Source organism: Bidens hawaiensis, unplaced genomic scaffold (genome assembly GCF_021521415.1).
Source record: "Bidens hawaiensis isolate Kalapana, Puna unplaced genomic scaffold, B.hawaiensis_p1.1 tig00027229_1, whole genome shotgun sequence".
Lineage (NCBI taxonomy): Eukaryota > Viridiplantae > Streptophyta > Magnoliopsida > Asterales > Asteraceae > Bidens > Bidens hawaiensis.
The window spans coordinates 261,788-332,632 of record NW_027494395.1 but is presented as its reverse complement, the minus strand read 5'-3'; the positions used below and the strand labels follow the sequence as shown (position 1 = coordinate 332,632).

Here is a 70,845-nt window from a genome sequence, read left to right as displayed (position 1 = left end):
AACCATTCACTCTTTTACCAACGAATCTCGAGGACGAGATTCATTTCAAGGTGGGGAGGATGTAACATTCCCAAAATTTCGATCCAAATATGACAACTTAGGAAAGTTGAGGGATCAAAAATAATCTCAATATAAGTAATGAGAAAATATTAAATAAGGAAATATAAGAAAAATAAGGAAATAAAAATATTTCCTAAGTTAAGTTTACTTACATGAAAGAAATTCCATCCCACATTGGAAGATGTAAGAAAGTGGAAGCATTCCACTAAGGTATAAATAAGGAAGATGGAATCCATCCCACATGGAAATTGGTAAAGAAATGGAAGCTCTTTATAAGAAAGAGATTTTCCATAGTTATATTCTTTTATGAATATCATGCACCAAGTCGCGCAAGCGGACGCTCTCGGGCGGAGGGCGAGGGCGATGGCAAAGACGACGGCGACGGCGAAGGGCGTTGGGCGCAATGTGGCGCTTTGATGGCCTACTTTGCACTTCGCACGCTCGCATCGCCGTGAGCCGCTTTAAGAGCCGTCTTTTTACTTTTGGACAACGAGAACTAGACCAGAAGTGACAAGCTACAAAAGATAAAGGACTGAAAACGAAAAACAATATCTTAGAAACCATTGTGTTACGCGATGAGTCCAAGAAGATGGACATCGCGGTACGCGATGGACCATGATGACTAAGAGACACGTGTCACACTCTGGTGACACGTTGGCAGCATACCAGGACACGTGGCAGAATGTGTCAGGCCACGTGGCGACACGCGTCAGAATGGGACCCGTCGCTGTACGCAACGGAGTTGAAAAGGTGCCCATCGCGGTACGCGATGAGACACAAATTTGGCTATAAATAGAAGGGGGTCGGCTCATTTGCATGCACACCACACCCACTCTCTCTAGAATTACTCTCTCTCTACATCGTTTTGCGTGCCGAGTATCGTTTGGCGTGCCGAACCTCCTAATCCGTGCAAGTACCCGGCGTTTCCTCGAAGTGCGTTCCACCCAAAAAGTAACCCGACATTCTGTCTCGAAGTACGTGCACGACCAGCGACCGAACATTGCCTTGATTTGCGTGCCAAGGAAGGTTGACCAAGAACGCCTCGATAAACGTGCATATAGAGTAGAAGTGATGCCCGTATAAACTTAGGAATATTTAACTCTGAATACCCGTGCAAGGTAAGGGGTTCTGCCTAAGTCATTATTTTATTATAAATGGCTTAGACCATAGTCGGAAGTATAGCCGAACCTTGATAATGATTAATAGTTATATAACTTTTCTTAAGCAAAGGTTTATAGTAAAAATATAGTTTCTTCTTGACTAAGAAACATAAGCAATTATATACCAAGGGTATAATAAATAGTATTTCTTTATTATTAAGAAATATGATATTCAAAGAATATAGTTTGATTAATGTTTCTTCTTGAAGAAGGAACTCAATATAGACGTTTCTTCTTGAAGAAGAAACGTAGCATATGATTGGCAAAACAAACAAAGGGACTAAAGGTCCAGATGTTTTGAATAAACAAATGTTTTTATCAAGGATAACGCTATACAAAATAGGCTAAAGGTCTAAAGCTAGATCGCTGATCTAGTTATTTATACAAAGGTTATTCTCGTACTATAAATCCGAGGTAACAAAACAAGAAGAAGAGAACAGAAAACAGGAATCAGTATCAGAAACTGATTATAAACAGATAAGGTGAATACGCCCCAAACCTTTTATACTGAGTCTGAATGTTTGCATAGGATTTACGAATCCTTAAAAACTTTGTGTACAATAATAAGAAACGGACACTCTGATTAAGAGTATACATGTGTCTGGATCCATACATACATGGTGACTCGGCATTTCCCCGAAGCCATGCATATCATCAACATGCCTCTGAAGGTCTACGGGACTGTTCAGAGAAATGATATTGTATATATAATTAATTGTACAAGGTACTTAGGGTAATTTGATCCCAATTTAGTTGGGTGCCTAATGAGTGGTCACAAAGGTATTATTGTTGGTTTCACAAAGGTATTGAAAACGAGATTTTAGAGTCAGCGTTATTCACCAGCTTTGCGCTGACGTATTTTCCCACCCATGTTACAGGGAAACAAGAAAGGTTAGAACAGACAAGCAAGAAGGAATAGAAGATTGGAGTTATAGTCATTAGATGCTATCTGATGGCTCAAATATTTTATTCAAAAAAATATTATAAAAGAGTTATGTTTTATAAAGAAATGTATTTGAAGTATCAAGCGGGTATTCAAACCCGATATTTTAATAAGTTTTCAATATAAATATATTAAAGACTTCCGCTATAAAACCGCAACTCTGATTTATTTACAAAATAGGTACCAACTTGTGGTCACACGCCTAGGCCCTAAAGTGGGGAGTGACACGTTGGCCTCCCGTGAGCTTTCCATGGCAATTTGAATGGCCCAACAATAAATAACGAATAAACAGTAGAGTTGGACAGCCCATGAGCGTTACATGGCAATTTGATTGTCCCAACTAATTAACGAATTATCAATGCAATATAGTTTTTCGGCCAGATAAGCGTCTTTATCCGACCAAACTAAATAACGAACTATCGAAACAAGACATGGGTAGTCGGAGTATCCGTCAAAAATACGAAACAAGTTAACAGATGGATAGTCGGGATTCCCGACTAACCACTTGAAATAACGTAAAAACCATAATCGAAAGGTTACCGAATTTAAGCCACGATCCACCGTGAATTCGGTTTTAAAAGTATTATAAGGAATGAAACCACTAATGTGGTCATGGTTGACAGCTTAGGGTGTCGGTCATATGGCATTCATGGGTCTCGCTCGGGTCCATAGGGTTGAGTATTGTGGTCAGGTTATCACCCAGGTAAGGATTAGCGTCTTACCTTTGGTTCTCGGAACCGTTTTGCCAATGCCCAACTCACAGTTTCTCTCCCCTTTTTCTTATGATAGGGACATGCCATATAACCTAGACCTAAGGAGAACGAGTGAAAACAACAGGTGGGAATTCTTAAGAAATTTTCCGCAATTAAAAAGCAATCTAATATTGATTTTAATTTAAATAAAATTTTTGGTTTTGAGGCATAGCCTCGGAGCAGTGCGTGTGTGCATGACAATAATATAACAATTTAAAATTATTAACTAAGGGAAAGCAGTAACAATCAAATAGAACACGTAAGGTAAGCAGATAAGCACGTATAGGGCTCCTAAACATGTGTCTAAGGCAATCTCTAACGACCTATCTTAAACCTTCGGCTCTGATACCAATCTGTCACACCCCCAACCTACGGCGGAAATGCCGGGGCGTGGACTGATTGTCACAGCTCGCAAGGTTACTATCACGCACAATTATAAATTTAAATATCTATTTATTTAATTTAAATAACACCATTATTCATTACAAAAAGAAATTCAAAATAAACAAATCATCAAATAATTCAAATGAACATTTAAAGTCTCAAAACAAAATCTTCTAGCATAGTCCTTAAACAAGTCTTCTAAGTCCATACACTTCACATTAAACGATGACCTGCATATGCGTTGAAAATAATATAGTTTGTCAACACGAGGTTGAGTGAGCAACACACCAGTTCAGTTATACATATATAATAAAATACGTAGCTGCAACGCGTCAAATGAGATTAACAAATCAACCAATGAGCAAATAAAATGAGATGTCGAAAAGCACAAGGCTAAATCGACTAGTGTATTATCATACTATTTTCTGAGATTATGTCGGGCCTCTCCGAACGCGGTTCACATTGAGCACATAAACATATAGCAAGTATGGCATGAGATTAGTTAACACATAAGACAACAATTGCAGTTTTGTGTATAGATAAAGTGCGAAAATATACTAAGTTACGCGTATGTCCCCAAAACATGATGAAAACGAGTAAAAAGGGGGAATGTGGTACTCACCTCAAAGATGAACGAGGATGGTTAAGATGATGAGAATGAGGAAATGAATCACACGCGAACGTTAAAGCCTAAGAGAATAAAGAATAATCGGACATGCTAAGTACGAGATCTAACTAGATAATTAATAACAGAGAAATATTATTTTAATATTTTATTTATAAGGATTTATTATTAAACTATATTTTTGATTAAAGAATACATAATAAAATATTGTTTTTAGTTTTATAACTTAAATTACTTGATTTATATATTTGTCAAAACGTTAGTTGTTAAGTTATAATCTCCTTTATTTATATATAAATCTTTATATCTATACGAAAAACGTGCATTAGTAATAAGTATATTTGAACGAAAACGAATATTAATAGGTCGGTTTTTAGTTAAACAACTTTGTTTAATCATTATTATTACTATTAAAATGAATTTATTGATTAAAAAGGAATTAAAAGATCATTTTCCAAAAATAAGGGGTGAGGGAGAGTTGAACCCTCGACCTCCACCCTCAACCTCACTAGAGTTAACCAGCAGGCTAGCCCAGCCGACGTGCAAAGAGATTCTGGTTCAAACATTAATAAACAGAAACCGTTTATCCCCAAATTGAATATACAAACCCTAATCTCGATTTGATCCCAATACGTTACAATTGATCAAAACAAGTTTAGGGGTTTTGTTCCCCAAGTAAACGCGACCCAAACCATGCAATTAATTACCTAGATTGATGAACAACAGAGGAACGATGAGCGTGAACAGGGCCGGCCAGAAAACGATTTGAACGAGCAATTACAGGTCAAGAGAATTCAATTATTTATAGGGGTTTTGTCGGTCACGATATAAGGAATGTATCCTCACGATTAATTGGAATAATAACAACGTTTACGCGGTCAATGGTTGACGATTAGTGTCGGCTAGGTTTAATAAAGGAAAAACGAGTCAATATGATGCGATTAACATATATAGGCTGTCGGTGAGCCGCGCCTAACATAAATAAACGATTTCCAAAATCAAAAGTTGGTTATAAACGATCTTGGACAACTAATTGCTTGCTTGTTTGATCACGGGTTCACGAAATCTAGAATATGGGTCGGGTTTGGTGATGGGTATCCAGTTCATATTATGGATTATAACATAATTTACAAACAGGCCCTTCAAGTTTGGAGATGGATATAGAATAGTTGGAACTTTACATTTTAGGCTAAAAACATCAAAGTTATAAAGATGTAGCGATAAATAAATAATATAGTAATTATAACTCGATAAGTGCGGGAATTTTATTAATTATAGAGCCCAGACCCATAAATGGGTCGGGTAGCGGTTACAAAATAAAAGTGGAAACCCCGAATTGTTACACCTTGATTGTTTCATTAACCCAAACGTATTGGATCCCATCGACTTCATATCCAGCGTCTCAACAGATTTAGCGAGATCTGTGTAGTGCGAATCAGAGATCATCTGTAAGAACCGAGGATACATAAGAAACATCTCTTTCTTCTTTCCCTTCAAGTTGCTCATCATCTCATCGAAAACAAACTTGGAATCTTATTTCATTAAATCTTCGTTCTCGGTATAATTAAATATTATATTAAAATACAAGTCCCGATTTCTGAGTAGGGAGTACAAACTTTTCATGTTGTCCCTGTCTCCTATAGAGTCGTCTTCGAGATTTCGGATGCCCCATACCCATACGAGTTCAAAAGGGGGGGGGGGGTGTTTCCTTATGTATAATATTTATAAAAAAACAAACATATTGTGAACCAAACTTGTATTTATACTTATAAGACATAGGCTTAAGTTATAACAATACACATACCAAAAAAATATAGTATTAAAATGACATTAAATGATTTAGGGTTTTAACCCATTTTTCTAACCTCCACGGATCGTGGAGATGCTTCGAAGATTTTTATGTAATCTACATCAATATCACAAGTTTACAATTTTTTAGCAATAACTTTTGAAAACCAAATATGACCTATGCATTTTTCTCACCAGATATACCAATCCTAACCAAAGCACTTTAAATCATGTAATCTGAACCCGATTTGTATAACTCGTTTTTCTAAACAAGTCATGTATGTAAAAAAGAAGTTGTAAACTAGTTAAATAGGTTATAAACCACTACTAGAAAAATGTCTTTAATGACATGCATTGCGTGTCATTAAAGGGTACAGATGACAAGCAAATGCGTGTCGTTGAAAGTCCCGTCATAAATCGTCACGTGTCATAGTGCGCATGTCATTAAAGCCATTTTTTCTACCAGTGAACCATTGGTGGGTTGGTTGATTATACAAATTATAAATTGATTTGTTTATATTTTTTAAACTGGTTGATGGTTTCAACATGTTCAATTAAGTATAACATGTAAATCCAAACACATGTTTAATTAAAATAGTTAAACATGTTTAATTAAAATAGTTAAACATGTTAACATTAACATAAACATGTTTATTAATTAACTGGGTTAGAAATTACATACAAAACCTAATTAAGTAATTATTTTCATATCACATCTATGGTCGTGCATGAAATTACCACTCTAAGGGGGGGAGGGGTGGTTCCATTTTCCTCACACACCATATCCAATGGTGGTGTGCCACATCACCAACCCTAAATCCATCACATGTGATGAATTTTGGTAGGGGTGGTGGTGCGATGTGATGGATTTTCAATTTTCCGGCCACCTTCATCCCACCTTCACCGGACCGTTTTCACTCATCCTGAAGAACAACTTCATCAATACTGGGTTTCAGTCAAATCCAACCAAAACCCACTTTCTAAACACACTCAAAACCCCAAATCCACCTTCACCCCATATCGTCGAACCTTTTTCCGGCCAAATACCAACCAACCACCAGATCCGTACCCGACGACACCACCACCACCACCACCAACCACCAGATCCGTTCATCACCGGCGCAACGCCGTCCACCGTCACCATCTCCATCCTCCTCACGTGCCAAACCCTCACCGGACCAGAGCTCCGGCAAGAAAAAATCACCGGAAAACGTTCCATTTTACCCTTTAAGTGAAAGAATCACCGGACCGGAGCTCCATCACCCTCCCCTCCAACGGATCCTCCCCTCCAACGTTCCATTTTCCTCGATTTCCACCCTCTCACTTGCGTGATAGCCATCACGCACACTCCCCCCATCACGCGTGATGGGGGACCGCCGGCGGTGTGCGTGAGGCCATCACGCGTGATGGGAGCCCCTCACGCACCAGCCCGCCTCCCCTAATACTATCAAATTAAACCACTTAATGTAACATATGTTTGTACTCACCCAAAAATATAAAAACATATTGCTACGATAAAGTGAAGGGATTACCCTATAGATCATCCATAATCCGAGATACAAGTACCGGAGCAACTCACAAGTCCATAACCAACTGCCTTAAAACTAATGGGAAATAATTCCATTTATAAAGCACAAACTCTGGTCTCCGAGCAAAGCCTTTGCTCAAGCACTATGGCACATGACCGTACAACATAGGTTGTTAGGCGTATCCTATGAGAAGGAAACATGTGGCTAGCTGACATGGAAATCATGATTCATGATCACTTCACTAGCAAATAAAAGGTGAGTCATGCAAACACCAAAGAAATTGTCTTCACATATATATGACATGTCTAGTGTTTTTTGTGTAACTAACCTATGTTATGTGAACTCAGCAGTAGTCAGCACATCTTTAAACTTCATGATAGATAACAATATGCTTATCATATGTAAACAAGTTTTGCTAGAAAAAATGTGAGACATCATATGTTTTATCAATCAATCAATCAATCAATCATACCCAGTAAAGTCCCACCGACAGCAAAGCTATAAGTAGGGTCTGGGGAGGGTGGGATGTAGGCACACCGTACCTCTATCCAAAGGAATAAAGAGGTGGCTTCCAGAGAGACCCTCAGCTCTAAGTACATGTGTATGAAGCAAAATAAAGGAAATCAAAGTTTAACAGTTATATAAAAACTACTACTAATAATAATAATATTAATAATAAGATCACAGTTTAACAGCTATATAAAAACTAATAATAATTATAAAAATAATAATATATGTAAGAGAAATACCATTATGGTATGTGACCTAAATAAGTTAAGTCTAAGCCCTAAGGTATTCAATTCTCCCTAAAAATCCTTAACTTTAATTCTACTTCTCCATGAATTCTTATCCTCAACCATGTCCTCGGAGAGATTTAGGTCTAACAAATCATGCCTAATCCTCTCATCATATGTTTTAAGTCTTTTAATATATACTTATTGGTTAAAAAATATATCATCGAGTATAAAATTATATACAAGCGATTTTTTCAATAAACATCTTACTATACAGAAAAATTATGCTCTGTATAAAAAATGAAGTATGCAATGGTTACTTTTATTTATTTTTCTAGTTCAAGTATCCAATATGACATAAATTTGTCGTTCAATAAATAAAATTTCTTAACGGTCATCACTGACAAGCCGCGGACTCACCCGATCATCTTTATTTCACCCACATTGACATTAAAAATCCACCGGCCCAACCTGAAACCCTCTATCTTTGGGTTTCTCATTACATCTCATTTTTTTACATATAGTATTTGGGATTCTCGCCTTAATCAGATCATTGGCTATACGAATAGTATGATAATCAAATTATATGAAAATTAATTATAATTAATTATAGTCGATTTCAAACAGTTTTTCAGAATTAAATGATAACAAATTCATATATTTCACACAATATAATTTGTAGCCTTCGAGAGGTGGTACACTTGTGAAGATGATTTAATTACTTGTAAAGTTTTTATATCCAAATTCAGCGTTCAGTTATTTTCTATCTTTTAACCATGCTTGACCGTCCAACTTGAGCTACATTTTATCAGATCCCATCAGTAGTCTCCAGAGAAAACTTCTGGTAACAAATTCCTAGTGTTAAAAATATCATTTGTAATGTTTTATTTGGTGAATTAATTTTCCAGAAAATATATTACTTGGTGTATTTAAATGATAATATTAAAAGTTAAATATCATATATATTATTATCGTATTATTTAAGAACGAAAGAAAGGACTTGAAAGTTGAAACACGGGGTTAAATTGGTAGGGAAAAAATAATTATATACTGTGTAATAAAAGAAAAAGAAATTAGTTGTCATGTTACTTTCGGTCATTAAAAGCTTGCTTTTGTTGCATTATTTGTTGTTTTGACCCAGACAAAAATGCATCAATCAATTATTGGTGTTTAGATATATGTTCAATGTTTTAAAACAAGGATAGAGAATTATTTTGTTTTTAGTAAGCCTTTATTGAAGTTTGATTCGTTTGTTAGTATGCAAAGAACGAAATCAAAAAACATTCTTTTAATTTTGTTCGGAGAGTTCTAGACATTGTTGATTCATTCTTTGTTTGAATTATGAAATGTCAATTTCAATTTGAATGTAAGCTTATTACCTGGTGGAAAATTTGTAAAAATAAAATAAATAAATAATAAGGGTAACATGAGTTTTAACTCAAGACCGAGTTTCAACTAGGGATGAGTTTGGTATCGTCATCAAAAATCTCAATCCCGAAAATCATAATTTTTTGGTATAAGGTATCGATATTTAAGGTAAAATTCGGGAAATATCGGTACCGGTACCGAAAACTCAAAACTTTGGTACCGTTGGTACCAATTTCGGCACCGGTATCGAATTTGCCCATCCCTAGTTTCAATCACATAGTCAATAGTCTTTCAACTCGTTTATAGTTCCAAACAAAAAAAATGTCAACAATTTTTTTTGATGTTTCAACTAGAGCTGACAATTTAGACACAATACACAAATACATGATACGAACTTACATGACTTTAACATGTATCAGGTATGGTCTTTACAGGTTTCGTGTACAGTGTACTAAACAGGTAAACACAAAACGACATTTTAATTTTCGTGTCTAAATAGATAAAATATTCGTTTACTTGTTAAGTACTCGTTAGTACCTGATTAGATTTTTTATGAATAAACATAAACATATATAATTATATAATATGTTATATACACTAAATAGTTAACCTTATATTTATAACCTTAAATAGTTTAAGGTATTATGTTGATGACATCATTTTTCTTGGTAAATGGTCAATCACAAACTTCCGTCACATCACTCATATTTTGAGATGGTTTTTTTATGGTGTTTCACTTAAAAGAATCAACTACAACAAAAGCACCTTAGGCTGAGGGGTGTGGGAGGCTCTAATGGGGGCTTTAGTGGGGGCTCCAGCCAATAATATTATGACGTGTGGCAGAGAGAGAAACTGGATAAGGGGGTTGTTGGAGCCCCGGTTGGAGCCCTGACCCCTGGTGTGGAGGGGCTCCAACAGGGGCTCCAGCGAAAAATTTTTTTTTTATTTTTTTATAAATATATTCAAACAACGTATTATTAAAAAAACTTATAAATTATTAAAAAAACACACATTAATAAAAAAAAACACATTAATATCTAAAATTCAAATTACAAAAAAAAACATAATAAAAATTAAACAAACAATAATACTTAATAATAACACTAATCTAATACAAGATTATCGGGTCGCCTCGCCCACAAATGTTCAACCAACTCATGTCGAAGATCCCCGTGTATCTCACGGCTCTTGATATTTGCTATGTTATGAAGTCTTTGTTGATCACTGATTGTGGACGGTTGTGGCGAAATGTCACCTTGGTAGTTTTGGCAGATAGCTTTGCCCTCGTCTTCTAACGTCATGTTGTGTAGGATCAGACACGTGTAGACGACGTCCGTTATCCTCTCCCGAGTCCAATAACGTATCGGGTTCGCTAGTACATAATATTGTTTTTTCAAAGCTCCAAAAGCACTTTCAATATCTTTTCTAGCAGACTCTTGCTTCCTCGTAAAATACTTCCGTTTGTCGGCGATTGGTTCTGTAAAAGCTTGAACTAACAAAGCCCATTCGTTGTAAATACCATCGACCAGATAGTACCCGTACTTGAAGAGTTCTCCATTTGCAACAAAAGATTGAGGTGGTTCAACCCCGTCGATAAGGTCGTTGATCAAATGTGACTGATCGATAACATTAAGGTCGTTATTTGACCCAGCAACACCAAAAAAAAGCATGCCAAAACCAAAGATCCTGTGACACCGCCGCCTCAAGTATAAGGGTCGGCCCTTCATGATCACCACGGTGGAACTGACCTCGCCAGGCCGTTGGACACATAGCCCATCCAACATGCGTACAATCGATGCTACCTAGCATCCCAGGAAAACCATGTTTTTCTGCGTGCACCTCATATATGCGTTGGATGTCATACATTGTAGGTTTACGCAGATATCTCCGAGCGTAAATTGATATGACTCCTACGTATATAAAATAATCTATAAACATATAATATATATTACAAAATGTAATAAATATTTAATAAAAACTAAAATTAATGTTTTTTACCTTGGCAGAAAAAATGAAGGGATTCACGTGCAACCCTTTTCGACATCTGTAAATACTCATCCAAAGCGTCCGACGAGATGCCGTACGCTAATTGACGGATAGCAGCCGTGCATTTTTGAAGAGGGGTAAAACCGGGGAGACCCCTAGCATCCTCCCTTTGTTGAAAAAAGGGATACCGTGCCTCTAAATCACTTGCTATACGCATGAACAATTGTCTGCTCATTCGGAAACGAGTTCGAAAATCCGACTCCTCGTATACCGGTTGAGGGCTAAAATAATGCCTAATCAAAGTATCGTTAGCACCCGATCGATCACGATCACGAGGTGGTGCTCTAACCCTCGGGACTCAAGGTTGATGGGCTTGATTTTGCAAGAGATCGACCACGGTTGCGGTCAAAACTCCCCCTACATGAAGAAGCAAATCATCCTCTTCGGATGAGTCGGAATCAGACGAGTACCACGACATTTTTTTTAAAAAAAGTTGAGAAGATGAATTGATTTTGGGTGAAGGTTTGAAGTTGTGGTATAAAAATGGGATGAAATGGGGCATTATATAGGGAAAAAACGTTTTTATTTTTTAATTAAATAAGAGCCAACGGCTCTTTGAAACACTACCAACGGCTCTTTGTCCCTTCCCAAGGCTACTTTACGCTCTCCTCTGCCGCTAACCCCATCACGCCTGCTTTGTTTTTCGTGCTCGCGCCCCGCTAGCGCCCCCGCTAGCACCTGGTGGTGTGGTGGTCGCGCCTGGGGGCGCGAGCGGAGGGGCTCTAGCGCCCCCGTTGAAGCCCCACACCCCTCAGCCTTATGATGTGAATATGGTTAGCGCCCATTCTATGTTCATAACGCCAGGTTTAATAATAAGTATGTTATAGTTTGTACTCTCTCTGTCCCATTATAAGTGTTCATATATTTTTTTTTATTTGTCTCATTACAAGTGTTAACTTTCAAAATTTATTAGTCAATTTTCAAATTTACCCTTAAACACACACAACTAACATTAATAAACAATATTGATTGACCCACTTTTCAAGGGCATTATTATCATTTGGTAAGAAAAAAAAATAATCATTTAATCCACCTTAAATTTTATATTTTTTCAAACATAAACACTTGTAATAGAAAGAAAAGAATGTCATTAAAATCCTTCCGTCTAAAGATAAATTGTTACCAAAGAAATGGATTTTATAAGTTTAAAACCTCTCTTTTTAACTAACTTTATATATGTTTCGTAAATCTAATATTTTATATTATAGATAGATCATAGATTTGATGATACTTGAGTCACCAACTTTATGTTATACAACTCACCTAATTACATTCAATTCCTTTTTAAAATATTATAATTTTCATTCCAAATCCGTATTCTTCCCAACGCAGCATAAAATAGTAATAAGAATAATAATAATATTCGTACACTCGTCTCATCGCACGTGATACTACTTCTAGTTCCTTCTTACGCTACAATGAGTAAGCCGGAACATAATCCCGCCGCCGCCGTTGGTATCGATGATGAAATTGTGGAATATTCGGATGACTTTAAATGCTGCGTCTGCTTGTAAGTATCCATTTATAATAATTATTATTATTATTATTAACATTGATTAGATTTGATCTGTTTATTCTGATCGTGTTTTAATTGAAACATGTTGTTATTTGATTTGGGTTTTTTGGAATTGAATTATTTTTGGGTTTTGATTGTTTTAGTTTAATTTCATTTGAATCAACTTGTTTACATGCATCACAACTCTCAATTTGTTGAATTTAACTTATTATTATTATTATTATTATTTGTTATTATTGTTGTTGTTGTTGTTGTTGGACGTGATTCGGGTGTCGGGTTATGGAATTGGGTCGATTAATTAAATCAAGTTATGGATAAAGTAAATGGGTTGTGTTTAATTTTTATGATAGCTAGATAAATGAGTACGTTTCTAATTGTACTGAGTCACGGTCTATATAACGTAATCAAAGTTGTGAACTTGTGATTATGGTTATGAGTTTGTAATCATTCTGAGAGTTTTATTTTTCTGGTTAATAAGGTTGAGAGTTATTCAATTCAACTTGTTTGATTGTCGATTGGGACTTGAATTACATCTTTCAAAAGATTTCGCCATGTAAATTAATATCATATCAACTTCACTTCTCTAGGATTGCATTTTCGAAACAATTTAAAAAAAAAACAGAATTTGCTCCTAGAATTGCGCCTTTCCCATTTAGAAGCGCTAAATCATCGCCTCGCCTAAAAATAGCGCAGTTGGCGATCGCTTTGAACAACTATGTAGCATAGTAGGGATTACAGAAGGTGAAAATTGTTAAAGTTGAGTAGAGTTTTACTTTTATCAGAAGATTTTATGTTGTTTTTTATATGTGTTTATCTATGTGATCTTAGACCATGCGTAGTGGGGCGCTTTCCCCACCCAAAAAGCCCCCATGGCGCCGGGAACACCGCCCCCACAAAGCGCCAGATGGGGGGAAGAAGGTGTTTGTTGATTGGTTGGCTGGTTGGTTTTATTTGTTTTTTTTTAATATAAGAATAATAATAAAATAATAATAATAAGGTTATGATTTGAAGGGGCTCCATCCACTACATCCCTTTTAGCCAAAACGCCTTCGTAGGGGCTCCATCCACCACACACGGTCTTAGGGGTTGGCCAATAAGGTTTGAATATATATAGATAGATTGGGACACACGTGTGTAATATGCACCCGTGTTTATGTAAGAACTTTTATGTGGTTCTCGCAGTTCTTTACTTCAAATTGGTATTGTATCTAAAGTCTTTCTCTCTTACACACGTATATGTATATATTATGTATATGTATGTATGGGTGTATATATGGGTAGGTTCAATTCAGAACTGCAAAGTAATTGAGAACCGTTCGATAAAAATTAAGAACTGTTTTATTGCTGTCGGGCCTGCTTGATGAAGATTTTTTAGGTTGCCATTGTTGTAATAAAGGTAAAAACACCTAGAAGTCTAGAACTTGATTCACTGGTGGTTACACTATATGTATACATATAATATAGTATATTCACCGGTGAATACACTATAGTTGTATGATAATGTGTTCGTTGACGGCTGAATACAACATGCTTTTACTGTTTACATATATACGAAAATGCCGTCCGTTCATGTAGTGTATTCATCGTTGTTTGTATACACTGGTGAATGTAGTATATGTTTGTTACAGATAGTATTTTCACTCGCACGGAACACAACATGTTTTTATGTTAACTACAGAGGTGTCAACAGATATTGATAAAAGTGGTTCTATTTTCTTAAAATGGTTCTCAAATACTTAAGGTTTTCATTTGTACCCGCCACTATACATGTATTAGCTATGTGATATTTAAGAGGTGGCAAGGAAGGCCAAATTATGCTATTATATAACTTAGCTTTGAATCTCTATATGTGAATAATATTTTTGTTCTGCAATCTGCAGGGATCTCATCTACAAGCCAGTTGTACTAGGTAAGAAGGGAATGCAAACTTCACAAGTTAAACGTTACTTGTATACTGATATTTAAGTTATCATCTCTTTGTGTGCAGCTTGTGGCCATATATCATGTTTTTGGTGTGTCTTCGAAGCTATGGACATTTGGCAGGAATCTCGCTGCCCTGTTTGTCGGCACTCGTACTATCATTTTCCTAGTATATGTTGGCTTCTTCACTCTGTCTTGCTGAAGCTGTACCCGACAGCTTATAAAATAAGGGAAATTCAAGTAACAAGTATGATAAATTTTTAATGCATAATTAGATAATTTTGTAAACTTTATAATATTATCACTTTCCTGTGACAGAGGTGGAAAAGACACATGGAACATCGTCACCGCAGTTTGAAAATTATTTGGCGGCGTCACAGTGTCATACCATGGAACCTGTTCATTCTGAAAATAATGGCACTAAAGATGTGGATGTAGCAGGAACCTGTACATCTGGAAGTGATCATGTTGAAAGATGTAACAAGCAGATTTCGATCAATGATTTACTCTGTTCAATATGTAAAGAACTTCTATGTCGACCTGTGGTGCTTAATTGTGGTCATGGTAAGGTTCAAATAGTTGGGTCGATTTGGGTCATGTTTTACGGGTCAAATGGGCCAGATGTAAAAACTTAGTTTCAGAATGAAACGGGTCAACTGGGTTGAAAGCTGTCCAACATGTTATTTGAATGTAATCAACCTCATTAATTTATTCATTCAAGAAAGTTACATAGTTTAATGGTTTGATTTAGTTGGTTATCTTTTAACCCGAATGGGCCACGGTCAAATGTAAAACCTTACATTTAAATGAAATGGGTCAAGCAGGTTGTATAAGTATTTAATACATTAAGTATATGTAAACTGAAAAAAATGGACAATGAAGTTATAAAACAGGTCAACCCAAACCGTATTAACAAATAACCGTTTTGACCCAAGTTTAAAGAAATGACAAAATGATGCTTTTTTCTCTTGCAGTATTTTGTGAAGCATGTATTGCCGTTTCAAACGAGTCATGTCGATGCCCAGTGTGTCAAAGCATGCATCCAAACGGGTTTCCAAAAGTTTGTTTGGTTCTAGAAGGCCTCTTGAAGCAACATTTTTCTGAAGAATACACTGCAAGAATAGACAAATTCAGAACTTGTGAGCCAGGAAATTCATCAACAGGTATCGCCATTTTTTTTCATTAATAATCTATGCTAATGCTATGAGGTTTATTTAATGTGAGCTGCAATATTGTGTGACTGCAATTTATTAAAAAGATATTTCATTGCTCATAGTTCACAAGTATAATTAATTTAATAGGTCACTTTGGGCTAAGTTATTAGCTAAAAAGCAAACAGGTTAGATGAGTCAAACGGGTTAAACTGTTCACAAGTTGCCAAAATTGTATTGTTGATGCATAGAGCCTTCTAAGTCACTATGATGACAAATGTGATCCTTGTATGCCTCGTTGAATTCTAGCGGTTACTGTTTTTTACAATTTTTAAATCGTTGTATCATATTATTGTTTTATATGATCTAAAAATCTTACTAATTTTGTTTTAGCGGATTCAACGTCATTTTCACAAGGTTCTAAATGTTCATCTGTACCTATGGATGAACACTTGTGCAGTTCAGGCCACAAGGTTCACTTTGGAGTTGGTTGTGACTGCTGTGGGGTAATCTTTTCTCTTTTGCTAAACTTAAATTTATAGGTTGCATATTTATAGTGACTAACATTATTAAATTAATAGTGAATAACATTATTTACGAGGCCGTAGCATTTGAAAACACTTGTAACGGAGCCGTCTGAAATTTATTCAAGTACTTAATTTTTCAGTAACAGTTTGACTAAATCCAGAGTTGGACTTTAAAGGTTACTTTTTAATTAATAATAATAATAATAATAATAATGGTTATGTAAAACAGATGTATCCGCTCATGGGCAACCGGTACAAATGCAACGACTGCACAGAGGAAGTCGGCTTCGACTTATGTGAAAATTGCCACAACAGTTCATCCACTCTTCCCGGAAGATTTAACCAACAGCACAAACCAGATCATAAGTTTGAGGTTATAGAACCTAATCCTATAATAATCCTGTCTGGTGATTTTCCCGAAGATTATGATCCGGATCACCTCGAAAACCAAACTGATGATTCCACAGCTCCCGACTTGTCTCTCGACACTCAGCAAGACCCGGAAGGTGATGTGGCGGGTCCTGAACATTCTGAAAACCAAACCGATGATATCACATCTGTTGAGTTGTGCCTCCACGCTCAGCAAGATTCGGAAGGTGACGTGGCAGGCCACGGTCATGCTAATGATGCATCGGGTGGTAATGACGGCCTTGGACCGACATTGTAACATTGTTTCGAGCTGATCTGGAATCTTGAAATGTTCATGCATTTGTTTACTACAATTCGTTGAATATTTAGAACCGGAGGATTGGTCGTTTTGTTTACATGAGATGAGTTTGTGCTCTAAAGACAGTATTGTATGAATGCGGGTTTTTGATGGTTTTGGGTGTTTTTATTTAAAGACAAATGTTCACTCGTGTGTATTTGTTTATGTTGGACTTGAACTCACAACCTGTTGGTTCATTCATTCTTTGAAGTGTATCCTTGGCTACAAAGAGTTCTAAGAATCAACTTACTAGAACAAAAGGTTATTATATCTATTTTGTGAGGATAGTTACCAGAAGTGGGAAAAGTTCTAGGAACATATATTGTTAAGAAATTTTTCACTTATTTTGGACACATACTAAGCTAAGATAAATGAGATATCGATGCTCTAACTTGTTAAAGCTTGTAAACCGTGAAGATAGAGTTTGTCCCATATTGATAGAAAGATAAATCTTGAGTGGATTATAAGTGGGAGCTTCTATGAAAATGTGTTCTTGTATAACAAATTAACAACACACCCAATCAAATTACAAAATTACTCATCATCAACCTGTATTTAATATTTTGCCCATCGTCTTCGTCCCATCCTTTTCCATATCTAATCCAACTCCGCACATGTCATGATAACATTCCAACGAATCTTTTTTTTTCTTCCGTTTTTCATTTATATTGTTTTACTCTGGCTAATCTTCGTTGCTACTATTCTTTAAAACTTTAACAAACAATCTATCTATACAGGTTCATGGAACTGTGCTACATAACCATCTTGTGTATCACATTCCTACACTCTATACAAATAAATTTTACACATATTACATTTCTCAACATATTATCAATACCAATATGAACACCCCTCTTAAATTATTATATTGCATAACAATTATTTCAAAACCAATCGCATGCTAAGAACTCTAACAATCAAACGATACAGTCACACGTAATGTTTTAAATGTGATACACAAGACGTCTACTACGTAATCGCCTTGCTCTCTTTTCCACTACTTAAATTATCTTTCCATGTTAGGTTATGTGTAGTGGAGGGGCTATAATTGGGGGCGAATTATGACACGTGACGCCCAGTCAGCATGGAATGAAAATTTGTTTTTGGGGTGTAATGGTGTAGGGGCTACAAGTTGGGCCCACAGTGTGTTTTTTTATTATTTTCTTTTTATAATTAAACTAATTAAATAAAAACCAATTTATTTAAATAATCAAATAAAAATGCATTAAAATTAAAAAGAAATAAAGAAAACATAACTAAAAAAATACATAATTAAAAATATTAAAAAACATAACTAAAGAAAAAAAATAAAAAAAAAACATAACTAAAAAAAACTAATATCCGTAATATTCGCACATTTTTTCACGTCGGCGTTGAAACAATAATGCGGCATCCTCGTGAAACCCCTCCGCTTTGAGGGATTCGTAGTCGTCTTTCATTTGTTTTAATTCGAACGTCTGGTTCAGCTTTTCTTGTTGTTTGTTGGATGCTCGAAGGTCGGCTCCAATTACGGTGGCATTTGTTTCCAAACGACCAACCAACTCGTTTATTTCAACGGGCTCCGTATTGAATCGTGTTGACGACAAACCTTCCCCCTTATTTTCCTCGATCTCCCGCGTGGTCGAGGCAACTCCTCTACCTCATCTTCGTCGGGTATATTCAAATCATCGGCTAAATTAACCGTGTCGTCCAGGAAGAAGCTACGAGCATCGGAGGGTGTGTTTGGTGTGCTCGGATTTGTCGACGACGATATCTTCGATCGTTTTGATTGCCGGGATGAGCCGGCTCGTTGGGCGACGGGAACGGCTGGTGTCCCGGCCTATTTCGCGCAAACGCGTAGTTTTTTCCAACAATTCAAATACTTGAACGGTTTCTGGGGCCGCTCAAAAGTTTGGCCCTGAGCTCGAAAGTCGCTCAAGGCTTGAGTTATAATGTCGCTGTCGTTATGCCCGCTACGCCAGCCGGGCCCCTGCAACCGATTAAATATGCCGGCAAATTTTTGACAATCGGCGTTAAGCCCCTTCCAGTGGGCTTGAACCGCTTCTTTTCCCCGGTAGTCTTCGAGTTTTTTGGTTATATCGAGCCAAGCTTCAAATACTTTCTTCCAAAACACCCCGGTGGCTTGAAAGTTAGCTACAAATTAAAATTATTTGTCACAATTAGTATACATTTTAATAAACACTAAATACATTTTTAATAAATACTTAATATTAAAAAACTTACCGACGTCGGGATCCTCCGAAATGACGATCCAAGCCCTTGCAAGGGCCACCTCCTCCTCGCTCCAATGCTTGTATGGATCACGTTGCGCCATCGACTCCCCCGGTTGTTTTTTTTTGTGTTTACGGGTCGGCTTTTTGCTTGAACCGGATGCCCGTGACGTTTGCGTATCCGGTACCGTCACCGGCTCCGACTCCAGTGGTGTAGAACCGAACGCCGGCAATGTGTTTTGGGGGCTGAGAAAGTTGGCGTACATGTTTAGGTTCGGGTCGGAAAATTGATACGGATAGCTCGGTTGGTTCAGGTTCCTCGGGTTCCATTGTAAGTTCGGTTGGCTCGATGCGAACCATACGTTTGACCAAAACCAGGGAATTGGTAGTTCGGTTGGCTCGATTGCGAACCATACGCTTGACCGAAACCAGGGAGTTGGTAGTTCTGTTGGTTCGGGTTGTTTCTAGGATTCATTTTGTTTATTTTTTGTAAGAAATTGGGTATGATTCATTGATTTGTGTATAAAATGGATATAAAATGGAGAAGAATGGTGTATGTTTATATATATATATATATTGTTTAATTTTTTTTTAAAGTTGACCGTTTGACAACGGTCATTTTATTAAAATATTATTATTTATTCTTCAACGGGCGACAATATTACCCCGCCCACGCCCCTTTTCGCCCAATTATCACCGGGGGGCGGTGTTCCACCAATTTATCGCCCCTTTTCGCCCCATACCGCCCACTACACTCGGCCTTATATAAACAATACGCTTCCATATTTACATAAAATAAAAAATAAATCTCATAACTCCACAATTCCAAATAAACCATCAAAAAACAGTAAAAAACAATAATGTTATATGTCTAGTACCAGAAGTACAACACATGACACAACACAACACAACACAACACAACACAACACATCACTGTCTGCCTCTTAACCCTTAAACATTAACCCACAAATGTTTCATCATCATCATCACTCCATTCCGTTAGACGACTACTCACGGCCGTTAACCACCGCCACTGCCACCAATCTGGTCGGAGACCCATGTCTGGTGCTCACCACAGATCCCAAGCCACGCCTCCGGTGGACGGCTGAGCTGCACGAGAGATTTGTTGACGCCGTCACTCAGCTCGGTGGCGCCGATAGTTAGTGTTCATTTTCATTTCCACTCACATTGTTAATTGTTTTATGGTTAGGGTTTTGTTGGGGGTAATTTAGGGTTTCACATTGTTATGGGTTTAAACTCTAAATTGGTAGCTAATTTGTGGTGGGTTTATGCTGGAAAATGGTGGGGTTGACTATTATAGTCAAATTGTTGACTTAAGTGTTGTAAAGTTGACTTCTTGAGTATAAAGATTTGTTTCTTTGGTAGCTAATTATGGAACATAATTTGTAGAACTCGCTAGGGCTAGTTGGTTGTTGTAATTTTTTAAAATTTTATACATTAATGAGATTGGATTAATATGTATAAAATACATTTTCAAATACTTTAGTTTTTGACTGATTTTTGAACGATTTGGACCGATTACTGATTATAGGGCCTGATTGGTTCTGTTACACGGCTCGGTGGTGCTGAATGTTTTTTCATTCGCAATGTTGTTTTATGATTAGGGTTTTAACATTGTTATGGTTTTAAACTCTAAATTGGGAGCTAATTTGTGGTGGTTTATGTTGGGAAATGGTGGGTTGACTATTAAAGTCAAATCGTTGACTAAAGTGTTATAAAGTTGACTTGGGTAGAAAGATAAATGTTATTAAAGAATTTTTCAAGTAGAGTTTGTTTGATATGGATCATGATTTGAGTTGAAAACTTGAAATTAGTCAGTTATGTAGAACTTGCTAGGCGCTAGTCGGTTGTTGTAATTTTATATGTAATTTTTTTAAAAAAATTATATATATGCGTATGACGTTTTTCGAATTTATATATAATTTTTCAAACTTATTAATAGGATTGGATTAATAAGTATAATTTTTCAAACTTGTTAATTGATTTGGACCGGCTTTGACTGACTACTGATTATTGGATCCAATTAGGTGAAATCGAAACGGCCACTCGCTGATTACCAATTAATCAGCAACGAATACTGATTTTTGCAACACTGATTACAGTTTGTTAATTAAGTTATGGTGGTTGACGTTTGAGTATCATCTTTTCAAAAAGTTGTGGATCTTTTAGAATTGTGAATTAATAATATTATTGGATAATTTCTTAACATAATTTTTGTCTATATGATATATAATGGTTACAGAAGCAATTGGGGATTTGTTTCCATAGTTAGGGTTTTGCTTGAGAATTAGCAAGTTAACTTAAGAGTGATAAATGTTATTAAAGAATTTTAATCACAGTTTGTTGGATATGTAACATAATTTGTGTTGAAATTAGTTTATTAAAGTTTGTTAATTAGGTTATGGCAGTTGGCATTTGAGTATCACAAATAATACACTCATTCTTTTGGTTATTTAGCATGCTAGAATGGTGGGCTTTAATTTTGTTATACTATTTTATAGTGATTTAGTTTTTTAGCTATTTAGAATTGTGAATACTATGTTTATTTTGCATCTTATGTTCTTCGTTAAGTTGAATCTTTTAGTTATTTGTCATGCTAGAATTGTGGATTTTAATTTTGTTAAAACCCGCATGGATAGGCGTTAATTTGTTGCTAGCTAGAGTCGCCTTTTATCATATTATGCACCTCTTTGACTTACTTTCTTGGATAATTTGTTAAAAATTTTAGTTTAATTTCATGTATAATGGTTGCAGAAGCAACGCCAAAAATGATAATGAGAACAATGGGGGTAAAAGGGCTCACTCTCTATCACCTCAAGTCGCATCTGCAGGTTTGTTGTTTATTATCTACTAAAAACGGTAAATTCAACTCTCATTATGCGTGATGGTAAAATAAAAGAATCGGTAAACACTAATTTATAGAAGACTGTTTTTATAATTGATAAAAAATTGTTGGTGTTTTAGTTTACATACATTTTAACAATGGCATTTTAATACAACTAATTATTCATCATCATCAATTTCATCATCGTACTCAGTATATCCCACCAATAGCAAAGCTATGGTAGGGTCTGAGGAGGGTAAGATGTAGACAGCCTTACCTCTACCCCATGGGGATAGAGAGGCTGCTTCCGGTGAGACCCCCGGCTCGATAGTAGTTTTGCATCAAGCCTTGGACATATCACATAAGGCACATAGCACTCAATCATCGGGACGCCGGCTGATTGGTGCATGTACCCTTGTCTTTCGGCTATCAACGCCACCACATGATGCCTGATTAACCTTCCATCACTTTTAACGTTATTTTCACAAAATTAGTAAAATAACGTCAAAATTAGTGCAATTTTACTTTTGCCCACCCGAGGGTTCACACATATATACATTATATGCGCGCACCGCAAGCAGGGCACAATACAACTAATTATTAGACATGTTTTATACATCTGATTTTCGGTTATGATCATTTAATATCGCATAACCAGTTCCAAAACGCACATCCAAACACCCTTACTTTTGAGATGTTCTTTATTTTAGATCTTTTTTTGTGAGTTTTCTAGATTTAATTTACGCCGCACGTGTATTTGCAGAAATTCCGAATGGGGAAACAATCATGCAAAGAGTTTTCAGAGAACTCTAAAGAAGGTACTGACTTCTTATCATAGTAAATTAACAATACCAATTATGGTCTTTGATATTAGATGAAAGACGTGTCACGTGTGACGGAAAATCATAAAAATTCGAGAAATAAATTGGGGAATATGATTTAGACAATAAATTTGAAAATCAAGCATTAAATTTATTATTTTCACTTCATGTTAAACAAAATCTGATTATATGATATTTTATTAGGATTTCTAATTATTATATAAATTGTAACTGATTGTGCCTACGGTTTGATCTACAGTGTCTTGCATCGCTGAGAGCCAAGAAATGACTTCATCGACGTCATCTTCTGCAAGAATGATGCCACAAGACTTAAACGAGTAAGTTCCATTTCTTAAATTTTTATCATAGTTACCAAATTCGCTCAGGGACGCTCGATCCCCGTATTGGAGCGTGATGTACCCAATCGAAATTCGCTACGTTCCAAATCACTCCAGTACGCCGTTCCAATCGAACAAATTCGGTGTTCCAAATCTGATTACAAATCGTTCCGATCGATGTTGGTTTTGCGAATTAGGTCGAGCAATTCGATTAAGTGGTACGTTGCGTTCAAATTTAGGCTAAATGAAATGAAATAGAAGGGAGGTCATTTGGTAATTTTCTATTTTGAGTTGGTTAAACTGAACCGGACTCTATAGTACACCGTGTTGGCTCGTACCAAAATGAACCTACCCCTCTTCATACCGAATTCAGTCAAAATTTGGGTATTTATTTGGTACGGGTTGGGTTGGCCCGTAAACTATAATTTTGTGTAAATCATCTTAGGAGGTTTAGTATGCTGAAAGTATACTTTGGTGACTTTGACTCGTTTGACACTTTGATCTGTTCTACTCATTTGACCCGTTTAAGATTAAACATATATAGAAGCATACCATTTGTTACATGCTTTTTTTTTGGGTGTTTGGAACAGTGGATTTGAGGTTACAGAAGCTTTGAGAGTGCAGATGGAAGTCCAAAGAAGACTACACGAACAGCTAGAGGTTAGTGGGTGTCTTTTGTAATTTTGGTTAAAAGAAAGGGTAATCAGGTAATTTTGGTTTACCCTTTGTTACAAGCAATTTACCAACCAGTTTAATTTACGGATGGTAATCGGCGGGTGCCACCTCTCAACCCAACCACTTCATTGGGATGAGTTTTGGTGATCCCAGTAACATACCCAATTATAAAGCCGTGTCTCATACACGTCGGGCATACGTTAGTGTGAGATATAACCCCCTTATGGTGTTGTGTGGTGAGAATACTTGTTGGATTAGGGGTGTAAACAAGTCGGCTTGTTTATTATTTATTGATCGATGTATATACATTTGTAATTTTTTTCCATATATTTTAACTATAATATGTATATATAACATGATATATATTATTTTGTTTTTTTTTTATCATAATCTTATATATAATAATTAATATCATAAAAATATGCATATTTAATATATTATTTAACATTTATATAAATAATAGGCTCATTTAGGCTCTGGAGCTCAATAAGTGAAGCCCGGTCTCAGGGTCGTTTATTAAACAAGCTTAGTTTTGGGCTCAAGCTTGTTAAGCTTGGCTCAATTCAAGCTTTCAGCGGGCCAATATCAAGTAGGTCACCTCACTAGTGGCTTGACTCGTTTAACCCCTACTAGGCCGAAACCTATGTTAAATTCATGTCAGAAATCAACTTGAAATATACAATATTCAACTATATTTCTAGCAATTTTATAATGTATATATGTGCCTTGCTTGCGGTGCGCGCATATAATGTATATATGTGTGAACCCTCGGATGGGCAAAAGTAAAATTGCACTAATTTTGACGTTATTTTACTAATCTCGTGAAAATAACGTTAAAAGTGATGGAAGGTTAATCAGGCATCATGTGGTGGCGTTGATAGCCGAAAGACAAGGGTACATGCACCAATCAGCCAGCGTCCCGATGATTGAGTGCTATGTGCCTTATGTCCAAGGCTTGATGCAAAACTAGTATAGAGCCGGGGGTCTCACCGGAAGCAGCCTCTCTATCCCCATGGGGTAGAGGTAAGGCTGTCTACATCTTACCCTCCTCAGACCCTACCATAGCTTTGCTATTGGTGGGATATACTGAGTACGATGATGATGATGATGATGATGATGATGATGATGATGATTTAATAATTTTATGTGAAGTTTCTAACAACTTCAACATATTGTTTATTATATTTTCAAAGTTATATAAAATATTAATATATTCAGTTTCTACATTGGTAAACAAGATCAGGTGATCTGGAAAACTTTTAAAAACGACACTCGCATGCCCGGTCCAATACCTGAAAATGTCTCAGGTTTCCAGTTTGCTAGTCTGGTTCTGATTATCTGATTATTTCAGGTTCAACAGCGTCTCCAGCTGAGGATCGAAGCGCAAGGAAAATATCTTCAATCGATATTGGAAAAAGCGTGTAAAGCATTAAACGATCAAGCAATCGCAACTGCTGGACTGGATGCAGCTAGGGAGGAACTATCTGATCTGGCAATCAAGGTAACCAACGACTGTCTGCCACCTCTCAACCCGACCACTTCACTCACTCAAGTTGATCATGGGCCCACGAATGACAACAGTTTAAGCTCTCAGGCTGCAGCCCTGAACAAGAGGCAACGGGCCATGCTTATGCAGCCGAGTGGAAAGCGGCTAATATAGGATAGGTTGTTGGGAACATGTTCTTGTTTGTCCGTTGACATTTTGTTGGATTTTCGGTAACTTTAGGGTAAAGTAGATGGATATTATTAAGTAGGGATTTTATTTATTTAACGTGTTTCCAGCGACGTTGTGTAGTCGATGTTACCCATGTGCACACACAAACCCGATCACCAGCCACCTCCATCTCCTCAACTCAACCGCCACTAACTAAACCAACAGCACCATCATCGTCACAGCTTTAAAAAATTATGCTTAACAAACACGCGTATTTAAATGAAATACCAAGTAGCTTATAGTCTAGCGGTATTAATGTGTGTAGCAATTGTGTTCCTTCTTAAGTGGTTAAGGGTTTAGACAATATGAGCTTTTAATATCATAATTTACCAAGTCAAATGGTAAGCCTTGTTTGCGGTGCGTGCATATGATGTATATGTGTTAACCCTCGGGTGGGCATAAGTGAAATTGCACTAATTTTGACGCTCTTTTACTAATATCGTGAAAATAACGTTAAGTGTGTAGGAATGTTAATCAGGCGTCATGTGGTAGTGTTGATAGCCAAAAGACAAGGGTACATGCACCAATCCGCCGGTGTTCCGATGGTTGAGTGTTATGTGCCTCATGTCCAAGGTTTGATGCAAAACTACTACTGAGCCGGGGGTCTCACTGGAAGCAGTCTCTCTATTCATGCGGGGTAGAGGTACTACATCCTACCCTCCTCAGAGCCTACCATAGTTTTGCTATTGGTGGGGTATAATGAATACGATGATAATGACAACCAAGTCAAATAGTTACACAGACCAAAGATATTTATTTCTTAATTATATAAAAATTCCTTAATAACATCAAGAGTGTACAAAGTGATGTTCTCACTTAAGTGTGAGGGTTTGGGTCCCACGGTGGACAAACTGTAAATTTAGAAGTAGTATTAATAGGTATGTGATTTCGTGGTTCTAGCATCTTAACAAGTACATAAAGCATTGCATATACGCTTTTGGCGGTGCAACCGTAAATGTTGTGAGCCTGTGAATCTGTGATGCCATATTTTCTCTTTATTCCAACTATATCTCAGAAATGACGATGTTGATAAGGATGTTTATCTAAGAAGTACGGCACGATAAAATGGTCATGTAACAAGAACTTACACCGATGATCAAACGACAACAGAAGATCCATCAGAATGTGATTCTACTAGACTCACTATTGTGTCACATGTCATTGAGAATTTGAGATAGTATTATTATTACTCATTATAAATATGAAGTAGAATGAAGATAGTTTGTTTATCATAATGGAGAGCTAATTGAATTTATATGCACATTTTCCCATCATCACCAACGCATGATTACATATAGCATTGGTGTATACGTCTATACACACATGCATGATGCATGTTGTGATTACCTAAACAAACAGATAGTTAAATGAGTAGATGAAGTACTAATATTATTAATTTAAAAAAAAAAAATCAAAGTAGCCAAATTGACCAAAATAACTCCAAATAGGCTTTGACCAATCACGCTTTGACATATATATAAGCCGCTTAGGCACCATTAGGCACAAAATGAACCACATGGCATCCCAAGTAACTCACCTCGCGAGCGGCTTGGCTCGTTTCAGTACCGATGTCAAGCTCATCCCTAATTTCTCATCAAAAGGATTAACAGTGGCGAATCCAGAAACTTTTTTCACAGAGGTCGGAAATCTTTTGGGTCGGGTCAAATCGGTATGAAATATTTCACTGGTCTAGTTTGGCCGTTCCAATCTGACTGAATCGGATCTGGTCATATAATCTTTTATTTACGTCATAAGTAGAAAATGGTTTTCTATTAACATTTGACGGCATCTGAACAAAGATCATCCAATTCGATAAATTCGGGAGTCTTAGAAGATGATCCTTGCTTATCTTCTACTTTGTTTTTTTATTGAGAAATCCTTCCATTAAGAGATTCATTATTCTTTCTTCCTACAAACTATTATCAAACATAAATACAATCAAACTATCAAGTGATCAAACAAAAACTCTCAAAAATTAGACTTGGGTTGGGTAGCAGGCTAATAAATGAGTATAATTCGAATGAATTGAGTTTTGGGCTTACGATGTGGTTAAAGAATTGGGTTGGATATTGGACTGTTTTACTTAAAAACTGGTATTAAATTCAAATTTAATTGAAAAAATTATTTATATTTTATATTACATTTACATAATTATATTTGTAAAATTTTTCATTTTACTTTTTTATTAGGTTATTCTCAAACTTTCATAGGGATAGTCTCAAAATTTCACAATAACCGGTCGGAATTTTAGACCATATTTATCTAATAAAAAATTCAACAAAACCCGCCAATGATAACGACTAATAAACCACTCTTTGGCTGAAATAAACATAAACAAAAAATAAGAAATATAAATATTGAACACATTAGATGTTCATGACCACAGTTGAACGAATATGATCATGGTCTATGTTCATGTTTATTTATCTAGTTAATTAAACAAAACTCTTTGTTCATGTTTGCTCATTTATTAAACGAAAGAACATAAAAGAACCTCCTGTCAAACCGTTTGAAAACATTTCATCGAACGTTTAGTTCGTATACATCCCTTTAAAACAACTTTGCGATTACTACTATATATAAACTAGAACTTTGGTGTCGCAAGTACTCTATTAGGCCACTTGGCAGCACCGTATCAATCCCGTGTATTTTGTTTTGTTTTTTGTAGTTCAAACGAATGTAAGGGAAACCGACCAAATGTCATTTTTTTTATTCCTGTACCATAACGAAGCTGACCGAAACCGACAAATTCGAGTAGACCCGCCTCTTCAACGCATGTGATTGACAACGCTCGGGTTTTACCAACGCGCAAGTTTACCGTCTGACACCCCTCCCATTGGCCATTGTTTCACCTTCATATAAATTTATAATTTTCTTTTTCATTTTTTAACTCTAGTGTCGTAGCGAGCGAAATCAAAAGATTCAAAACTGACCGATTTCGTGTCGAATTACTGCCACAATGACCGAGACCGACAACACGTGTATGACGAATTAATTTTTTGGATTTTAACGCTCAAACTTTACCAACAATATCTATACCTTAATAAACATAATCAACACCAACCGAATTCACGTCGACCCACTCGGGTTTTACCAACACCCAAGTTGATATATAAAAAGCGAGAAACTGTTTCATTTCATGACTTTTACAAGAACCCGATTCCTTACCAAAATGCTTCCAATAATTTCTTCATTTCTACTAATACTCTCATTCTCATTCTTCCTCCATTCAAACAATAATAATAATAATAATATCATCAATGAGTAAGTATACTATACTTTGCCAATTTCAGTTACTTGATGCTGCTAATGTTTTCAATATTCTAACAGCTACTTTGCATAATTTGATTTTGATCGTTATCGTTTTGTTATTTACTTCGATCGTTACGTGACTTAAGTTTACGATCATGCTAGAATAATTACAAGTTTAGAACGTTAACATATTTGAATTTTTAAGTTATAAGTTCCGAATGGTAGCTCGGCTCGTTTATTATTTATTAATTAACTTTTATATTGCAAATTCCGACCCCCACATCTTATCCTCCATTTCTTTCTTAACGCACAAAAAAATCGGTGAGACTCGATTTGAATATTTAGTGACCCGATTTGAGAAAAAATAATTGAAACACATTTGAAACTTGGTTATTTTATTGTAAATGAGCCTAGTTTTGGCTTGAGATTGTGCAGTACTTTAAACGAGCTAAAATCGGCTCGAGCTTGGTTGTGCGGTGTGGAATTAATACATAGAAGTCCAAAAGAGGTTAAACTTAGAATACAAAAGACTCGTTAAGGCTTGACGAGCCTAAACGAGCTTCCTGTACAAGGCTCGAGCTAGGCTCAATTCAAGCTTTTTATCATTCAATCTGAGTACCTCGCGAGCGGCTCGGCTCCCTTGATTAGAATGCAATTATTGGTTTAGAACTTTGCCCTAATCTGCATAAATCAACACAGATAATACATGTTTAATTCATCTTGTACTTATTGCTATTTGCTAGTGATTTGAATTTTGATAGTAGAGAACTAGTATGCCTAATATTATTGCTAATTTGCTAGAATTAGAACGATAAAATTTTTGAATTTTTAAGTTATTGGTTCGCAACTGTGCCGGAGCTCGGCTCATTTATTATTTATTAATTACATTTTATACATTTTATATATTTTGAGAAAACCTTAAACGAGCCTAAGCTTGGCTCGAGCTCGTGTAGTACTTTAAACGACCTAAAACTCGGCTCGATCTCGGTTGTGCAGTGTGAAATTAATGCTTAGAAGTCTGAAAGAGGTTAAACTTAAAACTTAAAAATATATAGGCTCGGTACGGCTCTACTAGCCTAAACGAGCTTCCCATACAAGACTCGAGCTTGATAAGTAAATGAGCTTTATCTGAGGTTCAGGCTTGGCTAGGGTTGATTCAAGCTTTTTATCGATCTGATCTTGAGTAGCTCGCTAGCGGCTCAGCTCGGCTCGTCTGCACCCTTGATTAGAATTCAGTTATTTGTATACAACTTTGCTTCATTACAGAGAGTTTCATCAAACTGCATAAATCAACACAGAAATTACATGTTTAATTCATCTTGTACTTATTGCTAGTGCTTTGAATTTTGATTGTAGATTATGATTATGTTGGAGATAGAATGCTAAAATAATCAAATTTTGCAATTATTGGTTTACATTTGTGCACTAATCTGATACGTACCAGAGAATTCAGTTACTTCCAAATAGGGGTGCAAACGAGCCGAGCCGAGCCCGAGCCCGAGCTCGACCAGGCTCGAGCTCGGCTCGTTTAATTTACACAGAGCTCGAGATCGAGCTCGACTCGTTTCGAGCTCTATTTCCAAAGCTCGAGCTCTGCTCGTGAGTAGATTGTCAAGCTCGGGCTCGGCTCGTTTACCATTTATTAGTTATTTTTTAAATAATATAATTATTTTTATATATTATTTTCTATTATAATTTTCTGCATAAAATAATATATATATATTATTTAGTTATTTTTATTTATTTTTAATAACAATATATATATTAATTAATAATTATTAAATAAATATTTTAAAAAATTATATAAATGGCAGGCTCGTTTGGGCTCGCGAGCCGGCTCGAGCTCGATAGGTGAAGCTCGGGCTCGGGCTCGTTTATTAAACGAGCTTACTTTTAGGCTTGAGCTCAGGCTCGATTAAGCTCGGCTCGTTCGAGCTTTTTAACGAGCCGATCCCGAGTAGCTTGGCTCGTTTGCACCCCAACTTCCAATATTATCACCAAAACAAGTAAATTACATGTTTAATATCTTTTGAAGGTACGTCTCGACCGTGCCCGTCTCTTAAGTCATTATCCAACAGATTTGGAGGCATTCTGCATTGCTGCAATTCGACAGACAAGTATGAGAGGTTGGACAGTGAGCTTGAGAGGAAAATGATGGAGGCTAAACAAAGAAGTGCTCAAAGAGAGAACAAAATTAAATCCATCAATAGCATAATTCTGCGGTTTCCTCAGTACCGAGAGGGTTTGGAAGAAATTAGAGGCGTTTTTCGACAGTTCGGTTAGTTTAACAGGATTTTAGTTTCGACCTTCTTATGCTTGTTTATTTGTTAGTGCTTTTCATTTTGTGGATCCTCTTTATATGGTGTGCAAAGAATTAAATGTGTAATGGGTGTTTAATAGGTTGTTTATAGACTTATGAACCAGATAATGGTTTGTTTTCTTAAGACAACTCCTTGCTTGTTTCTCAATGTATGACTATATTGACCCTAGCTAGCAAAAGATCAGATTAAACATGTTTGTTAAAAAAAAGCACATAGAGGTCTCAGGTTCAAGTCTAGTTTCCACTGGTTTTCTGTAGGGGTGTGCATACTGCATGAAACCAACATAACCGAACCGATACCGAAATAACTGAACCCCAAACAAAAACCAACTGTTTGATATAATGTTTTTGTAAAATCGGAACCTAACTTATGGATTTTCAAATTTTTACATTCAACTTTAAGTAATTCATAAGAATTTAGTGAATAGTTTAACCCAAATGTATAATAATTAATTATTTATTAATTAACAAAAACACTTTGGCCCAAATTCATTATTTTGAGCCAATTTTTTCTGGCCCAAAAACTTAATGCCCAAATGGCATACTCAAAAAAGCCGAAAACCGAAACTGAGAAAAGCGGTAAAACTGAAATGAACAAATTTTAAAATCTCAAAAACCAAAATTTCTTTAGGTAGCAAGGTATTGGTGGGGTCCAGTTAGTTTTTCGGTAATGGATTCTCACAAGTATACAAACTTTGTTGTTGGTTCCCCTTCTATGTAGTTATTGCCTTTAGTATATTAGTGCTAATATATACTTGCTGATATCTAATAAAACCATATCAATGCTCTTGGATATTAGCAAATTGTTGGACCATGTAAATACTACGCCCGAGTTTATTCTTGGTTATTATTGTGGTGTAAAAACTGGCTTATTTTTAATTCCCCTCACATATATTTCCTTTCTCATTCAGATGTTGATTCAAATGGAATTATTGACCGCGAGGAGCTAACAAAATGCTTACAAAAACTGCAATTTGACTGCACAGAACAGGAAATTAATGACCTTTTTGAGTCTTGTGACTTGGGCAAGAACAAAGGCATGAAATTTAATGAGTTTGTAGTTGTATTGTGCCTTATTTACCTCCTTGGTGGTACTTTAGCATCAAACCACACGGTAACCACAACATTCTTCAATCTTTTAACTGTTTTCTTGGTAAAATTTAATAAAAGAAATTTTTGTTTTAGGCAACAACAATGGGATCTCCAGAACTTAAAGCAACATTTGATTCCATTATTGACGCGTTCTTGTTTCTTGATAAAAATGGTGATGGGAAGCTGGACAAGAAGGACGTAATCAAATCTATGAATGATGATTTCCCTAAGGAGAAATCTCCTACTCACATTACCATGAGTCGATTCAGTAATCTCCTAACTTTAACTGCTAACATGAACGGTTTAACGGTCTAAAGTCGTATGCAAAATGCATAAAATCTCCTATAGTTTCTTTAATCCTATTTGATACATTAACCATCTACATTATTAATGAAAAGCAAAAGTTAAACCGACCTGTTTTGACTCCACTAAAACATACCCATTTGACCTGAACTTGTTTTTAACGTTGCCAACTCGCCCGTTTTACTACCTTTATGCTAAACATATGTTGTGCTAACTGCTAAATGCCATTTTGACCATATTAATTTTTCATTAATGCAGAAGAAATGGACAGGACAAGGATGGCAAAGTCGGGTTCAGGGAATTCCTCTTCTCTCTGGTGAACTGGGTCGGGATTGACTTGAATGACGATGTCAACATCACAACAATCTAAAATCATAAATGGTAACAACTAACAATGTAATGTATACTTAAATATTTACATACTTGCAGCATACAACTTTGTGACACTCTTATTATGTTTTATATATGGCTGAAAAATGTGTAATTAAAATTATTGTATTCCTAATGCTTGAACTCTCCTGACTATAGACAAAGATAACATATTTCTTTCTTTCCATTCTTCACTTTTCTCCTTCCTTATCATTCTCTCCTTGAGGCTGGCACGGTTGTCTAGTATGCTAACAACATGACTCATGGTTGGTCTCGACTCCGGGTTTGACCGCGTGCAAGCCATACCTAACTTAACCAACCTGGTCAACTCTTCATGATCATACTCCCCATTTAATCTAGAATCCACCAATTCTTTATAATCCCTCTTTCGGGTCTCGAACTCATGCACCCGTTTCACCAATAACACATCAGGCGTTCGGAAATCGACAGCCATCTGTCCACTAACCACCTCAAGCACCACTACACCGAAGCTGTAAACATCCACCATTGTGGTGGCTACCCCTGACTCCATGTATTCAGGTGCCATATACCCGAAAATCCCGTTGACTGAAGTGTTGACTTCCACATGATGATCTTGTTCGTTTCTTTTTAGAAACTCGGCTAATGCAAATGACCCGAGCCTCGGGTTCATATCGAGCTCGATTCCTATGGCGGATGAGGTTATGTTTCTGTGAATAACTTGCTGTTCCCATTCATCGTGGAGGTAATGAACCGCGTTTGCAAGTGATTTCAAAATGTTGTATCGGTGTGTCCATTTTAAGACCGGTTGTGACCGTTGGTGGTTATGATGAGAGAGGAGTTGACTTAGCATACGGCTAGCCGAATAGTTGTAGACCACGAGCATCTCGCCTTGCTCGGTGCACCAACCGTGGAGCTGAACTAGGTTCCTGTGACAAAGTCGGCCCAAATTCGAAAGCTCGTTTGAAAATCTGACCCGTAAAGCTGGGCATGTCTTCAAACCGAGCCGTTTCACTATTATGTCTTGGTTGTCAATGACACCATAGTACTCAGTCCCGAAGTCGAGCTCAGCTAGCCGGTTAGAGTCCGAGAAATTGTCCGTGGCAGAGATGATCTTGTTGTAGGTGATCTCGCGTGGCGGTCTAACCATTGGGAATATTTTCGATGGGCTGCGGTTCGAATTGATCGTGCTCGAGATCATGCTATCATCGAGACTGTATCCGGTTTCTGTAATATTGGACCCCGAGATCATGCTCGGGATCATGTCATTGCCGCCAGTGTATCCGACACTGGTGGTCACATACAAGCTGTCTCCCTTGGCGGTGACGAAGGTGATTGTGCTTGCTGAAATGGCACTAATAGCTGCATTGGTGATTGATGATGGTGTTGTAGTGGTGTCAGTAACATTGCTACTGCTAACTGGTGGATATACCGAGATGTACCGAGGGTAAGTTTTGAAAGATGGAAGATCAGGGAGGTCAAGTTATGTGCCCGAAAGCGATTCAATGATGCTTTCGAGGATCCATTTCATGTCAGGTCGGGATTTCGGGTCGTGGAGCGTGCATAACAACCCGAGTTTAATCAAACGCTCGACATCATGAACTTTGTATGACCCGTCTTTTAACCGTCGATCAACTGCTTTTGAAGTCATGTTTTCATCAGATAGTTCTCTAACCCAGTCAAGTAGAATAATCTTGTCATCCGGGAATGTAAGATCGATTGCTTTTCGTCCCGAAACAATCTCGAGCAGCACAATCCCGAAGCTGAAAACATCTGACTTGGCAGTGGCAGTACCGGTGTGGAAGCTCTCGGGTGACAAGTAACCAATCGTGCCGCCAATCCTCGTGGTTTCTGCGGCCCTAAACCGACGATGGTTTGCTGATGGTGTACTAATATGGTACTTGAGTTCATGTTCTAGCCACTGAGCCAACCCGAAGTCACCAAGTCTTGCATTGTAGCTTGAATCCAGCATCACGTTACTCGTTTTCACATCGCGGTGTATAATTTGACCCTCGAGCTGTTCGTGGATGTAAAACAAAGCCGCACCAAGACCGATCACTATTTTCAGCCTCCGGTCCCACTGGAGTCTCGCCCCGGCTAGCCCGAAAAGCACCCGGTCAAGGCTGCGGTACGGCATGTACTCATAAACAAGCAGAAGCTGATCATCATGAACGCACCATCCACGTAACGGGACTAGATTCCTATGACGAAGATTAGCCACAGCCGACAGCTCCGCCACGAAAGTCTTCTCGAACCGCTCACCGGTCTCCATCAAACACTTCACCGCCACCACGGTCCCGTCCCGTGGCAAAACCGCTCTATAAACTCTCCCAAACCCGCCACTTCCAAGTATTTCATCTTTACTAAACCCTTTAGTGCCTATGTAAAGCTCGGAGTAGCTAAATGTTTTCGGGCTATGGCCTGCAAACGCCTTCTCGTTTGGTAAATGAACCCCTTCGGTGTCATGGAATACAATAGACGGGTTTCTGCGCCATGCACCATGGTGGCAGAAACCACAAGAACGGATATTAATCCTCATGTGGTACATGCGGGCCAGAGCCCGCCTGATGACATCAGGGATGTGAATATTACATGACCGGTGTTTGTGTATGTGTGAGCGGGTATCTAGTTGTTTAAGATCGCGGTCACGATCATGGCCATGGTCAACCGGTTTATCATCAACATTGTCGGTCGGTAAGACGAAGCAAAGGCTAGTGATGGGCATGGTTATGTTTGTTCTGATGGCATGAGTTTGTTTAGGAGTTGTATGGTGAATGATATAAGTTATAAGTTACATAACTATTCAAGTGCATAAATACTTATTTGTGTGAATCCGTGTGTATGTGCGTGTTTTCTGACTTTAATTTGCTTACTTGTATGGTTGACTTTTCTTATATGTATTTGCACACACTGCATGAAAAGTTGTACATTTTTATAGTCTTTTTTGTACACCTTATTTTCATTTTTTTAACTTTTTGTTCTTTCTGACTTGTCACCCCTGATCTAGAACCATATGGTTATTGGTCAAATTTAAAACCTTTATTACATAAAAAAATGTACAAAAAAATCTTCGAGAATTAAAGAATTGCCACTTTACTAAAAAAAGTAATGAAGTGGTTGAAATATTTATTCTTTTAAGAAATGCAAAAGATGACAACAAACTTTTGGTATATTAAATCATGTGGCCAGATAAGAATTAGGATAAACAATATTGAATTATTGATCGATGATATTTATGGTTGATAATATTTGAATTATCCTATAGAGGATGTGTAGACCATTTTAAGAAAGAGTGGATTTAAATCGGCAAAAGAGAATATGAAATCTAGAAGTAGAAGCCAAACCGTGTGGATCAAGTAAATTATACCCTTTTGTAGTTTTGTTTGTTCATCAACGAGGGATGGCAATGGGTCGGATCGGGTAAACGAGGGATGGCAATGGGTCGGGTCGGGTCTGGGACAGGTCTAGGTATTTCCAGACCCGAACCTGATTATAAAAACCCGTCCCAGACCCGTTGGGTTTTTATAGGGTAATTACCCATCGGGTATCGGGTAAACCCGCGGGTTTCGGGCATACCCGTCAGACACACCCAAATTAAATCTATAGGGTTTCTATCGGGTTCTGACAATATATATATATATATATATATATATATATATATATATATATATATATATATATATAAGATAATATTATTAAACTTTTCAAATGTTACTATGACCAGTTATCGGAACTAACAAAAGCAAACATATATATAATAATTTTTAATATTATTATATACTAAACATATATGATATATATAACAAATATATAAAAAATTATGCCGGGTACATCGGGTATATAATCGGGTAAATGGGTCAATGTTATCGGGTAATCGGGTCGGGTAACCAGGTATTTTATAAATCCCAAACCCGTCCCAGACCCGCGAAAAATTTCAAAACTAATTCCAAACCCGTCTCAACCCCTAATGGGACAGGTCAATTATGTCGGGTTTCGGGTATTCCCATCGGGCCCGGGTTTAACTGCCATCCCTATCATCAACGAAAGCCAATGGCGGGATCGAGTTGGAGGCCCATCTCTGGACGGTGAGGGTGAGGTGGGGATGTGTTCTCTTATTCTCTTTAATCCAATGAAATTATTGGGTATGTTTGATAGGGGTAGGGCTCGTTGCTTGGCTCGTTTACAACTAAACCGAACAAATGAAATTTCAACCGAGCAAAAATCGAAACGAGACAAAATTAAAACGAGCATTTTTTGATCGAACATCGAGCGATTTTCGAGCATTATTTTATCTCTTTTTCACTTTAAAATTTTTAGTAAGAAACAAGTTTGAAGATTGTAAATGATAAATTTTGTAAACAAATTAGTAGTTTTTAGCAAACGTGTAATATGTTGTAATTTTTACGAGGAAGAAGTTTAAGTGAGATATAATGAATATGTAAACAAACTTTTAATATTCCGAAAACTTGAAGTGAACAAATGAAACTATTAAATTGATGGAATATGAAAATTTTAAAATGGTTAAAAAATTGTATACTTGTATTTATGTATTCTGTATATATATTTGTATATTTGTTCCTATATAATTATATAAAAAATAAATTAAAGATATTCAATTCGAACTGAACTGAGCAGACCTTTGCTCGTTGCTTGGCTTGTTTACAAATCGAACTGAGCAGAGTGGCTCGTTTACAATCCAGCGAAAAAACAAGCAAGCATTTTCCAAGTAATTTCCTAATGAGCGACGAGCGGTTTAGACGACCTAGATAGGGGCCTCTATGAGTGTATAAATCAAATTTAGTTTTGAACCAAGTGTGTTTGTTTGATACATGTTATGCTTGTTTTTATTAGGTAAAATAAATATAGTTACTATGCTACTATGCAAAAAAAATTGGTCTAGGATACTATCTTTTTCTTATGAAACAAACCAACCCCTGAAGTCTAATTTGTGAAATCAAGCAGGAACCAAACCGTTAGTGATGGTTTGGTTTGGTTTGGTTATAAATTTAAATGGTTTGGTTTCGGTTTTCGATACTCAAAAACGTTGCTAACATTTTGGTCCACAATTTAACCTAAAAACTATCAAAATTCGGCCATGAACACTCATGTTTATAACATAGGTTGAGTCGTGGAGTTGAACAGCGGTGATGGTGATGAGGTGACGCTAAGGTGGCAAAGCACAAAGAATGAAGAATCGTGAGTATAACACATGGCCTTACACATATATACCATTCTCCATACTTCATTTTTATGTCACATCAGCGACATCTCACCACCTCCTTCACCAATCATCCCCACCACTTTACCTATATTATACCCATTATTCTCCATTCATATCTTTTTAGTATACTTTAATACTAAACAATAAGAATAAAAAAGCCTAAACCAACCGCAATTTGTTACATCAACTAATGGAAGAGAGTGATGTACGATTGTACGTGGTTAGGGCCATTCTCACCACGCAAAGTTGAAGGGAAGAATGGAGGGATGTGATTTTTTCGCTCACCAATGTAGATGTGGTGTCAGTAAGAAGGTAGACGGCGCTTTTCGAAGCCTAAGCCATTTCTTTTCTACTCTATTGTGTCACCACCCTCTTGCATTCCATGCGAGTATACTACATGGTCTAATTGGGAAGTTGATCAAACTCATCGAAGTTGTTTAGTTCTATAGTTTATGTAATTGTTGCTACAACAATTATAAGACCAATGATAGTGAATAGACTGGTTAGGCTAACAGGCTTCAAGGGTTCCGGTTAACCGAACGCATGTCGTTGGGTCCCTCTACGTTTGAAAAACGTAGAGAGAGGTTCACTAGTTTAGTTGTTATTTGTTATGATTCACTAAGGATCCAAGACCGAGATGTTGGAACCGGTTTTTGGTTTAGGGAAGCTATGTAGTTTTTGGAGTAAGAAAGAAGCATGCAAAGTGCAAACTTTTCAAGGAAGAAGAGAAGATTAGAGAGTATGTGTTAACTTCCAGATCTGGTGTGTCTTGCCTGACTGAGTTGTATTCCTTTTATAAGGAAAGGAATGTAAGCCTTTTGTCCGATGGGTAAACTAGTTAACCTCTTGTTTGGTAGAGGGCTGACCCTTTTATGCGCGGGAGGTTATTGAGTTGTGGTTAACAATATATAATAATATATTTTCTGAGCATATCCCCTCTTTTACGGCTGAGGGATAATGTAAACAGTGATGTGACACGTTACTGTTACGTGCTTTTACTGTTCACGTACTTGTTCTCCTTATTTGGGCGGGAAAAAGAACCTTTTAACCCTTTTAGCGTTAATGTGTGAGAATCATTTTACCAGACTTTGGGCTACCCGCGTCATAAGCCTCCCCAAGTCAGAGGTTTTTGGGAAGTATGCTCAAAGGCGTCTGACTTTTGCACACATTTTTTTATTGCTTAAAGGCTTCAAGGCTTTGAACGGTTTGGTTGTTTTTTTGAATTATTGACAAGACAGTTGATGTGATTGATTGGGTGGTTTCTGCAAATAGCAGTTCCCAATAACTGCTTATTAATTACAACTACTTATTTTCTTTAGTTTTTCTTTTAAACTTCCTCATTATTCTCCATTTTTATCAAGTTCCCTTCGATCTTTCACCAGGTTAGTTCAAATCTGTCCATTTTCTTTCGAAATTATGGGTGCCCGTAAGGATTTATCGGTGATTTATTCCCGATTAACCCAAGAGGAAGTCGAATCGTTTTTCCTCGATTGGGGTATAGGTTTAGAGTTTAAACCAGTGGCTCCGGCGGAAGACGCTTCGATCGATCGTTGTCCGGCCGGGTCGATTGCTCTTTATTGTCGCCACTTCGAGTTCTCTACTCCCCGTCATCCTTTTTCGATCTTTGTTTTGAATGTGTTAGAATATTATCGTGTATCCTTTGGTCAGATTCACCCGTTGGGCTTGCTAGGGTTTTGCATTTTGATGTTTTATGTAGGGCTTTAGGGTTTGATCCGTCGTTGTTGTCACACCCCGACTTAGGGCCTAGGCGTATGACCAATAATTGGTACCTGTTTTGTAAATACATCAGAGTTGCGGGTTATTTTAGCGGAAGACTTTGGTTGAATAGAATATTAATTTATTTGAAAACTTCTCGGATAATAAATACCCGGTGTTTGATTTATAAAGCTTGTGGAAATACCGTTTGTAATATATTAAAAACTGAGCCATCATTACCTTGCGAGCATCTAACTCCATGAATGTCTTGCTACCTGTACTAATCTGTATTCCCTAAAATGTGGGGAAAAATACGTCAGCTATATGCTGGTGAACACGTATGACTCTATAAAACATTTGAATGACGATTATAATACAAACGTAGTTTTCTTGACAATCTCAGTGGAAGCATTTCTACTTCCAGTATATGTACCACTGCCCTGACTAGAGAACTGGTCATGACCGTTGCAGCCCGTGACTTCATTGCCTTTGATTGATTGATTGATTGGGCTTTAACAGTTATGTTTGGATCCAGACACATGCGTATTCGGTCTGAGTTGATATTATTCTCTACTTTGTATTATAACGTTTTAGAGATTTCATTATCTCATATAGACATTGATTGACTCGTTAAGACAAACACCCGTTCGTCTCATTGAGTATAAATATGTTTTGAATGATTAAAAAGGTTGACGTATTCACGTTATAAAAGGTTTGAACGTATTCACCTGTGATTGTCTGTTCTGAATGATATGGTGATTTCGTTTGAAACCTTGACTGTGAATGAATGATTGATTGACTGACTGATTGATTGATTGACCTATAATAAAGTAGGTATATAAATATCCGGATCGTCTCTTGATCCGACTATAGACCTTTAGTCTGGTTTAAATATCTTTAAACCTTGATTGATCATTTGTTTGAATAAAATATTTAGACCCGTAGTCTTTCTGTTTATTTATCAAATCATATGATGAGTTTCTTCTTTATGAAGAAACATCTATAATCTGTTTCTTCTTCAAGAAGAAACATTCATTGACTGCTATGCATGTAAAATCTTATGTGTCTTACACATGAAGAAACAATGTTTTAACTATATTTTTTGTATACGAATACTATGTTTCTTAATCGTGAAGAAACTATATTTCCTTATGAATGTAAAACTCATGTTTCTTTATTGTAAATAAACACTATTATAATCCTTTGTATGTTTAAAGCTTATGTAAACATAATTATGATCAAGGTTTGGGCTATACCCCTGACTATGGTCTAAGCCATATAATAATAATAATAATAATAATAATAATAATAATAATAATAATAATAAAAATAATAATAATACCATAATGACTTAGGTCAGAACCCTTACCTTACACGGGTATTCGAAGTTAGATACCTAAGTTCGTACGAGCAATACTTCTACTCTATGTCGTGTACTGGTGCTTAGATTGTCAGAACTTCGGGGCTAAGCACGAACTTCGAGGTTGGCACGCAAAATGAGGCAACATATGGTGGCCATCGTGATGTGCACGTACTTCGAGATAGATTGTCGGGTGGCACACACTTCAAGAAACACGTCGAGTATTTGCACGGATTACGAGGTAATGATTGTCGGGTCGGCACGGAAACCGAGGTAGTGAGAGAGTAATTCTAGAGAGAGAATCTAGAGAGAGAGTGGAGAGGTGTGTGGGGAATGAGCTCGTGGCCTCCCCTTTTATAGCGAATTTTGGACTCCATCGCGATACGCGATGGAGTCTTCCATGTGGCCATCGCGTAGCGCGATGCCACCACTTATGCATGACTGCCACGTGTCCTACCCTACTGCCACGTGTCACCTGAGTGTGACACGTGTCCCTGGGTCATCACGGTCCATCGCGATACGCGATGGCCGTCTTCTTGGACTCATCGCGTAGCGCGATGGGTCATCGTATATTATTTTTCACTTTTAGTCCCTTGCCTTTGATAGCTTGTCATTTCTAGTCTGATTCTCGTTGTCCAAAAATACTAAGGCGGCTCGCGGCGATGCGAGCGTGTGAAGTGCAAAGTGCGCCATCAAAGCGCCACATTGCGCCCATCGCCCAATGCCCTTCGCCCGAGCGCGTGCGCGTCGGGTGCTTCGCACCCTCTGCTAGGACCACTGGGTGCTTACTAGGCATATAAGAATATTAATATGGAAAATCTCTTCCTTATAAAGAGCTTCCATTTGTTTACCACTTTCCATGTGGGATGAGTTTTAACTTTCTTATTTATGCCCATGTGGAATGCTTCCACTTTCTTACATCTTTCAATGTGGGATGGAATTTCCTTATTCCATATCTTTAACATTAGATATTTTATTTCTTTATAGAATGATCTTGTTTAAATTTTCCCAACACTTATTTTAGGTAATAATTTTGATCCTTCAACTTTACTTAGTTGTCAACTTTGGATCGAAATTTTGGGGATGTTACAGCTGTTGGGTTTTCGCCGTTTCTTCCGTCTAGCGAAGAACGGTGATTTGTATACCTTTGAGCATACTCAAGTTGACACTTGTCTAATCTCTTCCACGGTTACGGCCCTTGGTACCTGGAAGGATCGTCTTTTCTTCGTTTCCGATTCTATTGTTCCTTTTAAACTTGTTTGGAGACAGCCCGAGGCCGTTTTGAATGAGCCGGAGCCCTCTGATTCGGAGTTGGGCGAGCTGTTTTTGAAGTCTGTTAGGAAGTTTCCGCCACGGCTTCGTCCCTTTCCTGAACATCTTCTCATTTTGTTAGGACTTAGCAAGTTGTGGGATAAGCTTAATCGTGATCCTGTGCTTATAAGAAATGATAAGGGTATGCATTTGCTTATTTTGCATTGTTTTGTTTCCATCATATGTTTATTGACAATTTTCCTTTGTTTTTGTAGCCATGTATGCCTTAGATTTTGTGAAGAGTGATGATACTTCTAATGTTGTGTTTGGAGATGTTGCGGCTACCGTTGGTGAGAGTGCTGTTGTTCGAGGAGCGGAGCATAGGTTCGAAGGTTCTGGCTATGTGGGTGTTCCAAACGTTCAGGGCTTCACCAAGTCTAGTGCTCCCAAGGTCTCTACCCACCGTTCTAATCGACGTTTGTTGAAGTCCTATGGTCCATCGTCTCCACATGAGCCTGTAGATGTTAGTGATGATGTTGAGGTTGCTGTGGATCAGGGTCCGAGTGTTGAGGCGGAGAAAGAGCAAAGTTCGGTTGTGGCTAAGAAGAGGAAGTCTGTTGGTAAAAAGGTTGCGGCATCCACTGTTCAAGGGTTGGGTGGAGGCGAGATTTATGTTCCTGACTGGAACGTTAAGGTTAATGATAGCTTTAAGGATCCAGAGGTTTGTTCTGAAGTGTTGGCTAACTTTGCTCCCCCTGGAGTTCGTAATACCATATCTGAGATGGACGGTGATGCCATGCTTTCAAGGTTGATTCTTAGCTCTTGCAACCTTTCTGCCCTTTTAGCTTAGGGCGTCACTCACTTTCGGAAAGGGATGCAAGAGTATGAGGAATTCTCCAAGAAAAAGGAAAGGATGAAGGCTTCCAAGGCTGCGATGAAGAAGGATGTCGATGGTTTTTCTAAAAAGGAGGAGGATTGGGTGAAGAAGATTGATGAACTTTTCCATAATCATGAGATTGAGACTGCATGGTTTAAGAAAAAAGATGGAAGCTGATAGAGTTCAGCTGGAAGCCGACAGGGAAGCTTTGGAGGTTCAGAAGAAAGCCTTTGCTATGGAGAAAGATGGTTTGAAGGCTTCGATCACCCAAGCTGCCAATTATAACCGATGGCTGATCGAGCATGGGTTTCATCAGGTTGTGACTTACCTAATTCACTCATCCGAATTTAACTCCGTTTTCGGTGGTGTTTACACAAAGTTGCTGCATTATGGCAAACACTTGTGTTTAGTTGCTGGTATTAAATCTGGTCAAACCTTGGATTAGTTGCCTATGTTCAACCCTGAAGCTTCCAAGATTTTTTCAAATTTTGTTCATGCTATGGAGAGGTTTACATACCCCTACGTGGGTGACGTTTCTTCTTGCTTTGGGAAACCCATTTCCGTTTTGCAGGGTATAAAACCAGCTGGGCTTGATGAGAAGGTTTGTTCCGAGGTGCTTGAGTCTTTATCCAAGAAACGTGCTCGCTCGGGTGATAGCGAAGAGACTATATCCAGAGATACTGGTTGGTCTCATGCTGGCAGCCTCGAAAGTTCAACGGTTGGTGGTGACTTGAAGGCGAGGAAATCCAAGAAAGGCAAGAGTGGTGGTGCTAGTAATTCAAAACCTGTTTCTAATGTTTGAATAATTAATTCGTAGCTATCTTAGCACTTTTAAACAATGTGATGTACTGTCACACCCCGACCAAAGGCGGAACATGCCGGGGTGCAACGTGATTGGACAAATACACAAGACACTAATTAAAGTGACAATATTTATTAAACTCATTTTATTCCAACAAATCAATAACAACACATCTCGTTCATATAAAACAAATAGCAATCATATTGTTTGTTTTACTAATACCCTAATAGTCTTTGTAACGTTTTCCGTCAAGCACTCGAGTCAACAATAGTCAAACCTGTAACATTTCATAAAATAAAGTTTGTCAACACAAAGGTTGGTGAGCAATTCATAAGTTTGAGCATATAAATATATAGTAATAAAAGCCACAAAACTTGTATACAAAAACAATAAATAAAAGCAACAATTTGGATAAATTGACAATCGCTAATAGAAGTACGTTGACGCCACCTAGCTACAAGGGGTTACCAAGTAGTCTAGGATTTAATAGAATATCGTTAATTGCATTACGTTAACGACACCGTGCTATAAGAGAATACCAGATAGATCACGGATTTACAGACTTCCCCCATGACTGAAAGCGATAAACACATAGACATATAGCATAGAACACCAAATCAAGCAAGTATTTAAGTAATGAATACAATCACATTTTTGGGTTTAAGATTCAAGTAAATAAAGCATTTAGTTTGATAAGTATGAAATGTCACCCCAAAACGGAAGATGGAAAAAGGGGTATGAAAGTACTCACCTCGATTGATGAATCGATGAATAAATAGATAAATAAATAAAGCTCGAACGGTAAACGAAAAGATCCGACTTGAAACGATAAACACCTTAGCTAAAATAAATAATGTAATATATATTAATGAACTTGAAACCATAAAGAAATTATATTGGAAACAATGAACGATGGGGTTCGGTTGTAAATCGGATTACCGGTTAATTTGTTAATGATTAGGGACTCGTACTTAATTGATAGATTAAAATAAAATACTATTATTTTATTGGCCCTTTAAATAACTAAAACAATATCAAAATAGAAACAAGACGGGTTTTAAATCAAGAGTTCGGTTTTCATAAAATGAATTGATAATAACGTTTAGAATAATATCATTAATGATAAGATAGTAATGATAATAATAATGCTAAAAGATATGTTGGATATATATATATATACATATATATATAAGATAATGATGTTAATAATAATAACAATAATTATTTTTAATAATACTAATATAGTTTAATAATTATAACAATAATTATTATTAATAATACTAATATTAATAGTTATAGAATAAAATCTTGGTATTAAATTTTAAGGTGTTGTTGATAAAAATAGTAATAATAATAAGTAATATTTATAGTAAATAATGATACCTACCCGATGTTGGTTCGATTTTTAAACGAGTTCTCAAAATAACTATATTAATATTATTGCTAGTAGTAAATGATAAAATATGATTTTTAAATAATTAATAATAATATGACTTTTAATAATATTAATAACCACTTTAATATTTATAATAATGATAATAATAACATTAATGATGGATACATATATTAGTAAGTTTAACATAATAATACTAATAATAACCGAGATTTGTTAAGTGTAAAAATAACATTAAAACCGGTCTAAGATGAGACCCGAACCCGAGACCTCTAGTTTAACAATTTATGTACAAACTCAACCGAAACTAAGGTAAACAATTGTTAATAAAACCCATAAGAAAACTTGATATATCTATTACCCGATCATTCATCTTTTACCCAATTCAAAACAACTCAATACCCAAATCAACCCGTTTCAAATAATATAACCCACAATATAACCGATTTTTAACGGTTTAAATCTGACAATCTCTATACGAAAATAACAATACCAAAACTCGAATTAACTTTACCTATTATATGTTCACTAGTCGAAACTGCCGGAGAGAGGGAGAGAGGCGGCTGAGAGAGAGAGAGAGCCGAAGAGAGAGAGAGAGTGAGAGAGACGAGAGAGATAGCGAGATAGAGAGAGAGAGAGAGAGAGAGAGAAGAGAGTTAGACTGAGCCGAGAGAGAGAGTAGAGACGGAGTGAGCTGAGGCAGTGCGTGGCGGTACACCGGTGGCCGGTTTTCCAGTCACCGGAAAATCGTGTATGGAAAGAGAGCTTGCCGGAAAATCGTGGAGGGGAAAGGGAGTGGTGGTGGTGGCTGCGGGTGGTGGTTTGCGGACCAGAGGGAAGGAAGGGACGGCCGGAGGTGGTGGTGCGGGTGTGGTGGTGTTGGTCGGAATTTGGAAAAGAAGATGGGGGGTGCGGCTGGGTGAGGATGGAGATGATGTTAAGGCTAGGGTTTGGTGAGTAGCCGGAGGTCGAATTCGCCGGTGCCGAAAAAAGGTTCGCCGGAAATCGGCCATGGGGGGGGGGTGGCGGCTGGAAGAGTTTATATTATGAGTTAGGGTTTGTTTCTTTTATAGGTAGGTTATAAATGTTACGTTTTTGGCCCCTCAAGTTTGGTATTTAGTTATAATTGGTTTAAAACTTGTATAACTTTAAAGAAATCCACTTTAGTCCCTTACGTTTACTTAACCGAGCTTATAAATTATAAATAATTGTATTTGACAAACCTCGCACACGCTAGAGTTATATTAACAATGGTTTGATAATTTGACGGTTCGGATTTACAAGCTTAACCACCATTACGAAGTATAACTTATTAAAATAAAACTCTAAAGAAATCGACATGTTACAAAATGATTACCAAATGAATATAACCGAGACCCGAAATTGACGAATGTCACAGTATCCCCAACTTTTTTGGAAATTTCGTCCCGAAATTAAAATAAACTCAAAGAAAAAGTAATTATTAATGAATATTGTCTTTAGTAAGATACTTGCATAACCAAAATTTTAAGCAAAAGAATAATGTCAAATCTTAGCATGACTCGAAAAACGCTACAAATGAGAAACATGATAAAGGCACTTATATATAGGAAGTACCAGCGTCGTATCCACCATTCCCTTATCATAACTCGTGTTTCTATCGTCTTTCCGCTATCATCCTCGGAACTGAGTTATCACACACAAATGTACTTACTATGACTTCCATACGGGGATTTCGATAACTAAGTGTGCACCCAAAATTATTTAGATCGTCGTATGGTCCACACGGTTCGTCCATTGTGTGGTTTAAGGAAACATATCTATTTTGAAATATTTAACATAGATGTGTAAGTAAATTTGTTGAATTTTACCAATATTGGCAAAACAGTACTAGCGGTTGAAAATTTCGGGATTGACTTTTTAATAAGTAGGAAAATGGGGTACATAATCGAAGCAACAAAATTCGACGGTATAAATCGAGGTGATAACAACAGTTCAGTTGAAATAAGTACAGACGATCGATTAAATAACTAAAAAAAATTATTTAAGGGTAACAATGTGAAATGAGTTTTTGAAGTCAAAAGTCATCAAGATAATTGTCAAGTCTATAAATCGAGGCATTAAATAATACCGCTAAATGAAATCCGATAAGTGAAACGAGAATCCAACGAGTGAAAATGAGAAACCCGATGGTGAGTACATGAGGTAGGGATAAACAACGTTACAATTAACAATAATGCCGTACAATGAGTTTCATACGTGAACAAACTTGAGGTTATAAGTATTTGAAGATATGATTACTTGAAATGTAACAACATGAGAAATGAGGTGAGTTTTCTTTGGGGTGACGCATACGTGCATCAATATAAATAAAATAGTATTTAGTTAACCAAAACAATCGATGAAATGTGATAAAACGTGAATACGGCCACTATTGTAAAACCATTTATATAATCGTCATTATAATAACGGGTTCTAATAGCGCCAAAACTTGTAGACAGCCACACATAGGCCGTTAATAGATTAGATAAAATGATATAGAATAATGTATAGAATTGTGTTTCCATAAAGCTCAAATATGAATAACATAGTCATGGAAATATCGTTTAAAAGATAAACAAAATTTGTAGCGAAATTGAGGTTATGAAAATATTACACAAATTGTTATTGAATAGTTTGAATTCGTTCTTGAATAATCATAACATCAAAATGAAATCTCATGTGCATAAAGTTACCATCGAAACATCTTATCAAATGAAAATAAAACCGCAATAATTGTGAGACTCTAATAAATGACATAATATGTAAATCGCGTGTTATATGGTCATCGAAAATATAAAAATAACATCGACGGTGAAATCTCAAGTAAAGTCGTTTTATTGTTTCCAAGAAATGTACATAATAACAAGCACCGCGGTAACGCATTGCTAGGGAAAATATTTAAATCATTATTGAATGTAAATCTTGTAACCAAATTTGTTAAAGGAGTTTGTTTACATAAAGTTATTGTGATAAAAATAAATTATATAAAGTGATGATGCTTGCGATAATAAGAGGTAATAGTTTGCGTAAATCATTATTGAACAAAATTCAGGTCATAATATGAAGCATAAAGTATTTATAAACGCATCTCAGAAGATTTGTAAAGCCATGGTCATTGAGTTTATGCAAGATGGTGAAAGTTAAAATTTGTTACTAAATAAATCCCGCATTCAATATTCAAAATGAGACCTCGAATTTATAAGGTCTTTATGGGGTTTATCACCTTAGGTGACGACATTTATACCCTTGAAAACATCTCTATATTTGTTTAATAACCTTTGAATACAAATCCTCATTATAAAATTTGTTGTCATGACAATACCATATATATATATACATATATATATTTAGAGTTTATAATTTAAAAGTGATTATTTGAACACCTAAGGTTGTTATAAGTACACTAGTTGTATGTAGGTATACATATATATATATATATATATATATATATATAAATTTAAGGGTAAAACGAAGCTTGCGTGTGTATAGATAAGTTTTAGGCTTTGAATAGTGAATGGTTTGGGAATTTGGTGAAGAGTGAGTGTGTTTCGGTTGGCTTGCGTAGTTGGGCTTTTCTTAAGTTGGATTTATGAGGTTTGTTGAGTTTAGGTCGTTTGAGTGGTTTAGGCTTGGATGATTTGTATGAGTAATGGTTGGGCTATTTAGGTGAGGTTTTGCTTATTTGAGCTAGGGTTAAGTTGATGGGTTGGATAATTCGATCTTGGCTAGCTTGGGTTGAGATTCGGTTTATTCATGTATTTTGTAAGGAGTGTTTGGGGTTGTTACTTTTGATATCAAACTCCATGGTTGGATGGGAACGGTGTGGTGATAAGGTTTGGTGAATTTACCTAGCATGGGTCGAAGGATTTGAGTCATAGTTGGGTAAGCTTTGGTTATTATATGTTAAAGGCATTTTGTGGGAGTGTTTGTCGGTGTATTTAAAGTATTAGGATAGTAAGTTTGATAGGTTTTTGTGGCGTGGGAGTGTCGGTATTTAAGGCTTTTTGTTGGGTTAATGTTGTACATCTTGGATTTTGAATGGGGTTTGAGTTGGTGAGGGTATACTTTTGGATGTTTAGGATTTCGTTCATATTGAGGAAAGATTTGAGTGCTCAAGAAACTTTTGAAGTGGGAGGGTGGTTTGATTTAATATGGTAGTATGAGATGGGATACGGGTGTTTGGAAGCTCGTGGTTGCGTATAGGGAGATTTTTTTTACGAGTAATAAGTATTAATTTTGAAAATATCATAATTTTTAATTAATGTTTGAAACTTCCATGAAAATCTTGATAATTTAAAATTACAAGTTAATATATATATTATATAACCAGAATTTTTGAGATCCGAGCGTGTGAATCACACAAATTTTTTTTTTTAAAAGATTAAAATAACATTTATTATTATTATTATTATTATTATTATTATTATTATTATTATTTTTATTATTTTGCTTATTAGGAACTTTAAAATACGTAAATTGAATGTTAAAATTTGTTATGAGGTCTCAATATTAAATGTTGCATTTCGTTTTTGGGAATACAAAGTTGCGTAATGATTTTTTTTACCAAGTTCGTTATTTAATATCGTGTGATGAAGAATATCATGGTAAGTTAAAATGACCGGCATTGTAAATCGAGAAATCACGAGTAAACGATTTTTGGTCTATAAAGTAAAATTTCTATGAAGTTTTGCATGAGAGTTTCAAGAAAATTACAAGCTATAAGTTTGTGACTTTCTTGGAAGATCATGGCAAAACTATCATAAGAATTTTAAAACGCGGAAAATCGTATGATTTAAATTTTTTTATTTGCGAAATTTTATAATTAACTAAAGATAGCCTGATGAAAGTTGTTATGAAAATAAAATTGGGTAGTGAAAATTTTACCATGTGTATTATATAATATAGTATAATTAAAAAAATGTCGTGCAATGTTTAAATAATTAAAATTTTTGAAGTGATCGTCCAAAATAAACGGAACAGTTATAAAAATAAAATTTTTATAAAATTTTGTACGAGGACTTTAAAGACAATTTATAGTTTATACAATAGGAAAATTTACTTGAAAAGTTGATGTAGAATTTATCATAAAACCTTCTCAATATGATAAAATTTATATAATAAGATCTTTGTATGTAAATAGACTTAATAAAAATAAATGGCATATTAAAATCATTACGAACAGATCGAACCAGCTATATATATAGATACATATATTTTTAACTTATATCAAAGAGATCATAATGAACGAAACTTATAATAAAATCATTGTGAAATCAAAATGAGAAAATTGGTGTAAAACTTTACCATATAAAATCGAGATATAAAAGAATTATTAACAATAAATAAAAAAATTATAACATTTATAAATGAAGGCTTGTGATAAGGATTTATAACAAAATAAAGGGAAAATGGTTTAAATTCTCGAAATGTAATAATAATGTTTCAAGATTTAAAGGTGGAAAAATCGTGCATGAACCACCATGACCTGATATTCCGACACTAAAAACCTTTATTACAAAAAATACCATATTGGAATCTAAACGTGTGCACGTACAACCGCGTCTTTTTCATGTCTTCGACTCAAATAACGATTGTAGCAAAAATAATAAATCAGAATACAACGTCATGTCAAAACACTAGTCCACGAAATCACCGTAGTTCTATTGTTTTAACACCGAAAATTAGGATGGTTGGCGGAACGCTCGCATTCGAATACTTAAAGTGGTTATCTCATATAAGACAATCTTTAAGGAGATTTGAAACAACGGGATCCAAGTTAAGCTCGTGATCCATAAAACACAATAAAAACTAATGTTTTTGCGTCTTAAGGTAAGGATACCTTGGAATACTATGAAAGTGTGTGTATATGTATATTTATGATTTGATAAAATAAATAAGTATATAAATAAACAAGTGCATTGAACAATCAAGTAGGGTAAACACATATAGGCAACACGTATAAGGACCCTAAAGTAAAGACTATACTAGGTCGTTACGTCTAACCACATATCTTATAGTCTTGTGACTTTGATACCAATCTGTCACACCCAGACCAAAGGCGGAACATGCCGGGGTGCAACGTGATTGGACAAATACACAAGACACTAATTAAAGTGACAATATTTATTAAACTCATTTTATTCCAACAAATCAATAACAACACATCTCGTTCATATAAAACAAATAGCAATCATATTGTTCGTTTTACTAATACCCTAATAGTCTTGGTAACGTTTTCCGTCAAGCACTCGAGTCAACAATAGTCAAACCTGTAACATTTCATAAAATAAAGTTTGTCAACACAAAGGTTGGTGAGCAATTCATAAGTTTGAGCATATAAATATATAGTAATAAAAGCCACAAAACTTGTATACAAAAACAATAAATAAAAGCAACAATTTGGATAAATTGACAATCGCTAATAGAAGTACGTTAGCGCCACCTAGCTACAAGGAGTTACCAAGTAGTCTATGATTTAATAGAATATCGTTAATTGCATTACGTTAACGACACTGTGCTATAAGAGAATACCAGATAGATCACGGATTTATAGACTTCCCCCATGACTGAAAACGATAAACACATAGACATATAACATAGAACACCAAATCAAGCAAGTATTTAAGTAATGTATACAATCACGTTTTTGGGTTTAAGATTCAAGTAAATAAAGCATTTAGTTTGATTAGTATGAAATGTCACCCCAAAACGGAAGATGAAAAAAGGGGTATGAAAGTACTCACCTCGATTGATGAATCGATAAATAAATAGATAAATAAATGAAGCTCGAACGGTAAACGAACAGATCCGACTTGAAACGATAAACACCTTAGCTAAAATAAATAATGTAATATATATTAATGAACTTGAAACCATAAAGAAATTATATTGGAAACAATGAACGATGGGGTTCGGTTGTAAATCGGATTACCGGTTAATTTGTTAATGATTAGGGACTCGTACTTAATTGATAATTTAAAATAAAATACTATTATTTTATTGGCCCTTTAAATAACTAAACCAATATCAAAATAGAAACAAGACGGGTTTTAAATCAAGAGTTCGGTTTTCATAAAATGAATTGATAATACGTTTATAATAATATCATTAATGATAAGATAGTAATGATAATAATAATGCTAAAAGATATGTTGGATATATATATATATATATATATATAAGATAATGATGTTAATAATAATAACAATAATTATTTTTAATAATACTAATATAGTATAATAATTATAACAATAATTATTATTAATAATACTAATATTAATAGTTATAGAATAAAATCTTGGTATTAAATTTTAAGGTGTTGTTGATAAAAATAGTAATAATAATAAGTAATCTTTATAGTAAATAATGATACCATACCCGATGTTGGTTCGATTTTTAAACGAGTTCTCAAAATAACTATATTAATATTATTGCTAGTAGTAAATGATAAAATATGATTTTTAAATAGTTAATAATAATATGACTTTTAATAATATTAATAACCACTTTAATATTTATAATAATGATAATAATAATAACATTAATGATGGATACATATATTAGTAAGTTTAACATAATAATACTAATAATAACCGAGATTTGATAAGTGTAAAAATAACATTAAAACCGGTCTAAGATGAGACCCGAACCCTAGACCTCTAGTTTAACAATTTATGTACAAACTCAACCGAAACCAAGGTAAACAATTGTTAATAAAACCCATAAGAAAACTTGATATATCTATTACCCGATCATTCATCTTTTACCCGATTCAAAACAACTCAATACCCAAATCAACCTGTTTCAAATAATATAACCCACAATATAACCGATTTTTAACGGTTTAAATCTGACAATCTCTATACAAAAATAACAATACCAAAACTCGAATTAACTTTACCTATTATATGTTCACGAGTCGAAACTGCCGGAGAGAGGGAGAGAGGCGGCTGGGAGAGAGAGAGAGAGCCTAAGAGAGATAGCGAGATAGAGAAAGAGAGAAGAGAGTTAGACTGAGCCGAGAGAGAGAGTAGAGACGGAGAGAGCTGAGGCAGTGCGTGGCGGTACACCGGTGGCCGGTTTTCCAGTCACCGGAAAATCGTGGAGGGGAAGGGAGTGGTGGTGGTGGCTGCGGGTGGTGGTTTGCGGACCGGGAAGGAAGGGACGGCCGGAGGTGGTGGTGCGGGTGTGGTGGTGTTGGCCGGAATTTGGAGAAGAAGATAGGGGTGCGGCTGGGTGAGGATGGAGATGATGTTAAGGCTAGGGTTTGGTGAGTAGCCGGAGGTCGAAGTCGCCGTAGCCGAAAAAAAGGGTCGCTGGAAATCGGCCATGGGGGGGTGGCGGCTGGAAGAGTTTATATTATGAGTTAGGGTTTGTTTCTTTTATAGGTAGGTTATAAATGTTATGTTTTTGGCCCCTCAAGTTTGGTATTTAGTTATAATTTGTTTAAAACTTGTATAACTTTAAAGAAATCCACTTTAGTCCCTAACGTTTACTTAACCGAGCTTATAAATTATAAATAACTGTATTTGACAAACCTCGCACACGCTAGAGTTATATTAACAATGGTTTGATAATTTGACGGTTCGGATTTACAAGCTTAACCACCATTACGAAGTATAACTTATTAAAATAAAACTCAAAAGAAATCGACATGTTACAAAATGATTACCAAATGAATATAACCGAGACCCGAAATTGACGAATGTCACATGTACTTTAAATAATTTAGGATTTGCATGTAACCCTTAAGGTTTCTGCTTTATGGTTGTTGTTGGCCTTGTTTGGCCGTTTGAACACTTTTATGGGAATCCTTGTGATTTCCTTGTTTAGCCTAGATGGCTATTATAGATGATGCTAGTTATGGCCGTTAGAGGCTTCTTTATGAATCCTAGTGTTTGATGTTTTGTATTTTTATTGCTTGTCTTGTTTGTTTGTTGTGTTTTTTAGCTAATTTTCCTTAAGAAGCTTTAGTGCTGCAGTCACTTTGGCTTCAAGGCTTCATTAGGTAAAAAGAACATGTTGTCTATCCTTTATATCATAACTTAGTGTATTTGTTTCATAAACTTTTTCAAAGTTTAAGGAACGAATTGATGTAGGCTGTTCAAACCCGTCTATGAGACAAGTTTTGTTTGAAAAAAAAAATTCTAAGTTTCATAGAGTTGGATTGATATAGGAAATCACCCCTTATATAGGTTCATTAAACCCTTGAACCTATTGAGCGATGTGTCCTGGGAGCTCATCCCCTTACATGGCCCTTGCCATGGAGTTTCTTGCTAGGTTCTCAACCTGATTATATGATAGTAAAGACAAGTTATGATAAAAACTTCATAATTCATTCAAGAGCTTTTTGTTTACAAAAAGGAGAGTTATACATCTCTTAAAATACATTTTAAGTTCTTGACTAGGCATGGGACCTTTTAAGGGTTTTGCCGTTCCAGTGTCTGGGAAGCTTTTTGCCTTCTGCGTCGGCCAGTTTGTAGGATCCACCTTTGTGAACTTTAAGGATTGTATATGGTCCTTCCCACTTTGGGCTGAGTTTTCCTTGGTTTTCTTTTTTCCTGGCCTCATTGTTTCGGAGTACAAGATCTCCTGGCCTGAAACGTTCATGTTTCACTCTTGCATTGTAATAAGCTTCCATTTTTTGCTTGTACTTAGCCTCTTGTACTGCCGCTTGGTCTCGAATTTCTTCAAGGAGTTGCAAATTCAACATGGTCACAACTCTGACTTTTGAGTGTTCTTTGAGTCACAACTCCGACTTCTGCTGGGATTACAGCTTCCGACCCGAACACTAAGCTGTAAGGTGTTCGTTTGTGACTTGTTTTTTCGGCCATTCTTATTGCCCATAGAACATTTGGGAGTTCTTCAAGCCGGTTGTTGTTATTTTTTCTCAGCCTTGCTTTGATTCCTTCCACAATGGTTCTGTTTATTCTTTCAACTTGGCCATTGGATTGTGGGTATGCAACTGAGCTGAACACTTGGGTGATTCTGAATTCCTTGCACCATGTGCTAAAAGGCTTCTCGGCAAATTGCTTCCCATTATCCGTGACCAACACTCCTGGCAGCCCATAGCGACAAATGATGCTTTCCCATACAAAGTCGATGACTTGTTTGCCCGTTATTTTTTCAAGTGGTTTGACTTCAGGCCACTTGGTGAAGTAGTCAACGGCTACTAACAAAAATTTTACCCCACCCTTGGCTGGTGGGAATGGACCAACGATATCCATTCCCCACTTGTGGAATGGCCAAGCCAAGGAGATGGGAACTAGATCGTGTTTAGGGATTTTGGGAATCGGTGCATGAATTTGACAAGTTTCACATTTCTTAAGTTGTTCTGTTGCATCTCAGTGCATTGTGGGTTAGAAGTATCCGAGGTTCATCAGTTTTGCAACCACCATTATTGGCCCAAAATGAGCTCCACATATCCCCTCGTGAACCTCTTTGATCAGATATTGACTTTGTTTAGGGCTCACACATCTTAGTAGTGGTGCAAGGTAAGCTTTTTTATAAAGGGTTTCTCCTTGCAACACATACTGTCGGGACTTGATTCGAACCCTTTCAGCCTCTGTCTGGTCTAGAGGTAACTCACCATTTTTGAGGAACTTTTCTACGGGAGTCATCCAATTGGGACCTTCTTCATTGATTACATTTTGAACCTCCAATTCTTGAATTGAGGGAGTTTTTAACACTTCTACCAATACTTTCTTGGTGAGGTGTGCAAATGTGAGGGATGAAAGTTTGCTCAGGGCATTGGCTCTTTTGTTTTGTGATCTTGGGACTTGCTTGATAGTGCAATATTGAAACGTGTTCATCAATTCTTTTGCCTTTTCACGGTACTTCTTCATGTTGGGCTCTTTTGCTACATAGTTATCATTGACTTGACTTGAAACAAGCAACGAGTCTGTGAAGACTTGTAGTTTTTGGATCTTCATCTCTTTGGCAATTTTTAGACCATCGATCAATGCTTCATATTTAGATTCGTTGGTGGTGGTCTGAAATTCAAGTCAGAGAGCATATGTGAATTCTAACCCTTCGGGGTTGATTAAAATGAGCCCAGCCCTTGACCCTTCAATGCTGGAATCTCCATCGGTAAAAATCTTCCATTCTTCAAGGTCAGAAGGTTCAGTGGCAGTTGTATGTATTTCAGGAATGACTTGCTTCGGGATTTCTACTATGAAATCTGCCAAGACTTGGGCTTTGACAGCTTTTCTTGGGACATAGGTGATGTTATGTTCACCTAGCTCCACAGCCCATTTGGCCAATCGGCCTGAATTTTCTGGTTTTTCAAGCACACTCTTGATGGTTTGGTCAGTGACCACTTGTATAGGGTGTGCTTGAAAGTACCTTCGAAGCCTTCTGGCAGTTAGAATCAAAGCCATAGCAAGTTTTTCCAAAGGAGGATATTTGATATCTGCCAGTTTTAACGTTTTACTAAAGAAATAAACGGGTACCTGAACTTTGTTTCGTTTGATGGTTAGGACCGCGCTTAATGCTTCTTCAGCTACTGAGAGATAGACAGAGATTAATTCTCCTGTTTCTGGGGATGCAATAGCTGGATGTGAAGCCAGGTGTTGCTTCATTTGATTGAAGGCTTCTTCCGCTTCTTCCGTCCACCTTAAGTCTTTTTTATTGGTGCAACCCTTTAGTGTTTTGAAGAAAGGTAGGGATTTCTCAGCGAGCTTGGAGGTGAAACGTTTCAAGGCTGCAAGCCTTCCATTCAGACTTTCCACTTCTTTTTTACTTTGTGGAGATTTAGTTTCAAGAACAGCCCTGACTTCGTTGGGATTGGATTTTATGCTTTTACATCCAGGTTTTTGCTAATTTGGCTGGAAAATGCTTTGTCAATCAAACGTTGATAGGTTGCTCCGACATTTCATAGGGCAAAAAGCATCTTTTGATAACAAAAAAAAACCCTTGTCCGTGTGGAATGCGGTTTTTTTTTCGTCTTCCACTTTCATGAGAATTTGATGATAACCCCTGTAAGCGTCAAGAAAACACTTGAAGGGATGGCTGGTTAAAGAGTCAACCTTGAGGTCTATCTCGGGTAAGGGATAGCAATCTTTCGGGCATGCTTTGTTCAAGTCTTTGAAGTCGATGCATATTCTCCAAGACTTTCCGGGATTTCGAACCATAACTGGATTAGCAACCGAAGACTGATATTTGACCTCACGTAAGATTCCAGCTAGGACAAGCTTTTCAACCTCTTGGCATGCTGCCAAGCTTCGTTCAGGAGCTAGGCTCCGCTTCTTTTGGATAACAGGCTTGAATCGGGGGGTATTTTTAGCTCATGCTCTGCAATGCTCCGAGGGATGCCCGTCATGTCTTCTGGGCACCAAGCAAAGACATCGTTATAGTGTATCAACAGTTTCTCAATGTGTGAGAGAGTTTCTTTGGAAAGGCTTGTGTTTACCCGTCCTTTTGTTCAGGATACTTTAGGTTTATGATCAAGCCTTGTTCGTCGTCTTCGTTTCTTGAACTTTCCCCTTCGACCGTGTAAACCTCTTGGGTGGGTTGAAGGGTTGCAATTCCCTTATCAGTGGGAAACTTTACGGCACCTTGACCAACCGAGACAGCCATGTTGAACGCACATTGTCCTGGCCTTCCTATGATTACATCATAGTTGGAAGGTATGTTGATAACCACAAAAGTGAGTGGTTTCGTTTTCTTCATCTAGCCTTTACTAAAACAGACATCAAGGGTTAGTTGGCCCAGAGGCTTCAAGGGTATATCGGCGATACCTTTTATAGATGACCCGGAAGGTTGAAGCCTTGAACGTTCTTCCTTTACTTAGACAGTTGAAGAACCTTTCATACATGATCTTTGTGGCCGCCTCTGTGTCAATGTAGGCTTTGCTTGTTTTGAGTGTTCCCACGTTAGCTTCTACCACCAAAGGGTTTGAGAGTAAGTCACCTTGAGACGGTGGGAAGCAGACGCATTGAAGCTCCCAAGCCTCCAAGCGTTGTCGTTTTTGGGGAATACCTTGGTTTATATTCACCATATTCACTTCTTTGCTTTTTCTTTCGGCCATCTTGTCCTTGACCCCTTTACCAAATGGGCCAATTCTCCGGACTTGACAGCTTCCTCAATTCTTCTCTTGAGTTGAAAGCAATCGTTGGTGTGGTGACCTTTTTCTTCGTGGAACTCACAGAACTGGGTGGAGTTTTCGTTTTTCTTGCTTTTGGGCAAGGGTCGAGGAGGTCGGAAGTTGTGTTTCACTTCTTCAGTGACAAGGATTTCCTGAGGGGTTTTGGTTAGAGCTGTGAAGTTCACAGTCTTTTCCCTGCTTGGAAGGTTCCGAATTTCAGGCCTTCGTTGATCTGAGCTCCGTGGATGTCTATCATTGGGACTGAAATTTCCTCTCTTTCGGTTGGGGATGTTGTCTCGCCAACTAGGAGCTCTTTTTCTTTGTTCTTTGAAATCAACGGCCTCTTCTCCTCGGATATGAGCCTCAGCTCGTTCGAGAGCTTCTTCAAGGGTTTTAGGTAGGCACTTGTTAAAGTCCCTTGTGAGGTATTTGGAGGTGATGGCGTTCATGAAGCTTGCCACCCTCATTTTCTCGTCGGCCCCTACATATGACAACCCTTCCTTCTTATATCTTTCGATGAATTCTCGAAGGTTTTCATCATCTTTTTGTTTTATCTGGAAAATTACTGTGGCATCCTTGACGTGCCTCCTTTGTTGTGAAAAGTTGGCCAAGAATCCTTTGCTCAGATCATCGAAGCTTCGAACACTTTGGGCAGGAAGGTCGTTGAACCATATCCTGGCTGATCTGACAAGTGTTTGCATGAACATTAAACAATATTCAGCGTGGGACCACTTTTCGATTCTGGCAGCACCGATAAAGATCTGGAGGTGGTCTTCGGGATCCTCGGTCCCATCATATGTCTTTATATGGGATGGCATTTTGATTTTCGTTTGAGAGTCATAATCGGCGATTTATTGAGAGAAACAAGATAGGTTATCGGGCTTATAGGGCTTTGCAAGGTCTTCTTCTACCCTTGTAGCAAGATTATGACTTGTTGCTCCATGGTGAGTACTCAGCGCTTGGTTGATGAGCTGGGTCCAAGGGAAGGTTCCATCATTTGAGCCATCATCTGAGGCATGAGGTTAAAGCCTTGAAGGCTTTCAGTAGTTGCTGCTATTTGGTTTGTTCCCATTGGGGTGCTCATTGCTGCACTCCGAGCCAAGGGCAAGGCCGCCATGGCCTGTTCCCATGTGGTGGTTGTAGGAGGAGGAACACTTGAAGCTGGTGACTGCCATATTTGTTCGAGAGTGGTTTCATGCCTGAGGGGTTATGAAGTGAACAAAGGGAAGGTTGTTGGGCTTGGCCTCCCGTAGGCATAAGGAGTTGGGTTAAAAGGTTGACAGGTCACGCTTGGACCAGCTTCCAAATGAGAAGCAGCTGGTTGTGAGCTGGTAAAGAGGGGAGGTGGAGGTCCGAGTGACAGTGAGGGTTCCGGGTCATCATAATCCAGCCTTATTCTTATCCCTTTTTCTCTTTCTTGGCTCACGTGTTGGTTAAGAAGAGATTTTAGTTGTAAGAAATGTCGTGCTACCCCTTCCGGTATCAAGTCGACACGTTCCGGGATGTTTGTGACTCCTATATGAGGAGAAGGAACTCCAGATCGTGAAGGGATTGGAGTTCGTAAAGGTGAAAACTCGGGGAGCAAAAGTCCCGTCGAAGTACCTCCCGAAGTGGAAAAATGCGTGGTCGCAGCCGGAATTTGTGGGCTAGCATTTGGTGTCGGTGTTCTTGACACTTGATCAACTTCTTCGGAAAACTCACTTTCCGACATGACGATTTTGATGAAAATGGAGCTACGCTACTGGTCTTTAAGATAAAGTAAGTGGCGTAGCCCCACGGTGGGCACCAACTTGTTGCTACAACAATTATAAGACCAATGATAGTGAATAGACTGGTTAGGCTAACAGGCTTCAAGGGTTCCAGTTAACCTAACGCAGGTCGTCGGGTCCCTCTACGTTTGCAAAACGTAGAGAGAGGTTCACTAGTTTAGTTGTTATTTGTTATGATTCACTAAGAATCCAAGACCGAGATGTTGGAACCGGTTTTTGGATGCGAGTTCTTAGTGAAGCTATGTAGTTTTTGGAGTAAGAAAGAAGCATGCAAAGTGCAAACTTCTCAAGGAAGAAGAGAAGATCAGAGAGTATGTGTTAACTCCCAAATCTGGTGTGTCTTGCCTGACTGAGTTGTATTCCTTTGATAGGGAAAGGAATGTAAGCCTTTTGTCCGATGAGTAAACTAGTTAACCTCTTGTTTAGTAGAGGGCTGACCCTTTTATGCGCGGAAGGTTATTGAGTTGTGGTTAACAATATATAATAATATATTTTCTGAGCATATCCCCTCTTTTACGGCTGAGGGACAATGTAAACAATGATGTGACACGTTACTGCTATGTGCTTTTACTGTTCACGTACTTGTTCTCCTTATTTGGGCGGGAAAAAGAACCTTTTAACCTTTTTAACGTTAATGTGTGAGAGGCATTTTACCAGACTTGGGCTACCCCCGTTATCAGTAATGTTCTTTTCATTGCTTATGTATAAGTTTCGATTACTTTTTTAACCTGACTTTGTATAATATATATTTTTAAATTTAAATTTATCTTTTTATCTTAAAAAATACAAAGTTTAAAAAGTATCTAAGTATAAAATTATTTCGATTAAAAATAAGTATAAATAATCTTAATTATATAAAAGTGTAAGACCATCAATCAATTATTTTTCATCTTTTAGCCTGATTTTAATATAAATTAAATAAAATTGATTAGTTTTAAATCTTGATTCTTGAATAAACTACTTCAACTTTAAAAAATAAATATTTATTATTTGTGAATTAATAATCCGGTTTAAATTGTAACATTTCAAAGCCATCTATTTTACTATTATGTGAATTTTAATAACCTTAAAAAAATTAAATAGCAATTTCATGATTTCAAAAGTTGTCGCACAAAATCACAAAAGTTAACCTTAGTCTTTCTTCATCCCTACACAAAATTAGAAACACAAGAAAAAAAACTGTGAACCCTTAAAACTATTCCATCATAACCTTACATTACATATTGTGGTTGTAACAGAATGTTTCGATAGATGCGGATCGAGCAAGCACCCCGCATGGTCTATAGTCGTGGAGCAAGTACTTGCCATGTAACGGGATGCGAAGCAAGCACTCCGCATGTGAGGGGATGCGGAGCAAGCACTCCTTATGGTCTATGTATATATCAAACAACACAACATTTTAGAAAGGGCTTGGTGTTACTTGTTGTGCATGTGTTCTTCAACAAACAACCCACAAAAACATTAAACACTATGGATGCCCTTCTCTTAACCGACTTTTATTAAGTTGTTCCGTGTACCCAGAGCTGTTGTGTTTATGAAAAGAGCTCTGCGGGCCATGCACAGTAACTCATCAATGCCGAAGAACCATAACTTTATATTCAGTATTCAGTGGGATCGGTTTAATGATTCAAAAGAGGGTTGCGACGCAACTTGTTGTCCGCTTACATACCTTTCTTTTTTTAATAGGATCCTTTATTAATCATATTAAATCTATATACAAAAGGAAAACCTATAGAAACGATAAAGAGAAAAAAAAAAGTAAAAGAGACAAAATGGCAAAACACGTCCTTTATGTTTGAACATTTTTTCAATAGTAGTCCTTTAGCAAACTTAATGTCAGAGAACATACTTGATGTTTCAAATCCCTATCAGGTTACGTCCTTTGACACTAACCCCGTTAACTTTTCTCGTTAAATCTGGTAATATGCATTAAGGATGAGGCTAATTTTGTAAATTTACATATTTATTTAATAATTGAATAAAACAGTTAATATATTTATAAATAAATAATATCTCTCTCTCTCTCTCCTTTCTCTCTCTATCTCTCTTACTCTTTGCCATCATCCACCGTCAACTTCTATCCATCACCACCACAAACGGTTTTCCGGTGAGGGGTGTCCTAACTTTGAAACCCCCAGCCACCACGTAACCCTCTCATTGCCTTCAAAACCTAGCCTGCAACTTCCAATTTCGGCTAATGAAACGAACTGTTTGGCCCAGAAGTCCTCTCTCTCTCTCTTACCCGGCCAATAACCCAATTCATCATCGAGTTGAGGAGAGGAGTACATCGTTTTTCAGTTCAAGGGTAATGAACTGATTTTCAAGGCTGCCGCCAGATTAGGTCCGAAAAACTGAAAAATGAGTCGGATACACCTGCCCTAAAACCAGATCAGCCGTTTTTCGGTGGTATAGTCAAAACCCACAAGCAAATATTCAACTCAGAAATGGCTTTACCTCGATTTGATTGAAGTCGAACTCAGATGCCTCCATTACCAGATCTGAAACAAGATCTCAAGCAGGGTTTAGTTCTGCTTGTCAAACTCTTTGCCCGGATCTCAAACAACGCGGTGATGGTTTAGACCCGATTCAAAATTCAGATCTGAAACAAGGTTTTGGTGTTGCCATTAGAAAGAAAGGGACGGTGATGGTGGTGGGTGAACTTCAATAAAGAAAAAGGAGATTGTGAGATAGAGAGAGAAAGGAGATATATTAATTGTTTTATTCATTTATTAAATGTATGTGTGAATTTACAAAATTAGCCTTGTTCTTAATGCATATTACCAGATTTAACGAAAAAAGTTAACGGGGTTAGTGCCAAAGGACGTAACCTGATAGGGATTTGAAACATCAAGTATGTTCTCTGACATTAAGTTTGCTAAAGGACTACCATTGAAAAATCGTTCAAACATAAATGACGTGTTTTGCCATTTTGTCTAAAAAAACCTTTATAACGATCAATTTTTCTCTCTCATTTTACGATTAAATACTAAAACGGGTAAGACAATGTAAAAAGTACATAATATTTTAAATTATCTTTTTTACAAAAGTTTTTAAGCCATTAAACATTATAACTTGACTTTCTTTAGTTCAAGTTTATTATATATGACAAATCCTTTATTATTATGTATAACTAGTAAATTACCCGGCGCGTTACGCCGGGACTAGTCAAGATATACTTATATACTCGTCAAGTTACTCTAAATCCAAGACGCAAGCGTTAAAACAAATAAAATATATAAAACGATGTTTATTTGGCCGTTAAAACCGAACGTTGGTAAACCAAAGCATTGTCGGTACCCGACGTTGTGGCGGTGAGTTGACACGAATTTGGTCAATTGTTGTTACGTTTGTTATGGTACATTACAAACAATGTTTGTAAAACCTAAAGAAAAAATTTGTCAAATTAACATATGAAAAAATAAAATATCTAAAATGGCGTTCATTCGGTCGACAAAACCCGGACGTAAGTAAAATCTCAAGCGTTGTTGGTCACGACATTACGGTGGTTAGTCGACATCAATTAGGTTGATTTCGGTTACGTTCTTTACAGTTCCGGAACTAAAAGAAAAATGTCTGTGTAATCCAGTCGTTGGTTAATCCGCACGTTGTCTGTTATGGGCGTCGTAGCGGTGAGTCGACACGAATAACCATTTAATCATCAAACATAAAACATAAAACAAAAAAAATATATAATACATGGTGCAATCAGGCATTGTCAAATTGACCAATCTAAGTCCAACGGCGCCAAACTTCTCTTTTATTATATATAATAATTGTGAAGCATGAACAGACTCAATACGTATAAAAATTTTGTGTGAGGGGACTCAAATTTTCGAATGAAATACTACTAAGAAAAAAGCCCGGGGGGCTCAAATTTCCGAAGAAAAACAGATAAATTTACACTACTAAGAAAAAAAGCCGGAAGTGGGGGGCCTGAGCCATATATAAGCTTCGCCCTTGATTATGTATATCAACATATCACAAAGAAAAAAAAAGAAAAAAAAAAGAAAAGAAAAGAAAAGGATAATGATTTGCTCTTTTAGATAAATGTGATTTCTTCGTTTGATCAAATTTAAGATGATTTACTTTAACCAATGTTGTAAAAGTAGGATTACAAGGCCGAGTACTCTTCGAGTACTCGCTACAAGGTATGTCGTCGAGGCGAGTTTCTGTAAATCCGCCTAGTTACTATAAATCGGTCAAATGTGGTCAACATCAGCTAGGATCACATCTTATTGGTGATCTTGGGCCCATTTTGACTCAAAAAAATAAAAACATAATTGTTATTTTAATAATATTAAAGAACAAATATCATTTTTTTAATTAATGATTAGTAATTTTTAGAATATTTTATATTTAAAAATGTTTTCTTTTATTTATATTGATATTCACCTGTATTGTTATAAATATTAGTGATATTTGACATATATATAATATTCAAATATTAATTTTTATTATATTTACCATGTCCAAGTACTCCCCGAGTACTCCGAGTACACCCAACTCTCTAGTCGGCCGCCTAGGGTCCGTCTAGCGACTTTTGCAACCTTGACTTTAACTAATGTATTTACAAAGGATGTCTTTTATGTTTTAAAAAGATTGTATGTTTCATCATTTATGCTAACGTCAGTTTCTTCTATTAAGTGTGATCATGTGTCTTCGCACAGGAAAAGGATTTTTTCGTTAATTAAGTCCACTTGTATACTAACAATGAAATATGTCAAAATCAACGTGTCTTGCACACAAGGGTAGTTTTGTATATCAAAGTACACTTCCATACTAACAATCCAATATGTCAATATCGATTTCTTAAATAAATAAATTTCTTCAAAGCAAGTAGCAATCAGTAATGTAATTCATTTCACATTTTTAGTACATTAACATGCATCCTCTTTTAACTAATGACTAAACCCAAATTCAATATATATTCTTTGGAAAGAGGTGTTTATTTCTCATCGTTACCGCACAGTTGTAATGTATATAAACAAAAGTTACATTACAACGTTTGCCTGCCATTTTATCATAGTCTTTTCGGATTTTATGGTAAAGTATCCACAAATCATTACAACAATTAATTAAATTTATTTTCTTTCTTCGTTATATTTGTAGGTGTTTTATTATAAAAACTATTAAATTCATCAATATAACTAGAGTATCCTTCATCCTTGTATATTCCAACTAGTCAGAGATGGCGTCTATGCCAGCAAAGGGGGAAGCTTGTATTGTGGCTCGGGGTGAATCTGGCCACCCCCGTTTTTTTTTTTCAGCAGTGCAAATTTATGTGTTTTCGTCCAAAACTTTTGTATGTGAGGTAAATTTACTCGTTTTCGTCCCCAAAATTTTGAGCCCGGTCACCCTACAGGTTTATGAAAAATTCTATATATATTGAGTACGGCCATCATTGTGTATTTGTTTAAGCTTCGCCACTGCAACTAGTGTCACAAATCCGTCACTCCCACACAATTTGGTTCCCATCATAAGGCTATGTTATGGTTGCCCAAGTGCAGCGCCACCCACAGCCACGCAAGCAGATGAGAGCGCCAAAGGAGGCTAAACACCGTTACAAGGGGGCACCAAGGGCGGATCCGTGAGTGTGTTGGCGGGCGCGGGAGTGCATATGATTGTGTCAGCATGGAGGCCAGTGAAAATCCTCCAAATGAAGGGTGTTGAGTGTTGAAGCATTGAAACCCTCCATAACACATTAACCGTACGTGGTCTAATCTTTTTTGCAAAATACCATTTTCTGTTTTCACACAGTATCTAAACAATAATCAAATCAAAATAATATTCCTTGCCATTTTTCTTGAATGTGACTACATGGTTGACAATATCATTCAAGTTATATTTTGTCTTTGTTTCATGTTTTGGTTGTTGTGATAACCCAAAATTCTCATCATCTCATAGGGATTTAAATCAAGACGTACAATTCAAATCAACTTATTTTGACATATAATAAGTAGGGTTGAGTACATTTGTGGACTTAAACCTTAGACCTTCTGTGTCCTTGTTGTTTTAATGGTTTTGTTTTTATCAATAAAGAACCATGTTACCAAAAACGCATATCAAAATGCATACTAACCGCTATGAAATGGTGTGTAAGAGAAAGCACATTATAATTTTAAGTACACAAAATGGTTATTTCTTATCCTTTAATAAATATAAAAACAGTTACATATAAAAGTATAAAACACTACCAAGCTCAATTTTTTATTATTTTCATAAATATTAAACTTCCCCTTTATCCATAATTTCAAATATATATCTTCCATTTTTTTAGTAAAATCACTCTTTTATATATAACAAAAACAATTAATAAATTGTGTCACTTCAAAAGTTTATTGAAGATGTATTTCAGGTGAGTTATAATGCGGAGGAGAGATGAAATAGAATATTATCCTTATTAAGGAAAGACGGAAACGTACTGTGTATTCTCAAATACTTTGGATCGTGAGATGGATGGACCTTTAGGGTATACAGCTACACATGCAAACTCGTTTTTATTTTTTTTTAAACGATAAATGTTACTCCTATCAAATAAACCTTTTATTACTCTTTGTAACGTGTATATTTTTGTAATGTGTATATTTTCTGTGTTTAATATAACTTCATGCATAACTATCTTATTGTCTAGAATGCATGCGTCCTGAAGGTTCTAGACTTCTAGATATTGACGAAGTCATTTTCACAAACAACTATTTAGAATGTTGAATAAAGTGTTAACATGTGCGAAGACTTGTTAATTTCCAAATTTCTTCTCGTCTTGTACGTGACTTGTAATTTGTATTTATCCAACCAAAAGTTTTCTTTTTTACTTAATATATTTTGCATCAATATTATATTATGTAAGGGAGGCCGATACACAACATGATATTTTTCTAAACTATTAATTCATATGTTATTAGTAAGTAAAATTTAATGGTTTTGTTAATTAAATATTTAACATACTAAGGAAAGAAAAACAAAATTTTAAAAATAATTTTAACTTTTAATGAAATATAATCTTACTAAGAGAATTCTCATCCAACCTTCTATCCCTAAATTCAAAATTACACTAAAACACAAAACATTTTTTTTTTCTTTTTAAGTTAATTTAATACTTTTTTAGTATCTTTACACGGAGTATATCATTACCATTTTCCTCTCCTTCACTCGCAACCACGTTCAAAATATATTAAAAAATTATATGGGTGAACAATAGCTTTTCAAATATACAGAAAACTCACTATGTTTTCTAAAATATAAAAACTCTTCACTCACAACACCTTAAATCACTCTATAAATTATAAAAAACACATCTCTCATAATATAGGGCATTGGATGAGAATGCTTGTATACTTCATCAGACCATGCATAGTGGAAAATTGCCAAAACGTCTCCACCTCCCTTTTCCATTGGTTGATTTCCCTCTTTGACCCTACTTTCCTTTTCATGTAGCGTTTTGAACACAATGCTTGGAGATGATCTGAAGCAGAAAACGCCCCAAAACACAATCGGGGCGGTGCTCCCCGGCTTTTTGGGCAAAAACTCATCCAAACGCCCATTACGGGTGGTGTAAACCGTTTCTTTTTTATAATTATTAGTTGTACCGGGACATATCCAGGTTTTAAGGATGGGGACCGTGTCTTAAAGTTTTTGTTTCGGTATATAAGCGATTGAATCTTGGGCGACCTCTAATAAATTTGGACACCGACTTATAATAAATTTTGAAATTGACCTATAAAATATGGACACCAACTCTAAAGAAAAAAAAAATACTTAGTTTTAAAGTTATGCAAATATATTATATAAACTAATTAAAAAAATATAAAACATAAGCTTGTTTTACATAATCAAACAAATAGCCCATTTTCATTAACCATTTAGTTTAAACTAGCAATATAGAACCCGCATGTTGCGGCGGGCGTAAAACTTTTCTGTTTTGACAACTCAAGTTAACCAAGGGGAAATCCAAATATATAGTCATACTATAACCAATATGGTATAAGAACACGTTCGTTTACATGGTTTATTACCATCCAAACTTGCACTACTAAAACGCATGTTGTGACGGCTATCAAATAAAAGATAAAATCCAAATGATATAACATGTTCGGTTAATTGAGTAGATTAATTAATAAATTAGTTAAAAAATAAATAAAATAAATCAAAATGTTTGAAAAACAAAAACAAACACACAAAGGATTATTAGAAAGATAAAAAACGTAAATAGTTGTACATATTCATACAATGTACAAGACCCTAATGGACAAAACATCAATAAAGTATAATGTACACAACCCTATTGCATAAGATAGTTGCTAATTGTTATATATATAATCTCTCATGACTATTTTAAACAATTAAACCCAAACACCATTTAACCATTGTTTTTAACAATTAAAAATTTAACCTAGTAAAGAAAATGTGATTAATATTATATTGAAGTATGTTGTTAAAATGTATGATGAATAGTAATACAATTGAGGGAGAGTGTAATGAAAGAACTCATCAAATCCCTAATCAATTGCTTTGACGATATGTTAACTACCATTGATGATAAGATTTGAAGCTTCATATTCTTGTAACTATATAGTATAAACAATATCATGATCAATATAGATCTTTGTTTCTCTCTACAATCTCGTGTATCTAATAATAACAGCATTTTTTTTATTAACTGCATGCCCTACCTAGAAATTGATTTTTCAATCTCTATTTGCTATCCACTACCATTCTACTAACACAATATTATATGTAACTCTGTAAGAAGCATGCGACATATGATTGCTTTCTGAATTGACTCTTTAGGGAAAAAAAATGATCAACACGAATAATTGATAAAGAAAATCACACCTATATATCTTCACTGGCATACAAATACTTTTTTATCCCTATATGAATGTTTAATCGTCAATTTAGATAATATTAACTTTGAATATTTTATTTATTTTATCATGTGACAAATCAAACATTATCTTTTGAGTGTTGAAAATATATTCATACTGAAAAATATATTCTTAGTTCATGAATGATGAACAATGCCCAAGAGAAGAAAAAATATAGACCCAAGTCATATTCTCACGAGAAAAAGGTGAACGTTGAAAACGTACGTATGGTTTTTTCAACAAGTATCTGGAAGTATCACATTTTCAAATAATAATATTTTTCTTATTATTTTCCAAATAAAAAAATTTATAAAAACAAACGAGTACGTATTGTTTTCATTCTTGTTTATTTTTCCTGTTCGTCTTAGGTATGATCGAATGTGAGTAAATGATTTATGATACAACTCCTATAAAGTGTGGTTAGATCTAGTTCGGATCTTGACATCGCTAAAAGGGTAAAGTTGTTTTTTTTATAGCTAGGGTTTCTTCACATGTGTAATTAAGGATCTTTAAAATGGAAACGAACATCAACGGCTCCATAAACTTAGGTAAAAAAATAAGTGACTTTAAACATTATGATTATAGGGCTTGAAATTAAAAAAAAAACAATAAATAGATAAATAAACAGAAGTTATAAATGTTGTAAACGTAGTTAGAGTAGAATAGCCTATTTTCTTTTCAGCAACAAATTATTACACCATTTTTTTACGTCATAGTACTTGAACTCTTACTCGTCTCTTTGTTTTTGTCTGACATCATGTTTTTTTTTCTTTCAAATACATAATGTCACAATCTATGAGGTAGGAGTATATAATAGTTAACTAGTTTGATCCCCCGTGTTACGTGAGTTTATTTAAAGTTTTGTTTTTAATCGTTTTCTATTTTATGATTATTTATTTTATGTTTAACGTAGTTTTGTTTTAATTTAATACATATATATTAATATGTTGTTATATTTTTTTAACGTTTGGGTTTATCAGTTGAGATGTTTAGGTTTTTTAGTTTTTATCGAACAAACATAAACGAACACGAGCATGTTGATTTTTTAAAATGTACAAACATGAACACAAATATTTGTCCAATGAAAAATAGAGGCGTTGATGTAGTTGACGATGGTGGGTAGTATCGAAAGTTAACCGAAGATGGAGATGATAGACCAATAACGAAAAACATGTAAAGCAAATAAATTAAATTAGGATTTGAGAATGAAAGTGTCAATAAATAATATCTTATAACCCATTTGAGGGCTATTGGAGTTTGGAAAGACACATAACCCGTAAAAATTATTCTTTGATAATTAAGGGGTATCTCACAAATAAATTATATGTTATAACCCGTTTAAGGGTTATCCGGGTTTGGT

The 70,845-nt window shown here is 36.2% G+C and overlaps 1 protein-coding gene and 4 pseudogenes across 2 annotated transcripts; 3 read left to right on the top strand and 2 right to left on the bottom strand.

The window, feature by feature from the left end:
• Nucleotides 1-12,738: 12,738 nt before the first annotated feature.
• Nucleotides 12,739-17,187, top strand: LOC143574985 (E3 ubiquitin-protein ligase PRT1-like). The gene is made up of 7 exons (XM_077059468.1): nucleotides 12,739-12,899; nucleotides 14,786-14,814; nucleotides 14,893-15,072; nucleotides 15,144-15,389; nucleotides 15,800-15,988; nucleotides 16,370-16,482; nucleotides 16,733-17,187. Exons 1-7 carry the CDS (start codon nucleotides 12,808-12,810, stop codon nucleotides 17,168-17,170), a joined length of 1,287 nt encoding a protein of 428 aa, XP_076915583.1. The 5' UTR covers nucleotides 12,739-12,807; the 3' UTR covers nucleotides 17,171-17,187.
• A 3,179-nt stretch (nucleotides 17,188-20,366) lies between these two features.
• LOC143574984 (protein PHR1-LIKE 3-like) lies at nucleotides 20,367-26,043 on the top strand (annotated as a pseudogene). The gene is made up of 6 exons (XR_013142687.1): nucleotides 20,367-20,578; nucleotides 22,195-22,271; nucleotides 23,028-23,082; nucleotides 23,345-23,423; nucleotides 24,014-24,083; nucleotides 25,450-26,043. The product of XR_013142687.1 is annotated as a protein PHR1-LIKE 3-like (transcript).
• Nucleotides 26,044-29,059: 3,016 nt separating this feature from the next.
• LOC143574970 (putative calcium-binding protein CML22) lies at nucleotides 29,060-33,149 on the top strand (annotated as a pseudogene).
• A 9-nt stretch (nucleotides 33,150-33,158) lies between these two features.
• On the bottom strand, nucleotides 33,159-35,908 carry LOC143574969 (receptor like protein kinase S.2 pseudogene; annotated as a pseudogene).
• Nucleotides 33,270-34,277, bottom strand: LOC143574975 (receptor like protein kinase S.2 pseudogene; annotated as a pseudogene).
• Nucleotides 35,909-70,845: the final 34,937 nt, after the last annotated feature.

Coding starts and splice junctions, on each gene's coding strand:
- LOC143574985 (XM_077059468.1), top strand. CDS start 12,808: ATGAGTAAGCCGGAACATAATCCCGCCGCCGCCGTTGGTATCGATGAT. Junction 14,815..14,892: donor CTACAAGCCAGTTGTACTAG/GTAAGAAGGGAA, acceptor CTTTGTGTGCAG/CTTGTGGCCATATATCATGT. Junction 15,989..16,369: donor GCCAGGAAATTCATCAACAG/GTATCGCCATTT, acceptor ATTTTGTTTTAG/CGGATTCAACGTCATTTTCA.